Source organism: Ictidomys tridecemlineatus, chromosome 5 (assembly GCF_052094955.1).
Source record: "Ictidomys tridecemlineatus isolate mIctTri1 chromosome 5, mIctTri1.hap1, whole genome shotgun sequence".
NCBI classification, from domain to species: domain Eukaryota; kingdom Metazoa; phylum Chordata; class Mammalia; order Rodentia; family Sciuridae; genus Ictidomys; species Ictidomys tridecemlineatus.
Window position 1 is genome coordinate 136,992,845 of NC_135481.1, and position 72,089 is coordinate 137,064,933.

General features: G+C 45.2%; 1 long non-coding RNA gene across 1 annotated transcript; it reads right to left on the reverse strand.

Moving 5' to 3' along the window:
* Positions 1 to 17,399: 17,399 nt before the first annotated feature.
* LOC144378009 (uncharacterized) lies at positions 17,400 to 46,907 on the reverse strand. Its single transcript, XR_013439434.1, has 3 exons — positions 46,691 to 46,907; positions 44,586 to 44,825; positions 17,400 to 17,637 (listed from the first exon to the last, which is right to left on the reverse strand). It is a non-coding gene; the product is annotated as an uncharacterized LOC144378009 (long non-coding RNA).
* Between the last annotated feature and the right edge of the window lie 25,182 nt (positions 46,908 to 72,089).

A 72,089-nucleotide genomic window follows, 5' to 3' on the forward strand; every position in this document is an offset into this window, starting at 1 on the left:
TCTTCAATATGAAATCTCAAGTTCTTTCCACTTGACCATTATCATCCCCAAAGAAGAAAATTTACAATCAAACTATAAAGTAGTAGAGAGAGAAGGAAATCTTGCTGAGGAATGCTTTGATAATATAACTCAAAACTTAGCTCTGAGCATCTGAGAAGTCTAGGGAAGGAAATCTTGCTGAGGAATGCTTTGATAATATAACTCAAAACTTAGCTCTGAGCATCTGAGAAGTCTAGGGTTAATGAGCCTCAACTATATATCAGTGCCTGATATATAGTTGAGGCTCATTAACATGTCTGTGGAATAAGTAAGGGGGTGAGTATGGATCTAAAGATGAGACTCATGCAAGGCACCAAGAGGAAAAGACCACCCAGCCAGGTGACACTGGCGCTGGACTGTATAGTAACTGTGAAAGGGTTTAATGGGTGGATATGGTTTGCAGGAAGGGCATGTAGTGACAAGTGGACATGTCAGCCAGTGGGCAGCCTCAGCTTTGAGGATTGGCAGGGACACCTCTTTGACTGCTAAGTGGATAGTCATTCCAAAGCTCTGATGGTAGTCAAGCGTAAGGCTGTTGTAGGTTCAGGACCCCAGATCTGCAGGGCTTCTACAAGGGCAGTGCCCAAGGATTCCAGTCCTGGAAGAGCCAGTGTTTAAGCGGAGTGTTGGTACCAGGAGCAGGATAGCAGGGCAGCCCATGTCTTGGGGGCACAATGTCAGAGCAGAATCAACAGTTGGCTGACCAGACTGGGGGTTCCCAGTGTGAGAAGTGAGCTAGAGCCTCCTGATTCCCACTGGTCACGGGCAGGAGCCCCACCAGGCTGGGCCTGCAGGTGGGGGCAGCTGGACTCAGCTAGAAGGATGGCCACTGTGTGCCACCTCCCTAGTCCTGCGCCATGTTTCCTTCTTGAAACCTGTTCTTGCCCTTCATGCATCTGGACTCCAGTTGAGTTTGCTTCAGGGCTGCAATGGCAAGCAGCCTCCTTCCCAGGCTCACAGGACCATCAGGACTATGCTCTTCCCCATCACGTCCCATAGTCTTGTCCTGTCCACCTGCACTGCCCTCAGGCGGGCTGCAGGGCTCCCACACTCATTCTGTCGGTGCCATCCTGGGACCCCATCTCTCTTTTTCCTTCTATTGGAAATTTCATTGTCCAGAGCCTCTCCTCTTAACTTCCCTTGTCCTCTGAGGACACTGAGTGGCCTCCCTCCCACACCAGGCACCATTCAGGACACTCTATTCCTTTACAATAGTCCCTTCATGGGGACACAACCTTCTTCAAAAGCAAGCAATGCTGTCATGAAGAATTCACGAAGCCCACTCTCGAGTCTCTGTCTTGTGTGGACCTGGCTGGGGACCTCCGTGGAGGTCCCACTTTGATGAAGGGGTAGTTTCAGTGCCCCCCAGCTCCCCTCTTAATCTCACGCCCTTCTCACAGCTCTTCCTTTCCTCACAACAGACTTCTCTTGGAGAAGGTGCTCTGCTTCGGGGCCTTTTCTGGCTTCTGGCCACAGGCCAATCAATAAACTTCCAGATGTCTCAAGCCTCCGCAGCCTCAGCCTGACCCACCACCCCCAGCGTTTTTCCTGACTCCTCATTGAGGGACCCACTGTGCCAAGTCCTGCTAGACCCCCTCCTGTTTCCACTCTTAAGAACTCTCCTCATTGGGTGGCTTTATTCATCTGTTCTGAGGGTCTTACACAAGAACATAATATTTCTGGAAGGTCACGCAAGTAAATGACAGGTGGGCCTGGGAATGAACAGTTGGGTAATTCTACTTTCTATGTTCCTCTCCTTTGTAACTCTTGACATGTTTGCTATGAACTTGTCTTTGATCTTGAAAGTGGGTGTGTGTGTACAGACAGGTCCCTTCATCATTGTTTTGCTGGTCCCCTTCTAAGTGGGAGGGTCTGGCCCTGCCTCGGGAGGGACAGGGGTGCTGTCTGCCAGCTGTGGTGAAGGTCCCATGGACAAGGGTCCAGACAAGTGAAGGTCCAATGGAAGCAAAGGAAGCAAAGGGGGCAACAGAGGAGCCTCGCAGTGCTGTGTCACTGTCATTGTTCCCAGGACCATCCTTGTCCAGTTTTCTCCCTGCACTGCTGGGCCGCGGGAGCTCGAGAGGATGCTCCGGCTGCCTGCCTGGTCGCCCTACTTACATGTTTGGGGTTATTGCCGTCTCCCCACTGTCCACAGAGTCTTTGAACCTGTATGGACTTCTGTTGCATCTGACCCTTGTGGGAACAGAACTGGCTCCACACACTGGCATCTTGACTTTTCAGGTCCCTTGTCACAGCACTGGCCTCCTGTCTGTACCTTCTCCTAAACTGTTGTCTGCTAAGATCCTTCCTGATACGGCATGGCTCAGCTCAGAAGCCAGGATGAGACTCCTTCTTCTCCATCATCCTGCTTCATTATCCTTCATTGAGGCAAAAATGCCACACGGAAAAGGGTCATGAGTTACAAAAATGCAAGATTCAGAGAAAAAAAAAAAAGCCCCTATAGTTAGCATTCCAGAATATTTTTTTAACATTCCAAAATATTATCTTACCGCAATGATGATACGCTCATTCCAGGACACATGTTCAAAGTTTTTCTTGATTTAATAGATTATAAACTGTGCCATCCTGGACGCAGAATGCTTGCGTTTGAATATTGGCTTTCCCACTTGGTTGCTCTGTGATCTTATACAAATTACCTGCCCCTCTGTGCCTCCCTTTCCTCATGATTGACATGAGGATATTGGCAATTTCATAGAGTTGTAACAAGGGTTAAATAAAAACTTATGGAAAGCACAGAGGACATGTACTGGCATCAAGTACATGCTCAATAAACATTAAGTATTATTATGGGGTGTTTGGAAACTCACTCGGGAAGATGATTCAAAGCCTGGCTGAGGTTTGGATGATGACCTGATACTGTCTGGTTTAGTACTTCCTTGTACTCTGCATTTATCTCTGATTGATGTCATCAGCAGATTAAAGCTTCTGCTTTATTTTCAGTCATGTAACAGGACTGTGGTTTGGCATGGAAAATAAAGTCCCTCTGGGGACCTGTAAGTTCATATTCACCAGCATTTAGATGAAAGAAGATGAAGTACTTAGCATAAGAAATCAAATTTACTTGCTCTCCAAAAGCATGAACCATAGAATTCCAAAAAGAGCAAAAGATGCATGGAAGAATCCAGGTTCCAGAGCCCCAGGGATCCTCCAGCTCCCTGCTCACTTTTTCCAGTATTGAAGAATCCGAGGACTCAGGTGGGAAAAGGGGGAGGGATTTTCCCAGCATCACCCTAGCGGCACCTTAGTCTGACTCTGCCTTCTCCCAGCCACCCTGGTTCTCCAGGGCACACCCACAAATGTGTGTCCTGGGGTTGGGCAGCCATTTCTTTTGAGTCCTTTTGTGTTTCCCTCTGCTGACAAACACGGTGTGAAGACACTTCAAGTTCACCTCCCTCCCCACTCAGAGCCTAGCTAGGCCCAGGCTCTGCACAACTCAGTCACTGTGGACCCTGGAGCAACTCATTCCACTTCTCTAAGCCCTCAATTATTTCCCATTTGAAAATGCATAACACAACCTGACCTGCTGACTTCAAAGAGTAGCAAGGTTCAGAACACAACGTATGCCAAAGAGCTTAGCGTTTTACCTGAGGTAAGAAGCAGCACAGCCTGACCCCTCGCTCTATGTTTAAACCAGGACAGCCATAGCCTATGATAAACGCCTTGAGGATGTGGATTAGGGACACCCAAATCACCAAACCCACAGTTATGCCCCTGTAGGAAGAGCAACCAATGGCAGGAGAATCAAAGTTTAAGGACGGCCTTTGCAACTTAGAGAGACCCTTTATCAAAATAAAAAATTAAAAGGGCTGATTTAGTGGAGGAATAACAAGGATGGCAAAATGCTTTGTACAATCCCGGTACAAACAAAACCACCACAACAACCACAAAACCCTGACAATATAAAACAAACAAAAATCCACAAGCACTTTTGAGTACTTTCTTTCCTGATTATTGAAGCGACTTATGATAAAAAAATTATAAAAACTGATTATGAAAGTATATTCATGATGGAAATCTTCGAAAATATAAAAGACAAAAACCAGGTGCCGTGGTGCATTCCTGTAATCCTAACAACTCAGGAGGCTAAGGCAGGAGGATCACAAGTTTGAGTCCAGCTTAACAACTTAGCCAGACTGTGTCTCAAATAGAAATAAAAAGGTCTGAGCATGTAGCTCAGTGACAAAAAAGTAAAGAAGTACCCCTGTTTCAATCCCTAGTACCAAAAAAAAAAAAAAAAAGAAGAAAGAAACTGAGTGAAAAAAGTAAAAACTATCTATAATCTCACTTAGATCATTGCTTTGATATATTTTCTTGGATTTTTGAAAGAACAATGCGTATATACATTATCTACCTATCTATATATATCATAGATAGATAGATAGATCCATCTCAATGGTGTGTTGCTAAACCAATTCTTTAAAAAAAAAAACTGGTTTATACTGTTGGTACTAACCATGCTGTAGGTACTCCCACTACAGCTGATTTCATGCAACCAAGAGTTTAACAGCTGACTTTCAAAACTCCTGAAAATTTGACAACTGACTCTCTCCTGGAGGCTAATCAGCTCTGGCCCCTCACTGGTTGTGATCATATGGCGTGTAGCTGTGTGCCCGGATTTCCTTCTTTAACACCGTTACAAAGCATTTTGCCACCCTTGCTATCATCAAGGATTCAGACAAGGATCTCAGGGTGTTGGAGAAAGGACAACATGTTCCAAGTGTCCACTTCTGCCTACTTACTAGTGTCAAGGGTTGAAAGTCCTTTCATATGGAGAAGCCTGTCAACAGCCACCTTGTGTCAGGGATTGGATGTGTCACGGCCGATATTGGGACAACTCAACATCAGGGGCCTTTTGGTAAGACATAAGAGAAAGAGCACAGGGTTGCTTTTAAGGTATTTTTGCAATAAGAGGTCAAACCTAAACATGATCATGAAGAAACAATCAGACATCCAGTTTGTGGGACTTTGGCAAAATGAGCTTGAACTCTGAAATATGAAAAAGAGATTGCTTTTAGACCGCTCTAGATTAAAAAGAGACTGAAGAGGTGACAACCAAATGTAACGCATGGTCCTTGATTTGATGCTGGATTTTTTTTTTTATTAAAAAAAAGAGCTATGTAGACTCTTTTGGACACTGGAGAAGGTTGATTGGATCTGGACTCTGTATTAGGACATATTATGACATCAGTAACGATGTCTTGGGTGAGATGATGGCAGAGTGGTTCCTGTGAGTGCCAGAGTCAGGAAATGAGATTGTCCTGGAGTGCAAAACATAGACGGAAACAGGAAAGTAACAGGGGAGAGAGCAGCCTGCAACACGGGTTAATAGTAGGTGAATCTAGTAAAGGGTATGTTGGTATTTATTGTAGGATTTGACATTTTTTCAAATAAAAAGGAAAATTTATAATGATTGTTTTCTTTGCAAAATAGTTATTTTAATGATGCACACCATTCCACCAGAGAAATATGCTACATTTTATTTAACCAAATCAATGGCCAGATCATATATTTTTACTGTTAGAAATTGTGAAGGTCTTTATAATTAAATTGGCACACATTCGTAATTGTTTGTGTTATACTCCTTTATTATCCAGCCAAGGGAAAGTTTTTTTTAATTTTACTTATTAATTTATTTTAGTTAGGTATATATGACAGAAGAATGCATTTTGATTCATTGTACACAATTGCAGCACAACTTTTCATTTTTCTGGTTGTACACCATGTAGTGACACCCCATATGTGCAGTCATACATGTACCTAGGGTAATGATGCCCATCTCATTCCACCATCTTTCCTGTCCTCATGACCCCTTCTCTCCCATTCCTTTTCCCCCAAAGTTCCTCCATTTTCCCCCTGTGTCCCCTGCACCTCCTATTATGGAATAGCATTCACTTATCAGAGAGAACATTTGGCCTTGGTTTTTCGGGATTAACTTACTACACTTAGCATGATATTCTCCAACTACATCCATTTACCTGCAAATGCCATAATTTTATTCTCTTTTAATGCTTAGTAATATTCCATTGTGTATATCTACCACAGTTTCTGTATCCATCCATTCATTGAAAGGCATCTAGGTTGCTTCCACAGTTCAGCTATTGTGAATTGAGCTGCTATAAACATTGAAGTGGCTGCTTTTCTATAGTATGCTGATTTTGAGTCCTTTGGGTATAGGCCAAGGAGAGGGATAGTTTGTTTTTAATTGAGACTGTGATGGTATGAATTCTTATGCTTTAAAATTACAAGAACCTGGACATGTCAAGTGAATGCCACATTATCAATGTGACAGAAGAGAACATCCCCATAGCTTTCTGCAGAGCTTGGGTGGAGAGTAAAGATGGATAATCAGAATGAAGATGGTTCTACACGTGAAAACATAGAAAGCACTGGTTCTGGTGACACACCAGGGATTCCTGGGAAACAGTAGTGTGGGATCCTAATCTGGGATGGGTAGAGTGGGCCTCTCTGGGGTGGGGCTCTGGCATTGGTGTGCTTTAGAAGACACCTAAGGGGACAGTCAGGATGGAGAAGAGCTGGTGTGATAAGATACGGAAGGAATGGTCCAGAAGGCAGTAGGGATCCAGAGTGCTGGGAAGGAGGGCGAGGAAGAGGTACTGAGTGGCCCTGGAAAGAACTGGGAAGGGAGAAAACAGAAGTGAGTAAGAGGGGTGGGGTAGGATACGACTTCCTTCTGTTTCTCCCCAGGGACCTTTGGTGAATTTATAATCATTCTTCAATGCTCTTGAGGTTGGCATTTATGGAATTAGGAAATGGAGGATGATATTACGACTCCTCTCCAGTGGGGTCCTGGCTGAGAGGGATGGGCACCTTCCAGTTCCATGAGTTCACAGTGGTAAGGACAGTTGACAGGGCCACAGAGGACAGCGTCCTGTTCTGTCTTTCTGCCTGCCCTCTGGGCTCTGTTCCATGGAGCTGGCTCTGCTGAGCTGCTCTTCTCTCTTTCTGGCCCATCCATTTGTACAGGTCACAGGATTATAATAATTCTATTAGTTTATTATTAGAATTAAGACACTCAACTATTGATTTGATTAGTTTCCAAGGTTGTGTCCATTCAAAGCTAATAAAGGTAATTCAGAGCCCAACAGGAATGTCTCCTCCAGAAGCTCATGTTAATGTTTTTTTTCTCTACCAAATGGTACTTGCTCACTGTTCCATTTTCTTCATGGTAAAGAAAACGGAGAGGCTTTGTGTTCTGAAGATCTACTGGGAAATTTTAAGCAGGGATTCGTTTTGATAGTTTTCACCTTCATTTTGCATCTGTATCAGAAAACTGCATGACATCTTTCTCCCTAGTGCTGTGGCAGTTCAGTAAAGGTGAGAAATAGTAGTTTCTCTCTCTTTCCCACCATTGCCTTTTTAGGACAGTAACCACGATGAAAAATAAGACACGTGTTCTGGATGCAGTGGCTCATGCCTATAATCCCAGTAATTTGGGAGATTGAGGCAGGAGGATCACAATATCAAGACCAGCCTCAGCAACTTAGTGAGGCCCTAAGCAACTTATCTAGACTGTGTCTCAAAATAAAACTGTGGTTCAGTGGTAGAGTTCCTGTGGGTTCAATCCCCAGTACCACATACACATGCACACACACAAACAAAGAGATGTGAACTTTTTCCATGAAAGCAACAAGTCTGTTTAGCTGATTTCCTTCCATAAAACACATGATTTTTTCTTAATAACAACTTATAATTAAACACTGAAATGTGTTGTTTTCAAAAGTAAAAGTTAGGGCTGGGGATGTGGCTCAAGTGGTAACGTGCTCGCCTAGCATGAGTGAGGAGCAGGGTTCGATTCTCAGCACCACATAAAAATAAAAATAAAGATATTGTGTCAACCTAAAACTGAAAAAATATATATATCTGCTGAACTGAAGCAGATCTTTAAAAAATAAAAAATAAAAGTTAGAGTTTGGGGGTGATAGAGCACTTGCCTAGTATGTGTGAGGCCCTACGTTTGATCAAAAAGACTAAATATTCGGGCTGGGGTTATGGCTTAACAGTAGAGTGCAAGGTCCTGGGTTCAATCCTCAGCACCACATATAAATAAATAGTTATTGTGTTCAACTACAACTACAAAAATTAATATTTTTTTAAAAAAAGACTAAATAATCCCCAGTACCTAAATAAATTAATACAAAAAGAGAAAATCGAGACGCTTTTTTCTACTTTATCAACTTTTAAACAATTCATTCTTTTAGAATAGATTACAACAAAGAGAAAATATTGTTTTAAAAGAATATATAGATATTCCTATTTTAAAAGGATTTTGAAGCTGACTTGCAATTAAAATTCTCTAAATGGAAGCTAGAGTCACACCCTCAAATGCTCACTTGGATTGTGCAAGAAAACAAGGGAATAAGCTCATCTTTGAATGACCCCTGGAATTCTTGGTGTTAGAAGTACAATATTGAGGTGATGGAGACTATGGAAAACTGAAAGAACCAATTGTGTCTGAAGAAGTCAGGAATCACTTCTCAGTTTCATCACAGCTTTTTTTTTTTCTTTCTAATAAGCAGCCAGAAATCTGTATTTTTTATGTGAAGTTTCTCAATTCTTCATGTTGGTCTATAATTCAAGAATATGGGGGGTCATGCAAACTGGTATGTGTGAAAGGTGGTCCTCAGATTGCCAGTCCAAAACATCTTATCAGGTAGGAGAAGCTGAAAGAGAGTCTTGGCAGAAGGAGCAACTGCACAAAGTGTTCTGGAAGAATATCTGGAGGGCTGGGGATGTGGCTCAAGCGGTAATGCACTCGCCTGGCATACACGGGGCCCTGGGTTTGATCCTCAGCACCACATAAAAATAAAATAAAGATGTTGTGTCCACAGAAAACTAAAAAATAAATATTAAAAAAAAATTCTCTCTCTCTCTTTTAAAAAAAATATCAGGAGGGTTTGGTGATAGATAGGAGGTAAGTGGAGGAAGGACCTGAGCCCGGGAGAACTCAGAATTGTGGACCAAAGGAGCACTTGCTTTAGTCAAAGAGTGTGTATGCGTGTGTTTGTGTGTGTGTGCATGTGTATATGTATGTGTGTGTTTTGGGGGGACAATGCAATAGGTGGGGGAAGGGCGAGAGGGAAGAACCAGAGGAAAATAAACTCAGTTTTAACAAGTTGTCATGACTTGGTCATGACTTGGCATATTTGTGAGGAAAGGACAAGAACGATGTAATTAACCTTGAACTCAATATGTGCCTTCAGCATTATGCAGCTGCATGTGATATATGATCAGATTCAGTGTCTGCATCATTTGTCTGACCTGTGCCCTGCTCTCTGCACTCATCAGTAGATTGTGGTCTGATCTGGATACTACTTTAGGAACAATAAAATGGTCTTTTCTTTTTCTTAAGTTACAGGACTAATGTGTACTCATTGCAGAAAATTAGGGAAAGGCTGAAACTGAGAAAAGAAAAATTGTCTATCCCAGTCCCTATAATAAAACTTAATATCTTCCTATAGATCCTTCTATCTTTTTTCAGATACATATATGTTTAAATATTTTTAAAAACTGCAATTAAATTGTAATTCTAAAACTAATCTGCTTTTTCACATAATATATCTTGAACACTTTCCTATCTCTATCAATAAAATAATCTGATACAATATGATTTTCGTGGATATTTAGCATTTATTCTACTTGATAGAGATGCCAAATTTATACCTAAAATCCTTCCTTTCTCTTTCTGACAGCTTTTCCGAACAAAGCAAAGGTTGTGGAGTTAAACATTAACGGAATTTCAGCCATGAGGTTGTTTGGGCATTGGTTGGCCTTGAGATGTTGAGGTGTGGTTACTAGAAAGCAGCTATTTCTGATTGGCTGTCAGAAACAAGGATCTATCTCTGATTGGCTGACTTTCAGAATCACAGGCCATTCATTATTGACTGGTTCAGAGGCGTGGATTTCTAAGTAAAGGGGACATTGACATTGACATTTGTAGTGATTAGTTGTTACTATGCCAAAGAACAGGTAGTCTTTTTTTTTAAGAAGAGAAGAACTTTTAATTCTTGAGTTAAATGGCCAAATTGCTAAACTGCTGGCACGAAATTTGGAGCAATATACTGTGTGGACTAAAATGCCTCCAGAGGACATTGAAAATGGTGGGTCAACTGGAAACCTTGCTAATAGGAAAGTTTGAGGGACTTGATGATGATTAGCTCAGAATAGAGAAGACTAGGTCAGGCATGATCACCAACTTTGAAGCCAGCCGCTACAGAAAGATACATTGGGCTTTTTTCTAACAGTGGTCGCTGACTCCGACTTTGCAATTCAACCATCAGTAAAGAGAGAGACCTATATATTAGCGAAGGCATTCAAGTGGGTCAGGAGTCTGGGGTTTGGATTCAGGCGAACTGAGAGTGAATTGTATCTGGGCCGCTTGTTAACTAAGACCTTTGCAGATTATATAGGATTTCTGAACTAGAATATTTTCACTTAAGTGGAGAAAATAACAGAATATTTCTGATAATGTTATGAGATCTTGACAGAGAATGCTCAGTCATTAATTTTGAAGTCTGACAACTTGCAGTGTTATTTGCTCTTTAGTGATTTCAATGGGTATCAATGAGAATTTTAGTGAATCATATTGAGAGCACATAACAAAGTGCCAGTTGTTGTGCCCTCTGGTAATTACAGAGAGTCAAAGACAGGATCCCTGCAAAGAACTGCAGAGAAATAAGAGCGAAGGAACTGGATTGACACTGAGAGATGGAAGGGAGCCTTTGCTACAAAATAAAGAATGGGACACAAAAATCCATGTATATAACAAACAAATCATGTAACAAACAAGTATGTTTGCAAATAAATAACCAGAAGAAGAAGAAGAAGAAGAAGAGGAGGAGGAGGAGGAGGAGGAGGAGGAGGAGGAGAAGGAGGAGGAGGAGGAGGAGGAAAGCCACAAAAATGCTTACTTTTTTGAGTAACTTTTTCCTTTTGTTTTCCCAATTTTATGCAATATTAATGCAACCACATGAAGAAATTTTATTCTCTGGCCACTGCTAAAGAGGACATAGAAAGAGAGAGAGAGAGAGAGAGAGAGAGAGAGAGAGAGAGAGAGAGAGAGAGAGAGAGAGGAATGAGGAGGGATGCAGGGACCATTGACATTTGGGTTACATTAAATTTAAAAATAACTTTATTTTTCAGTACTATAGAGAAACCCATATTTGGCGACACAAGTGGATTTTAAGGATAAATTTAGCATCTGTTACAATCTCCAAATAACTTTTAATCCGTTAGTTGCATCAGTATTTTTGTAGCCAGTAAGTGGTGCAGATTTATGTCTGCTTTTAAAGAAACCATTTAGAGAAAAGTCATTTCCAGTCATTGAAATGAGAAGCGTGAGAATTTTTAGATTCACAAAAAGTGTTTTTTTTCTGATGGTGGCCAGATTCTAAATGTAACCTTCGTGTAAAAATATAGAAATGTCATTCCAAGTCACAAAATAAAATGAATAGGTCAAAGACCACATTCAAATGAAGCTTTTAATAAATATTTCAGTAAATGAAAAATTCACTTACTCGCCCAGCAGATATTGATCGAGAACAGAGGTTGGCTGCTGTGTCCCATGATGGGAGCTGGGAATTTCCACGTGGGGGATATCCGCACTCAGTATTGTCAGACTTCACTTCCCTTTCTCTGGAGGAATTTAAGCAGAGTTCATTGTCACAAGCTCTGTGAAGTTGTAGAGGGCATTCCTCCCAAGGGTGAGAACTTGAATCAAACAACTGCCCAGCCTCTGTGCTTCTGGGACATGACAGCTCGCACTGCCCCCATGGCATGGTTTGTTTTCAGAGAAGAAAGAAGCATGTCTTTCTTGAATAGTTTTGTTTTATTCATTATTTATTTATTTATTTATTTATTTATTTTGATGGTACTAGCAATTGAATTCAGGGGTTCTCTATCACTGAGCTACATCCCCAGCACTTTTTATTTTTTATTTTAAGATAATCTCACTAAGTTGCAGAAGCTGGCCTCAAACTTGCAACTCTCCTGCCTCAGCCTCCCAACTCACTGTGATTACAGACATGTGGCACCACATCCACACAGTAGTTTTATTCTTACACTTGAATGGAGTAATAGAGTATGGCAGACATGTTATAAGTGTTCCATGGCCAAGAAAAAGCATTAGGTCACTCAGCAGGAATGCATGGCCAAAATGTCAATACACTTTGGTTATTCTAAAATCCTTTGTTTTCACTTTCTACCTTAATAAAAGAACTAGCAATTTTTACCTATTTCAAAGAAGAAGAAGAAGAACAACAACAACCACCACCACCACCACCACCATGAATTATCTGTGACGTCTATTGATGATATTGACGGGTTTTGGATAGCCTCCAAGGAATGATCTCAAATTGCATCCAATGTCTGAGAGTTCAGACATTCAAGAATGGGGTGGGGAAGCCAATGGACACTTAATTGCAAAGGAAATAAATACCTAAGAACTTGGAAGAGAATCCATCATGGGGAGAGGAGGACACAGCCATGGTGAGACTGGCTTAGCAACAGGGTTGAAGGTCAAAGGGGACCATTACGCCACTAACCACAGTATTTGCCTATGGCTTAGACTTTCCTGAGCCCAGTCACCCTGAAAGTGTATATGTGATTTAGGGAAGAAGGGGTTGTATATGTCTAACTCCTGGGGGCTCAAACAGCTTCAGCAGAGCACACCATTAATCAAGAGACAGGTGAGCACTGGCACTTAGCAGGTACAGTAAAGGTCAGGCTGATATGAGGGTGTGGTCAGCAACTGCTAGGACTAAAGATGAGTGGCCTGGATAAATGGTGACAGTGGCAGAGTCCTGAGCATGGTGAGGAACATTTGGAGTGGGGGCCAAGGTGTAAGCACTGGAGTTTTAAATTGCACATCCCCATCTCTAGTGGGAAGAGCATCTTTTCAAATTCATTAGTGATTCTACTTTCCTTTTCTGTAAATTGCATTTTTATATCCCTTGTCCATTTTTTACTATTTTTGCTGATACTTAATAATTCTTTTATAAATTCTGGAGACCAATCCACTGTCAGTTAAATCTATTGCAAATATATTCTCCTAGACTCTGGCTTGTTTTTCTCTTTTGGTTATAGGGTCTTATCATTCACAAAGTTTTAATTTGGTGGGGCTACTAGGGATTGAACTCAGGGGCACTCAACCACTGAGCCACATCCCCAGCCCTATTTTATATTATATTTAGAGACAGGGTCTCACTGAGTTGCTCAGCGCCTTGCTTTTGCTGAGGCTGGCTTTGAACTTACAACCCTCCTGTCTCAGCCTCCTAAGCCACTGGGATTACAGGTGTGTGACATCGCTCCAAGGCAGAAAGTTTTAATTTTAATGTTGTGAATTTTATTAGTCTTCAGTAGAATAGGAAAAAGGGACCAGAGGGAAGGAGGAACAGGGGAAGGGGAAGTAGTGGGGAACAAAAGTGACCAAATTATATTGGTATACTTTGTGTATTACAAGTATGTATCAATAACTTCCACTATTATGTATAATTATAATGCACCAATAAAAACCATCAAAATTTTCATCAGACTTTCACATTATAGTCCATGTGTTGTTCTATGTCTTATTTAAGACATTCTTTCCAGGCCCCAAGGTCATAAATACTTTATTCTATTTTTTATTTTTTATTTTTTTTATTGTTGGTTGTTCAAAACATTACATAGTTCTTGACATATCATATTTCACACTTTGATTCAAGTGGGTTATGAACTCCCATTTTTACCCCGTATACAGATTGCAGAATCACATCAGTTACACTTCCATTGATTTACATATTGCCATACTCGTGTCTGTTGTATTCTGCTGCCTTTCCTATCCTCTACTATCCCCCCTCCCCTCCCCTCCCCTCCCCTCTTCTCTCTCTCCCCCCTCTACTGTAATTCATTTCTCCCCCTTGTATTATTTTTCCCTTTCCCCTCACTTCCTCTTGTATGTAATTTTGTATAACCCTGAGGGTCTCCTTCCATCTAAATACTTTATTCTAAAACTTGTTTCAGAAATGAGTTCTGTCAGTAGCTATCGTTGGTCATCTTTATGATTTTGGATTCTTCTGTTTTGTGGATGGTTGATTCATTTTCAGGGCCCCACAGCATGCAATCATATAAGTACATCGTGATTTATTTATCACACTCATTATTCATTCTGTCGACTGGACATTTCATTTATTCTCCTTTTTTGGCATACGTCTGCCGTCTCGTGGGGCACACACAGAAGTCAGGTTAGGTGTGTATCTTAAGCTTTACCAGGTGTGCTCATCAGCTTTTCATCATTCTGACCAAAAATGCCTGACCAGACAACTTAGAGGAGGAAATGTTTATTTTGGCTCAGCATTTCAGAGGTTAGATGCCATTGCTCTCCGCCCAAGTCAGGCAGGACTTGGTGGAGGAAGGGTCTGGCAGAGGAAGCTCTTCAACTCATGGCAGCTGGGAAGAAAAGGGCCTTCGGAGGGAGAGATGGACAAAACATAATCCTGGCCTCACATTGTCTTTATTCTTTGCTTCTATTTTCTTTGGGTTTACTGCTTTTCTTTCTCAAGTGTCCTGAGTACTTGATTCAATCTTCTTTTCTACTCTATACATCTAAGGCCATAAATGTCCCTTTACTGTCCCCTGGAAGTTTTTTTTGTTTTTTTTTTTTTTTAATGAATGTTTAAATACAATCTCCAGAGGTTGGGGATGTGGCTCAAGCGGTAGTGCACTTGCCTGGCATGCGTGCGGCCCGGGTTCGATCCTCAGCACCACATACCAACAAAGATGTTGTGTCCGCCGAGAGCTAAAAAATAAATATTAAAAATTCTCTCTTTCTCTCTCTCTCTCTCTCTCTCTCTCTCTCTCTCTCTCTCTCTCTCTCTCTCTCTCCCTCCCCTCTTATTCTCTCTTTAAAAAAAAATACAATCTCCAACTTACAGAAAAGTTTCAAGTAAAGTACAAAAAAATTCTAGCTGTGTCAGAGACCAACCCAAGTAAGAAAAATGGCTGCCTTTTGAGGGGGAAGCAACAGTAGTGAAGAGACTCTTACAAAGTGGATATGCAAAGGCAGAGAGCCAGGTTCTCACTGGTGAAGGGAGCCACACATGTAGAGAGGACGATAGCAGAGATGGAATGAGGGCAATAGCAACATGACTGGTGCTGGGTTGGAACCGAAGGTGAGGTTCATGGGTGAAGTCTAGGCAGCTTCCTCCACAGATGCTCCCTGCACCTGGCTAAGGCTCTGACCCCCCTACTCAGCCACCCCTGCGTGGACGTGCTCTTCCCTTCTGTGAGCTTGCAGCACTGTTTCAGGCCACCCATCTGAGTGGACACCTATCAGTTTCCTTGCTCTGTCCACCTAATGGCTTAGAATTGAAGGGTTGGGAAGAAAAGGGAAGGTAAAAGGAATTGGGGAAGTTTTGATACAAAGGATTTTCATTGTTGCTCAGGTCTACATATTTTCTAAACTTTTAATTGTGATTTCTGTAACTCCTGAGTTATCTAGAGGTTTGTTTTTAAATTTCCACAATGTCTGATATCATATTTACATTCCTTTTAGATCTTAATTCTATCTTAATTGCCTGCATTCAGATATATTGTTTATATGACACTAATTTTATCTTTTATTTTGATTTTCTTTTTGCCTCATGGTAACTTTTGCAAAGTTTTTGTGTGTTCTAGATGTCAGATATATCATTTCATATATATACATAGATTAAATTTAATTATATTACTCAAATATTCTATGTCCTTACTAAAATTTTGCTCACTTGATATCTTAATTACTGAGAGAAGTGTAATTAAAGTCTCCTATTGTCATGTTTTGCTTATACATTTGGATGTTAAATTCCCTGTATGCACACAGATTTACAATTCTTGTAGCTTCCTGATGAATTACTCCTTTTATAATTACATACTTCCTCATATTTTCTTTTTTTTTTCAAAGAAAACAGTTAGTCTTTAATAAACTTTAATAAACATTGTTCAGCTGGGTTGTAACTCCTGCCTGCAATGCCAACTACTTGGCCCAGGTCGGAGGATGTCCAGTGCAGGGAGCCATCTTCCCAAGCAGATCTCAGCAATGGCTAAGCCTCTGGCAGTTCCCCACACTCCCAGTTTCCCTTGGAGGCCCTTTGGAAAGGGGGAATCAAAGGCACAGGGAATCCAGGCAACACTGAAAGTCTGTAAATCTCTGAATTCCCTCTGTAGCTGAGGGTCAGGTTTGGACATTTCCCCAATTGGAACATGAATGTCAAACCCACTGGCCACTAGAAATTAGGCATATTGAAAATAGGCTAGAGTTAGGGGTACCCAGTAATAATGCCTCTAGGGGAAACCACATTCCCATTTCACCGCTGCATGTCCTCTTTAGTGGGCATCCTAGTAGCCTAGTAGGGTCCATGAGACCAGGGTTCTCTAACCCCACTGGCGACTCAATATGCTAGTCTTATCTTCATGTGAAGAATTAGCTGAGGCCAGGGTAGGCAGTGCTCAAGGCTGTAATCCCCAGAGGACTGCAGCAATAGTAGGCGAGCCTGGACAATTTAGCCAGACTGTCTCCAAGGGCTGGGATGTGGCTCAGTGATTAGCACCATTGGATTCAATTGCAGGAACCAAAGAAGGAAGAATTAGCTTACTCTGGGGACATGAAGTCTTATTTGAGGGCTGGATGGAGGTGCAGAAGTCACAGACATCCAGAAGTGTGGCTGTGGCAGGTCAAAAGGCACACTGGCTCCTGGAGCCCTCCTCAGACAGCACTTCCTTATATTTTCAATAACGCTTTTCATTTTCAAGTTTAATTTAGGTACAGTAACTTTTTATTCTTGTTAGTATTTCTAGGTACATTTTTTCAGTATTTTATTCTCAGCATTTCTCTTTTGTGGTTGTGCTATTTCTCTTTTAAATATCATACATTATGGTGGTGGATTTCTATATATCTCATAATTCTATCACTTTTCATTTTATGCATCTATTCTTAAAGCCAGATCTGGGAAATTTTCTTTTAAATGTTGAATATAAACTTTTAACACTTGAAATAATTACTGTTATAGTTATTTTATCATCTTGTTGTATACATTTTTTAAACAGATGTATACATTTGATTACATTTTGTATATCTTGCTTTTCCTATGCATCTATTACCCCCTTTTCTGCCTTCTACTGTCTTTTTCTGTTTTTTAAGAAATTTCCCTCTAAATCGTAAAAACTTTATAAATGGCAGCTGGTAATATTTCATTTGATTATCAAGAAAATGCTGTAGAAGTATTTATTGCTGGGAATGGGTATGTCTTTGAAAATCCTGGTTTCTTTTTAGTTTCCAATTGCTTTGTTATAAATAATGAATCAATGAGTATCGTTGTGTACTTTAATAATTTCTTTTGGGGGGATAAATTCCTTGAGATGACTGGAAAAACCATTTTAAAGACCTAGACAGGTGTTTCCAAGTTGTCCTCCTGAAAGGTCACACTCCTTTATATGGATATGCTCCAGCTGTGTGTGAGGATGCCCAAAGAGCGGTCCAGCAACTCCCTTCCCAAGGTCACCTTGACCTCTGCAGGGTCAGAATTCAGGCAGAGCCCTCAGCAGAACCTGGAAGAGAAGCAGAGGATCTATCTGGTTGACGGTGGTCAAGGGTCCTGGGTGCACTGGGTGGGTGAGCCTTGATACACTCTTGTGTGAGAACCTCAGAGAGCCTTCTTATGTCCCCACCAGCTTGTCCCTCCCGAAAGCTAAGCATTCAGAAACCCGCAACGACAGAACCAGGCTTTGGCTCAGAGAGTTTCAGACACACTGGTGTCATAGATGTGCAGCTCCCTCACTCCTAAGGACCATGAGGAGGCTGGGCACTGAAGCCAGAAAGGAGACCCCTCGACCTCGCCCTGTAATGACTATCCCTGGCTGGGGCATTAAAGTGGGCGCCTGTGTTTGCCTTCGCGAAAAGCAAGCCTGTGCCTGAATCTCAGAGACCTGTTGACTTGGAAGATTCGCATCCCTTTGGAAGAGGTCTGGAGCGCTTCTCTCTGCTCTGGGCTTTTCCTCCGGGAGGGCGAGGGCCCAGGCCAGGCTGCTGTCGCGCTGCCAGGACGCGGCGGCCGCAGGAATCCGCAGGCAGGGCTGGGACCCGGCACCAGGCGGGAGGGGCGCTGGGACTCCATGGGCTGCCGCGGTCGCCACACAAAGCCCGCCCTTGTTCCGCTGCCTCGGATGCTCGCCCTGCACTGGGACCTCCGGGGACCTGTGCGACTCGCGCGTGGAGCCCAGTGTCCTGACCACGCCGCGGAGGAGACGTGCTGCTGCCACAGTCGCCTGTACAGAGGCTTTGCCCAGGACTCGGGAGCCCTTCGTCGGGCTCTGCTACTGCCTGGAAGGCCCTGGTTGTTGAGCCCCAGCTAGTGGGTTCCTCAGGGTGTGGGTTATGGACATCTACCACTTACAGAGGTGGTAAAGTTGTCCTTATCACGGCTACCTTTGCAGTGGGGTTGCCAGTGTGCTGGGGCAGGACAAAGGTGGATATGGGCACCTTGCCCCTTTCCCTGTGCTGTTTTGAGTAAGCACCCTGTCTGGTCTGCCTTTGGGCATGCCTTGGCCAGACTCATGACCAGACAGCCTGCAAATGCCAGGGCTCCCAGTGGGGGTGGATATTAGACCTGCCAACCCACCCCTGCCAAAATGCCCCCTCCCTCCAATACCTACTCATCACCCTCCCCCCTCAAAACAAAACAAAGCAAACAAAACCCAGGCATCCTTGGCTATATTCCAGAGCAGGGCAGATGGCAGCAAGATACTTCAATGCTGGAAGTCTCCAACTCTGGTGACATTCTTTATACTTTTGCATGATTATGATGCAGGGTAAATTCATCCCTCCTTTCATTTCTCTAAGTGGCATCCATTTATTGGACACCTGCTGTGTACCAGGAACTGGTACTGGTACCATGTACCAGTGCTGGGCACCCCTAGTAGAGCGAGGTAGGCACTCTATTTTCATGTTGCCCAGGGCACCTCCAAAGTCCATTCCGTACACTGCTGTCACATTGCTTTTGACAAATTCTTCCCCTTCAGCCTCAGCGTTCCCTACCTACAGATTAAATATAACAAGTACAGGAAGACTGACAGAACTGCATAGTTATTAACTAAGGACTCTTTATCAGAGATTTACAAAGAGCGCTGCAGAGAAGAGGAAAAAATAAGAATCCCAAAGAAGTGAGAAGAAATGTGTGGAAACTAGGCACTCACTCCAGACCAGCACTAAATCAATCTGAGACTGGTTAGAAACCAGTGCAGACCTGCTATTTCTCACTAAGTCCTGTTAGTTTTACTCAGCAAGTTTGAGCAAGGCTTCACCGTTCACATCCAGAAGGCAGGGGGAAAAAGGTTAAAAAGCTGTGATTCTCAGCAGCAAGGCTGATGCTGTTTGCTGAGTAGGCTGGAGGAGCTAGGAGACACTGGGATTGGGGTCCTCTGAGCACAAGACCACAGGCTGAATCATCTACCCACAAACCTCATTCTCATCTTATTCCCTGATACTGGCTCTGTTCACATTTCTTTTCTGTTCATCAACCTTCGATGGCTCTCTGTGACCACTGAATTAAGTGTAAACTCCCCACAGCCCTCTGCAGACTGACCTCCAATCTATCTTTTTAGAACCTTCTTACATGATGTTTCACACCTGTAGCTCCAGTCAAATGGACACATGTGGTCGCCTGTGGGCTGTCCGTCTTTGCACTTGGTAATCATGGTAGTGAATGCATAGAAGTCACTATGTATTAGACCTTGAGCTTTCCCTATTCCAATCCTACTTGTTAGGAAGTATTATTTTTTACCTCTTATTACAGATGAGGAAATCAACACTTGGGAGTAGTTTCTGATTTGCCCAAAGTCATTTAGTAACTTAGAATTTGAACCTAGGTTTCTTTGTCCCCAGAACCCAAACCCTTGACAGTGATATAGACCTTTAATGGGATCACAGTGCTGTGGTCTCTATTAAATAACTATGAAAATAATGAGGTACCAAAAACAAGAAATGAAACTAGTTGGTCTGGCTATCTCAGGAGACCCCAGTTTCTCCTGTTAGGTCCTCCCCCAACCCCATACCCACCCTGCTCCACCAGGTCCTGTGTTCTTCACCAGCCACCTCCCGCTGACTTAATGGATCACAGGGTTCCGTGTCAGTGACTGGCAGCACCTTCCCTTCCCAAGTACCCTCCCTGTCTGCAGAGGTGGAGCCCTGGTCCAGGAGAAAGGGGGTACTGTGCTTGCCTGGACTATCCATGATCCCTGACCATGATGGAGGGGGAAAGAGAAAAAGTTGATGGCCTAGATATTGTGGCCATGGGAAGAAGCCCCCGACTTCTTGTGGACACTAGTACCCCCACTCAACTGCAAGAAGGAAAAGGTTACAGACTTCTGAGTTTTTCCAAGGTCCTGGGAAATCCAAGAGGAGAGGAGGTTGCAGGCTGGTGGATGGACATTTTCTGTAGGCCTTTCCTGGGCTTTGCCCACTGCCTTGGGCCCAAAGGTCAAGTGAGGCAGTCAAGAAAAAAAAAAACAAAAAACACCTCACTGCGAAGTATCTGAGGCTCTGCTCAGATGAGAGAATGGCCCCTTTTCAGCAGCCCACTTGGAGTCAGGACAGTATTCCCACAGGGACAAGCCAGTGAATGGTCATCTGTCTGCCCAGATGGACTAGGGCCTGGCTTGCAAGGGAGGAGACTGAGGTTCTGGTTTCTGTTTGTGAAGTCAGGGGCTCTGGAGTACTTCAATAAATAAACACCTATTTATTGAGCTCCTACTGTGTGCACAGTACTGTGGGGGACACAAAGAAGCACTGATTTCAAAAAACCACAGATCAGAATTTATCCATGCAAATGAGCTTGCTCCCTGGGGAGGCTGGATACTCAGATTCACTGAGGCCACCACATTTGAGGAACCACCTCCGGCTCCTGCTCCAAACTATCTTGAATTTTCTCAGTGGAGATGGGTAGTGTTTTAAAATTTAAAATAGCTAATAGTCATTGGAGCTCATAAAATAGTCATTTGGTTACCTACTATGAACCAGGTGTTCTTATGCTGGGAGATGAGAATAACCCCAGGGTCCATGGTCTACTACGTTTGATCCACAGGTTTTGTCAGGCTGATGACCAGTAGGACTGGCAGTGGCTCCCCGCAATAGACCCTTGGCCTACTGACCAACAGACCCCTGCTGCAGGAATAATCCCAGCCTTTGAGAGTACAGGAGCATGGCTAATGCAGGAAGTTAGTGATGACAGTGTCCAAAGGTAAGCGTATGATAGATATCCTTGGGACATTAGGGAGCAGAGAGGAGAGGATGGGGAATCAGCCAGGGCTTCCCTGAAGAGGGGAACAATTGACCATGTTTACCAAGCACTATGTACTACTCATGGTGCTAAGTGCTTGGTACAGGTTCATTTTACATAGGAGGAAACCTAGACACTGAGAATTTAACTTCTCCAAGATCACACGGCAGGCAAATGGATGCAAACCCAGTTGATTTGACACCTAATTCTACCTCTTTAACCACCACATGATGTTGCTTCCAGGAATAAAAAAAGGTAGAAAGCAAATGGTTAACCAATACAACCATGAATTAATGAGATTAGTTTTCCTGGCGCTGAAGCCAGATCCCAAGGAGGATGTGAGAGCCATGGCAGTGTGGCTGTCAGAGTGTTGGTCTCTGGCCTACGGAAGCTTGGAGGCTTTTGGAGTTTGTATACTGGCTCTACTTCTTGCTGAGTCTTGATGAATGTTGTCACCTATGGGCTATCGGTGTTTGCACTTAGTAATCATGGTAGCCAATACATAGAACTCCCTATGTATTGGACCCTGATTTGCCCAAAGGCAGTTCCCTAAGGCCTGGTCACTTGTTTCTTTGAAGTGGAGCTATTGACACTAATTCAGCAGTGTTCTTAAGAGGACTCTTAGTTCAGGCTGCTATAACAGAAAACTGTAGTCTGAGTTTTCTGGAATCTTTATCCTTTGTTTCTGATAGTTCTGGAGACTGGGAGATTCAAGATCAAGATACCAGCACATCAGTGTCTGGTGAGAGATTTCTGGTTTGCAGATGGTAGTCTTTTTATAGCAGAGAGGGAGAGGGAGAGGGAAAGAAAGATCATCTCTCTCCAGCATCTTCTTAGAAGGGCACAAATTTCATTCCTGAGAGCCCCACCATGCGATCTAATTACCTCCCTAATTAACCTCTCCTTGCCATCACACCACAGGTTAGGATTTCAATATATGACTTTGGGGCGGGGGATATAAAACATTTAGTCCATAACAAGGATTAAAAAGGATAATTTATGTAAAGAATTAAGCAGAATAGCCATTCAATGACTATTAATCTCCCTTTCTTTTCTTAAGAAGCTATTTGAGGTGTTCATTTCCTGGGTTTTTTTTTTTTTTTCATTTCTGGCAATAAGTGGGCTCTGGTATGGGAGAAATTACTCAATCCAAGGTGAGTTATACTTCTTCAAACCTCAGTTACCTCAGATGATTAACTATCTCACAGAGTTGCTTTGAGAATCAAATGCAGTGATAGGTAGACTGCATAGGGCTCCATCCGGGTACCTGTCAGATGGAGACACAGGAACTTGCCCACATTCCACCAGGTTTGTCCCACAACTGAAGTTCCATATAGTTTAAACTATGAACTCTGGAAGTGCCAAGAATATGATTCTTGTCCATTCTAATGTTAGTTTTCATATTTTGCAAACAGAGTTCACCAAGGCAACTGAGTTTAACTCCCCCTAGTTAGAATGGGGATCTCTGGTGTTTTTCCTCCCTGTACAGGTGCAGGAAGCCCACAGCCTGGGGCGGGGTGAGTCAGTAAGGGTTGCATTCAGGAGTGACTCAGGGTCCTGCCCCTCCCCTCTCAGGCTGGCTTCCTTCAGGCCCCTCTCTGGGTGGAGTCTGGAATGCTCTGCTCAGCGAGTCAAATGCCACGTCCTGCTGAGCTCAGGAGGAATTTCACAGCCTCTGAATAAAACCAGTCTGCAGAGGGACAAGACCCCCGGCCTCTCTCTAGGGGCAGTTGCTCCCCAGAGCTTTTCGGGATGGGGGTGGGGGGTGGGGGTGGTGTTGTCCATCACTGTGCTCATGTGCTCTCCATGACTCCTGGTCTCAAGAGCCCCTGGACATTTACACATCTGATTCTGGTTGTTTTCTTGGCCTGAAAGGTGGCTGGGAGATCCTGGGGTCAGAGCTGAGGAAGCTCTCACTGGTGGCTTTTACTTCATCAAAGAATAAACCCTGTCACAGAACATGCCATAAACAAAATTAAAAGACAAGTAACACATTGGAGGGAAATATTTGCAATCTGTATCACAGATAAAGGGCTAAAGTAAAAAGTGCTCTTGGGAAGGAGAGGAAAAAGCAAAAACTGATGACAATTTCTGTAACACGTGTATAGTGATTTCTAGGGCATATTGTTAAGTGAAAAATAGAAGATGTAGAACAATGTATATAGTGTTGCCTTTTGTATAAGAAATAAATGGGAGTAGGGGCTGGGGTTGTGGCTCAGTGGCAGAGTGCGCCCTAGCATGCATGAGGCACTGGGTTCAATTCTCAGCACCACCTATAAATAGACAAAATAAGGGTCTATTGACAATTAAAAACTATTTTTAAAAAAGAGAAATAAATTGGAATAACAGTATTCACATATTTGCTTAGTTTATAAAACAGAAACTAAAGAAAATACATATTAGGTAGGGAGGGGGTGCTAATTAATAAGACCAAAAGGATAAAGATGATAGGAAATCTTTTCTGAGTACACATCTTATATAATTTTAACTTTTGAATTATGTGAATATTTTATATATTTGAAAATAAAGTTAAATAAAAGAAACAAAATAACCCTTAAAATTGAACACAAACAGAAAAAAAAAAAAAACTTACCTCTATGTTAAATTGGTAATATTACTTCATGGAGAAAAACAATTATTTCAAACAATTTTTTTTTGGTACTGGAGATTGAATTCAGGGGTGCTTTACCTCTGAGCTACATCCCCAGACCTTTATTATTATTATTATTTTTTTTGAGACAGGTCTTACTAAGTTGCTGAGGCTGGCTTTGAACTTGCAATCCTCCTGCCTCAGCCTCCCTGGTGGCTGCAATTACATGCATGTGCCACTGTGCTGGCTCAAACAACTTTTTAACATAATAATTTGACTAGAGTTGACTATGTTCCGAGGACAGCAACAATGGCAGAGAAATTTAAAATTTCATTTAGTAGGTTTATTGTTAGAAGTAATATTAGATTGTGATTTTGAAACTATTGTTGTACAATCCAGCAAATAAATAAACATATCAATTATATTAGGAACCAAGATTTTCAGTATAAAAAGATACTTTTAAGAATAAAACTTGCAACATTAAATTTGAATTGAAGACTTTGATATAAATGCATAGTTTTAAAAAGTTTATTTCCTATCTTTGTATAAAGCCCAGAAGCAATGACCCTGAGCACACAACACCTAGGACTCAGATCTTGGTTTCTAAGCTCTATGGTGCCATGGAGCAATGACGGATACCAGAACCAAAGCAGGAAAAGTGCAAGGTGATCGTGGAACACCTTTGTATCCATGCAAGCAGGTTCTTTTGATATTAGATAGATTTTGAGATATATTGTGTGTATATATGTATATATATATTATATGTATATATAATGTGTGTGTATGTATGTATATATATATATATAAGTATATATATATATACAAAATGGGCCAGGTAGCACATGCCTCTAATCCCAGTGATTTAGGAGGCTGAGGCAGGAGGATGCCAAGTTAGAGGTCAGCCTGGGTAGCTTAGTAAGACCCTGTCTCAAAATAAGAAATAAAATGGGCTGGGATATAGCTCAGTGGTAAAGCATCCCTGAGTTCAATCCCTACTACTAACCCAATCTGAAAAGAAAAAAAAAAGGGGGGAACACAGGGGCTTCCTCTGAGCATATGTGACCCATTTGACCCAAATCACCAAGAACAAGAATGGCAATTGTAATCTTAGGAATCAAACGAGTTCTTAAAGATCTCAGAGAGAGAAGAAGAGGGGGAGGAGGGAGGAGATGCAAGGGGAGGCGGCAAAGAGAGACATGATTGGGGAGAGAAAGCTCTCTCTCTTTATGTAAGAGGAAGAAAGACCACTTACCTATGCAGAAAGAATGATGGAACGAGAACATTTCACCGTGTTGTAAATGCTCCCGTCATTGCTGATTTCAAACTACCAGCTAATGTTACTCAAGTGAGCTGCTCTACCTGAGCCAGCCACCCTTCTTGCCAAAGCCTGGCTGTCACTGCACAACCACAGCTTCTACAGCTTCTGAGCTGAATGTCCGCACTCCCAGAGGTCTGCTCACCATTTCCTGACTGCTCACACCACCATCTTCATTCATCATAGCCCTTCCTGATCAAGATTCCCAAGGGTTTTTCACCCAACCCAGAATCTGAACTCCTCTGCCCTCCTTGTTCTAGGTCATTCCCCATGCAGGTTCCCACAAATTCATCCAACTCCTCCTACCCCTTGCAGAATCTCACTAAACACTTCACTACTCCTTCCCTTTACCTAAATTCTACAAGTCTACAAATTCTGGTAAAAATTTATAGACTTCACATTTATAGACGTCGCATCAATTCCTCTCTAACTGATCTAGTTCACAGCTGACTTTCTTCTTCTTTATTTGTCACTTCCACTGCAACCACTGCCACCTTTATAATCATCTCTACCACTGCCTCTAATCCCTCATTTCCTCTACCATGACCATCACTGCTTACCTATCTTCATTACCACCACCATTCCCACCCCCCCACCACCATCATCCTCTCTAGCTTTACCTTTATTGGTTTCATCTCCCACATCACCTCTGCCATCACTGGGTCCACTACTTCCACTCCGGCCCCCACCATCACCTCTACCACCCATGCACCATGCCTTCATTGCCACTTCTTTCTCCACCACCTTCACCATCATTTCCAGTTTTATCTCCACCAACTTCATCTCCCTCATCACCTCCACCACTTCTTCTCCATTATCTTCATTACCACGTACATTCATCATCATCTCTGTCATCCTTACCTCCACTTCTATCTTTACCATCTTTGCCTCCATGGTTTATATTTCAGCTATCAATTCTGCTATCCATGACCATCACTACTAGTACCAATATCACTATTGCCATGTGTCCTCTATCCTCAGCTGCCTATTCTTCATCATCATCATTATCATGAGATTTTTCTTACCTCTCTCCACATCCCAATCCCTGGCACTCAGCGTGGAAACCTCATTATCTGGGCATTGCCTGGATATCCATGTGAAAATAAGATAATGAGATCTGTATAAAGAAAGTAACCTCAGATGTTTCTCAAAACCCATGAACAAGAGTATTCACAACTTTCTTGAGCACTAGAGTGATTGACATATCCAAATTTGGTAGAAGAAGAAAAGATGTGGTCAGTATAAGGCAAGCCCACAGGCTCCACAGTTCTCTGCTCTGAGTCCTACTTCCCCATCATTATCAGAAGTAGGGTCACCCAGGTTTGAGGCCAGCGATGCAGGAAACTCAAATGGTGCCAGGCTGGGTTGGATGAGTGGTCAGTCCAGCCAAACACTTGGTCTGCCCTGTCTGCAAGGCGTGGTGGGAAAGCATGCTGCCCTACAAAACTCCAACCTCAAATGGTTAGGCATAAATCCCAGACATCCCAGCTTTCCTTAATAATCACTGTGACTTTCCCACCCCCCAAATTATCAAAACCCTCCTTGAACCTATTTTTGTTTGCCTCCCTGCCATCTCCAGGGTGGATTAATTCCAGATGTTTTCAACTTCCTGGGTACAGTATTGCTTCCCATTAGTTCTCTTCTAGCATCCTTTCCTTACAGTTACTCCTGCTTCCACCATTTTGAAGTGCTGACCCTTCTCCATATTCTTCCTGACATCTCACTCCAACCACTGTCTTCTTACCTCTTGAGAATGAACAAGACAAACATTTACATATATTTTCAGTGTTAGCACCCCCCCACCCATACTCTGAAAGGTGTCAAGTACTCTTTCCCGAATCTCCCTTTGGGTACTAATACTTTTATCACTGGTGAGTGGGAGCTGGATCTTGACAGCATGAAACCCTGTGGTCTGTTATTCACTCAATACCTATGTATGTGCCTTCAGAGTGAAATTTAAAAGAGGGAAGGGCATTTAAGTCTCCTTCAGAATTGGCACCTGCCCTCTGCTCTGGATTTCTCTCTTCCTCAATCTGATTTTCTCCTACATGTCTCTGGCCATCTGCTAAGCTCCCAGCTCTTTGTGCCTTTGCACTTGGGGCTTCCTCTCCCTGGTACGTCTTTCCTCATCTTCTGGATCAAGATCCAGCTCAAGGAACTGGGTCCTCAGAAGCCTTTCCCAATACTACCCCAAATCCCTGCACTCTATCAATCTGAGCATTTAACACACTTCACAGTAATTGTCAGTTTAGGCTTCCCAACTAGCTGTACCATCTCCCCCCAGATTTCAGTCTTCTCAAGGAGAGGAGCCATGGTTTCATTGCTATTTGGAAGGGCTGTATTAGTGGTTTGGGATGTCTCCTCTAAGAAGCTCCTGAAATCGTGGTTTTGACCTATAAATCTTAACAACAGGCCTGTAATGGTTAATTTGAATTGTCAACTTGATTGGGTAAATAGATGCTGATAATTAAGAGGCTCCTGGGTCTGTCAGTGAGGGTGTGTCTAGGAATGATTGGCACATGGGATAGCGAATTGAAGTGGAGACCCTCCCTAAATGTGGGCAGCACCATCCAATAGTATGGTGACATGGATGGAATAAAAGTTGGAAAAACAAGGAAGCAGCAGCAGATGAAAGCTTGATTCTTCTTGAACTGGTTTTTGATTGCTGCTGCGATCACCTGAGGATATTGGACTCTCCCTTTTTCACTCTTCCTAAGCAGACTCTGCTAGTGATTCTCCAGGGAGTTGCCAGAAGTCTTGGTTCTTAGACTGGGGTAGCACCATTGATCTTTCTTGTTCTGGGGCTTCAGCCTCTTGGACTGTACAGCTACTGTTTCCTCCAACTCTCCAGCCTGCAGATGGCCATTGTGGATTATCCAACTTCTGGTCATATAAGCCAACGTAATAAATCCCCTTTTTATAATTAAACTTCCTGAGGATTCTGTCCCTCTAGAGAACCCTTACTAATATAGAAATTGGTACCAGGAAGTGGGGTCATTCCTGTGACTGAGCTGACCATGTGGATTAGAAGATTTTTGAGCTTTTTGGAATTGGTGGGAGGAATTTTGAGATGCTTAGCAGTGCAACCTGGAAATACTTTAGATGGTTGTAAATGGAGCTTAATGGCTGGTTCTGGTGGTATCTCAGAAGACTAGAATGCAAGTAGGTCTGGGGATAATGAAGACAGTCCTCATGAGGGCTCGAAGGACAACTCCATTGGAATTTGGAGTAAAGGCCATTCATGTTATGTTCTGGCTGAGAAGCTGTCTTCATTTTGCCCATGTCCAGAGATTTTTGTGAGGCTGATTTTAAAAGCGATGGATTTCTTAATCTGGTGGAAGAAATGTCTAGGCAGCATATCATTCAGGCAGTGGCATGGATATTGCTGGAGGCTTTTAGCCACATTTACAGTGATAATCAAGAGCAAAAGGCAGAGCAGAAAGATTTGGGAAAAGTGAACTTGAAAGGCTGGAGTAAAACTAGGACTAAGGAAGTTGCAGTTATTAAAGACATTACTACCACTACAGAAATGCTAAAGACTTTGTCTAGAGACAATAAGAAAGAGGGCTTGAGGGAATCTCTAGCTAGGAGCTAGGGAGAATACACCCATATCCAGCTCAAGGGAGTAAAAGTGAAAATTCTTTTGAAAAGAGATCACTGGGGCACCCTTCTTGCACCAGGGGGCCTAGAAGCTTTTTCAACATGCTCAGCCACCCAGACACTCAGAATCTTGTGTAACCATGGTCCCTGGAGGTTTGATTACTGCTTGAGATGGCGGCAGACCCTGGCATCAATCACATGATGCTGGTTTGCAAGAATGAAGGATGCTGGAGTTAGGGGTTCATGGAGGCCTCCACTAAGATTTCAAAGGAAGGCCTGGGAAGCCAGACAAAGCACAGCAGGGTTGGAGTCCCTGCAGGCAGCCCCTGAAAAGTCAAGATGTGAGGAGGAAGCTGAAGCTGCAGTGAGATTAAGAAATGCCAGTAACAAGGGATGTCATTCTAGGAAATGTGCAGGAGTTGAGCAGAGAAAAGCCAACAGAAAGGCCACGTGGGTGGCAACAAACAAGGCCACTGGGGTGAAGCTACACAAATTGTTGGAGGGAACACCACAATGCCATGTGCCCAGATGCTGGACATGGAGCTATAGGACCTGTTTATCTGGCTGGATTTCGGTATTGTTTTGGTTCTATCCCTTCTTTGTATGCCCCTATTTTGATAAGTGGACATGTTTACTCAGTACCTTTATAATCTGGATATTTTTAAATTGCTTTTAATTTTATAGGAGCTCATAATGCGAGATTGCCTTGAGCCTCAGAGAAGACTTTGGACTTGAATTTTGAGTAGTCTCGGAACTGTTCAGACTATGGGGACTCTTGGAAATGGACTAAATGTATTTTGCATTGTCAGATGAGTGTAAGCTTTTGGGGACTAGGAACGGAATGTTATGGCTTGGATATGAGATGTTCCCCAAAAACTCACATGTGAGACAATGCAAGAGGTTCAGAAAAGAAATGATTGGGTTTTGAGAAAGTCCTAACCTAATCAGTATATTAATAATCCCTGATAGGATTAACTGAATGGTGGCTGGAGGTGGCTGGCTAGAGGGTGTGGCTAAAGGAAGTGGTTAATTGGGGGCATGGCTATGGGGGTATATATTTGTGTGTGGCAAGTGGAGTCTCTCTCTGCCTTCTGGTCACATTGTGAGTGGCTGCCCTCTGTCACACTCTACCTCCATGATGTTCAGCCCCAAGGAATGGAGCCGGCCTTCTGTGGACTAAGACCTCTGAAACCGTGAACCCTCAAATAAACTTTCCCTCCTCTACAGTTGTGCTGGTTGGGTCCTTTAGTCACAGCATCAAAAAAGCTGACTAAAACAGGGTCATAATAGAAAGACGTACAAATGAAAGAATTTAGTGCTTCTATAAGAGGAACTTCCATTTCAGAATGCAGATAGAAGGGAAACATAGGACATTTGGATTGTTCAGACAGTTGTGCAGGTGCCCTGGGAGTGGCCTACCCAGCAGTGCTTACAGCAGGGTCAGGCTCAACACCCTGGCTGTGCTGGGGGTACCGCCTGTCTCCCTGTAGGGGCTTCTGGTTCCTGTGCTTCATGGATACACTTTCTCAGTTTTGAAAGGTAGTTTTTTCTATGACTTGTAGTGTCAACAGTTGAGCCAATCAGCTTAATTTTTTTAGAAGCTACTTCTTTGGGGGCATAGTTCACATCTTTCAATATGAGATTTTTTAAAAATATTTATTTTTGTTTTTTTTCACACATTTTAAATTGATGCATTATAATTGTACATAATGGTGGGATTTATTGTTACATGTTTGTACATGCACATAATATAACAATATAATTTAGCCAATATCACTTTCCATTTATTTATTTATTTGTCTATTTAATTTTTTTTTTGTTTTTGAGACAGGGTCTCTCTATGTTGTCCAAGTTGCCCTTGAACTTGCTATCCCCCTATCTTGGTCTCCTGAATAGCTGGGATTACAAGCATGCATTACCATGCCCAGCTTCAATATGGGATTTTTAAAATAGTCTTGTGGCTTCCTGTAGACTATTTATTTGTAAGACAGGAACAAACTCTATTTCTATTTTTTACTAAAAATATTTTCTATATTTCCTCTTACGAAAAAAAAATGACAGATTTTTTTTGCTTGTCCTCCTATCACCAAAAGGTAAAATTTAGTCAAGTTGTGTGTGTTGAGGTGGGAGGTTTACCTAAATATCTCCTGGGGAAGACCTGGGTTACTTGTTGAGGCCAAGCCCTGTGTATCCTTTCCCTGTGAGTTCTAAAACCACAGTGCCTGCCCTAAGCCATGCTTGTTAATCTCCTTGTCAATCATCCCTTCCATTCTGTGTTTGGATGAGGATATTGCTTTTTTCAGAAAAGTCTTCTTGGTGGACACGCAGTATAATATGCACAACCAACGCCAGACTTGGTATTCTCCATTCAGAGGCTTCCAGAAAGCCATTGGCATAGTTCTCTCCTGTCCATGTCTGAGGGAGGAATGCTTAGCTGCATGGACAGGCAAGAGAGCTGCTGAAGGTCTAGCTTTCTAGAAGCAGAACTAGCTCCACTGTGGTTTGGGACCAGCAAACTGGAGCCACAGTGTTCAAGAGTCTAGTTGAACAGAGGGTGCCTACTCTATTCTGACCAGGAAAAGACAGAATTTTCCATTTGAGACCGAGTTCTCTAGGCTTCACTGCTAAAGTACCTTTCTCTCCCCTGTCCTTCCCAACAAGGCACATGTATTCTGTTTTTGCAAACAGTGGTGGTTCCAGAGCACAGTAAGTAGGCTGTTGCTCTCATGCTTAAATAGAACTTGACATGACTCACTTATCTAACTCAGCTCAGGGCACCCCTACCTCCACCTCCAGGTTCACTAGATAAGTAGTGCCCATCCAGGGATCACTTGTTTTCATTCTATCAGTCTCTCTTTTGATCTGAGGCATGCAGCCCTCTGAGTGGCCCTTTCAGGTGTTGTTTCCTCTTGATTCTATGGCTGAAGTCTTCTAAGACTATTACATTTCAATTTTATGTGGGTTAAAGTATGCTGGTTATTATGAATAAAACTGCTATAGGTCTCTTTTTTGGTGAATATTCATATTCCTTTCTGTTGGTTATAAACCTAAGGTGTACTTGCTGAACCATAGAGTGCTATTTACCTTTAGTAGTTTCTACCAGACATATTCTGAGCCACTTTGCCCTTCTACCTGCTAGTCATGGAGAGTTCCAGTTGCTCCACATCCTCCTCCAAACCCTCCTCTTTTTAATTTTAGTCTTTCTGTTGAATATGTAGTGATGTCTCATTATATTTTTAATTTATATTTCCTTGATGATCAATGATGATGGGTATTTTTTTTCATGGGCTTCGTAGTTATTTAGATAACTACCTTGGAGTTCATGTTAAAATCTGTTCCCCATTTATTAATTTAGATATTTGTCTCACTGACTTATGGAGTTTTTAAAATAAATATTCAGAGTAGAACTACTTTGGGAGATATTTATATTAGAAATATTTCCCAGTGCTTGGGTTATCCATTTATTTTCTTAACAATGACTTTTGATGAAGGATTTTAGTGCATTCGATTTTTCTTTTCTTTAGTGTTTAAAGCCTTTTGTGCCCTCTTTAGGTAGCTCTTGCTTTTCCCATGGTCAAAAAATATATTCCTGTTTTCTTGTAGAAAGTTGATTATTTTATTTTTCTAATTTAGAACTATCCTACAACTTGAATTAATTTTTGTGTGAAGCATAAGTTATGGGTAAAGGTTAATTTTTTTCCCTAATAGATATCCATTTTTACCAATACAATTTATTGCAAACCATTTTCCCCCAATGATTAGCAATGTATTTTTTTGAGGTACTGGGAATTGAACCCAGTTTGTTCCCTACCACTGAGATATATCCCTATTCCTCTTTTTTATTTTAAGATAAGGTCTTGCTAAATTACTCAGGCTGGCCTTGAACTTGCAATTCTCCTGCTTTAACTTCTCAAGTGGCTGGGATTACAGGCATGCACCATCATGCTGGCTACAATGGAAATTTTGTTGTAAATCATAACAACTTTACTCATAAAAGCTCCCAACTGAAAATAATCCAAATGTTCATGAATGGACAAATTGTAGTATAGCCATACAATGGAATACTAATCAGTAGTAAAAAGAATGAACGAACCACTGATGTACTTATAGTATGCATCTCAAAAACATTATTTGAGGAAAGGAAGACAGGCCAAAAAATACATATTTTAAAATTCCATTTATATTAGGAAAAACTAATGTATGGTGATAAAAGCCAGAATAGTGGACCACCCTGGGAGAGGGGGCATTTGAGTGGGTAGGGTGGTTTTCAAGGCACTGTTCTTATGCTGGGCATAATCATCTGGCTCTGAAGATCAAGGGTGGAGGTAGCACCAGTTAGGGAAAAGCTCAGAGGAATGTTCCTTGTTCGCATCCTGACTGGATTTCCCCATTTCTCCTCTGAGCTGCATCAGGGAAATTGGACCTTCCCTGGGCCATATCAGGACACTAATTATTTTCTGTGGAGTCCTAGAATGTGTAAGCTCCTAGAGGCCTAAATCATTAGTTCTAGAAGCAATCTCAGGACTCATTTGGCTGAACATTTTTATTTTGTGGCTGAGACAACTGCAACTGGCAAGAAAAGACGCTGCAAAAGTAGAAGCTTGGATTTAGGTTCACTTCATTGCAAGGGCTGAAATCATTCCATTCTCATCATCCTTGTCTTTGTGGCTGCTAAGGTTTGGAAGACTCACCATGATTTACTGTGTGCCAAGCACTTTGCTAAGCCTTATCTAGTTAATCCTTCCAACAAGCCCCTGAGGGGCCTGCTGGTGTCAGCCCATGGTACAAATTAGAAGTTTAGAACTTGGAGAAACCCAGGTTGCCCAGCCACATCTGTCTGCCTCAGGGCTGCCTGGGTCTTTCTCACCCTGTCCCCTCTCCAGGGGGCAAACACTTGGTTGCTGTAGATTTTAATGCTCACATGTTCTTTGGGCAGCCTTTGCCTTCTGATCTTATGTGGTCTTGAACCACACAGCATCCTCATGCATCCTCCCCACATGCTCTAGCCCCTGAGGCTGCAGTTATATGGGAACTACCTCCAGATGCTGGCGTGAAAGGTCCTCACTCAGAGCGTGTTCTGTGGAGTTTACCTTTCATCTTTATCTTCTTGGGTTTCTGCCCTCTGCATGATGTTAGGCCAGTCCCCTTGAGGCTCCCATTATAGATCCAACCTTGAAGAGTGGTGTGACACCACATTGTGTATGAAGTTGCAGAAAGCTCATGAGCAAGTGTGAAAGGTGATTCATCTTCACACTAACCTACAGTTCCCCCTCAACCCTAGAGTCCCAGATTTTCTCAAATTTTCCCTATTGGGTGGAGACTTTACAGATAGAAGTAACACACTGAATAGAAACTCTAAACCAACTTGAGATTCCTTTCCCACTCTGCAGACCACGAGGTCATGCTTGCGTGTGCGTGCGCGCGCGCACACACACACGCACGCACACACACTCACAGGGATCAGAGTGGAAGTGTCTTGCTTTGGGGCTATCTTTAACTATAGAACAAACCTGTGTGGCAGGATTAAAGAGGGACAGGGAATTTACTTTATTCCTAACACCCTGGACCCACTGCCTAATATCTTCTTCCCTGGGGAGTTGTGTTGGTGATGCAACCATGTTGGGATTCCTTGGCCTCCCCTGGATCTGAAGCCAGCTTCCTGTAGCTGTGCTGAGGCCAGAAAATATGACTTGGGGGGCATCCGTAGCCAAATTCATGGGACTGTCTTATCCACAGGACCTCTTCCAAGGGTGAGGGAGAGCTAAGATATTCAGGGGACTTTTGCCACTCTGCTCCCATAAACCCTAGACTAGAGGCCACCCTCAGCAGCCTCCTGACACCCCACTTTCCCTGGGGATGAGAAGGGGAGTTGAGTTACAGAAAAGAGAGAAATATGGAGGAGGAAATAAGGAGGAGGCGAAGGATACCATTTCCCTATCTAAGATGTATGCCCATGATGCCCTGGGCCCTTTCCTGGATGAAAATGTCAGGTGGGTTTCAGCCAATGCCTCATCCATAGAGAAATGATTGTGATTAGGGATTGCTTCCAGCCAGGTCCCCAGAAGTATGTGGGGCCAAAAGTTGAGTCTGTGCAGTTATAAATATGGGACACTGACTGGTGGACTTATTTGCCCATCCAGCAAATCACTGGAACCTCTGCTGTGCTGGACACTGACATAACAGCAGACAGGATGGTCATGGGCCTGGCCCTGGGGTCCTAGGCAGTTTCAGAGGAGGATTTCCAAAAGAGCTAGGCAAGAATGGATGGCTTTCGGGGAGTTAAGAGTGATAAGCCTGGGCTTATCAGACACAGAGAGACTGGGTAGAGAGATGGGAGATAGGGGTTGCTTCCAGACAGGTCCCCAGAGCAGACTACACCTGCCACCTGTATTGCTCTTGGCCTACAACAGCATCAAATGCAGTAGTTTAATCAGAGATCGAACAACCAGCAAAGCTGATACTATTTGGCTCTGCAGAATATGTGTGCTGATGCCACTCTAAACTATAAGCTACTTGAAGACAGGGTCCCTGTCCAATGTGTGTTTTAGAGAGTCCAGAGACCCTAGCATAGCACCTGATATGTGCTTGATGCTCAATAAGTGTTAATTGTGTGAACAAATAAGGAAAGGTATGGGATATGGGGGAGAAGGTCAGAAGGGTCTGGTAAAGGACAGAGAGCAGGTGGAGGGAGGAGGGAGTTGGTTCTCCATATTTTCAGATTACATTTTTGCAAATTTTCCTACTAGCTAAAATGTATTCGTAATCCCCAAATCAATGCTTGGGGGCACTTCTGCCATCATTCATGGATGTGTGCAAAGCTGTGAAAAATGTGAGTTGTCAAAGGCATGTGCTCCGCCTGAGGCTGTTAGGTAAGATTTACTCAGGGTGAGTTCTAGTGCTGTTGACTGTGGATTCAATGCTAATGAATTAACTAGATACTAAATAAGTTGACATAACACAAGGTTATGTATTGATCAGTTGAGGAAATGGGACCAGAGGCTTGAAGGAAAACACCACCGTATTTCCCTTAGGAGCAAAGCTTGCATATTTGCTATTTGAATATTTATAGTGACTTTGTAGAACATAACTACCGTGAATAAAGAGTATTGACTGTAGATTAAGAAAAGGATACGGAATAGACAAGAACGATTAGAACCAACCAAAAAAAGAGGGACCTTGCACCATGTGGAGGATGCAGAATGGTGGCAGGAAGTGGTGAGGGCCAGTTCAGGACCAGCACCCGTGAGACTGTGAGGACCATGGCTAGGACATCAGTGGTTTCATACAAAGGCCACAGCAAGGAGCAAAGATATATACATGGAGGGATCTGAGCACCACCACCACCCCCTACGCCCAAAACTCAGCTGGAGATAAGAAATGGTGACCCAGCTGGGATGTGAGGTGGAGGAGAGCACGGAACCCATCTGGGAAGGAACTCAACATGATCAAAAAGCACCCCAGGGGGACAGTGGTGAATTGAGCCCCTGGGATGAGGCTCCCTCCATGGTGTGGCAGGCAGTGGACAGGATCTCTCAGTCTGCAGTAGGCCACCTGAGCCTCAGGCATGGGTGCTCTGGAAGGTGCCAACCACCAGCGTGTGCCCTGAGTTACCCTTGGGGCAGAAGAACACTGTGCCAAGCACCAAGTCTGGCTTATGGGCCAGCTGGCCACGGGCAAGGTGAGAGGCTGGGGTTGCCTTAGCGGAGCAGAGAAGGAGGCAGAATGCCAAGGCAAAGCGGAGCGCATGGGCAATATTTGCCCTTTGCGTTGTGTTCCTGGGAAGGCCAGGGAAGGGGACCTTTAAAGACCACCCGTCTGAGTTCAGGCCCACCCCCAAAGGAAGACAGGCCACCATTTAGAAGTAGATTAATCCTAAGATAGATCTAAAAATCACTAGGGAGGGTACTTTTCCCCCTCACCCCAACCTGGCACACCTTTTATGTCAATGTTATGTTTTCACACAAATAACTTTTTATGGGTGTTTAAAAAAAATATTAAGTCATAGAATTTTAACTGGAAAGTACCTCAAGAAGTCCAGTTTCTTAGCTTGAAGTGAATAAAATATTAGTATCATCCCATGTTACAGATTAGGAACAGGGTCTGGGGGCCCAAAGCAGATGGATAATATGGGGTAGACAAGGACTTGGGTGCAGGTCCCTCTTCCTATGTAGGGCCTCCCACTAGACTGGCTTCATTCACCCTTCTTTCCACACTGGTTTTGGAAACTGACATTCCCCACTTGATTTCTATTTTCTCCCACGAGTCTTAGTCTCAAGATGGCGTGTGCCAGCCGTAAGCTGGTCCACCTCTTTCTGCCCTGCTCCCTGTGGTGTCTCCTGTCCTCCCAGCTCGTTGGCTCCAGGCCCTGACTCTTGTCCTCTCTCTGTTCTGTATGGGCCCAAGACTAAACTAGCATCCCTGGGCTCAGACACGAGTGGGCTGCAGCCTAGAGCAAGGCTGTCACTCATCCCAAACAAGCCTGACTCTGTGGGCTGTGCTGCTGAGGCCAGCTGCTGGGGGAAAGCAAAGGAAAGAAAATCTGTTTGAAAAAACCCAGGTGAAGGCGGCCAAGACAAATACAGCCAGCCAAGGGAACAGGAGGGCTGGAAGATTCCAGATGCAGAGGCCTCTCACTACTGCCATGGGCTAAGGGGCTGGGCAGAAGAGGAGGGGAAAGGAGAGTGCCCAGGGCAGGGTCCTCTTTACCTGCTGCCTCCTGATCCCAAGCAAATGCCATTTTCCTGGGGACAGGCCATTACTTCATCAGGGGCTCAGGGTAAGGAGAAGTCAGTCCAAGTCCACCAGGCTGAAATCCCAGGTCTCACACGTGGGCAGCCAGGGAAGAGCAAGTGGACAACGCCGGCTTTGTCCCAGTTGAAGACCAGTGGGGGGACCTGCCCTCCTGCTCTTGGCCCTTCCAGGCCCCCACCCCACTGGCTCTTCTGCCATGCTGCCCTCTGTCAACATGGCCTGAGAAAGGGGGGCTGAGGGAATGTGTGGTTCCCTCCTTTATTGCTGTTCTGGGAATCAGACCTGAGCCTCATGGAAATGTACCCTCTGACAGGACAGCGCACGGTCTCCCAGCACGGGACGTTTACACAGGGCGGGCCTGGTGAGTCAGGGGGGCTCTCGTCCTGGGACAGAGTACCCGCTGGCAGGTCACAGGCACGAACAGTAAGGGCATTCTGCTGCCGCCTTTCCCTCACCAGCTCAGGGACAGAGGAGAGGAGAGCAGTCCTCGCTGCAAAGTTGGCACAAGAGAGAGGACCCCACGGGCCTGGAGTAGTCCTCAGACCTGGCTGGGCAAGCGTCTGTGGGGCTGGCTCACCAGGCAGAGGTTTCAGGACCTGCAAACAGAGGGTCCCCTTTAGTGCTGCATGCTGGCTTAATGCCAGGGTGGACTGTGGGCAGAGTCGGGGAAGGAGCCTCCCTGGGCAACCTCACTGTGTATCTGAGGCAGCCTGGCCAAGCCAGTCTTTCAAATTTTTGGACAATTGGCTTCTGGAAGGGAGGGATGCTCCATATGACCCCACAAGGGAACTGGAGTGACAGAACCAGAACCCAGTGACAGAATGAGACTCAAAATAAGGGGATAGTTGGTCATTGTAAAATCTCCCTGAGAACAGGTGATGTATTTTAGAAGATAATGAGTTTGCCATTGAATATATTGGAACAAAAGGTATATCAATCACTTAGGGGAGTCACAGGTGACATGGATGGCTGCAACTGACTCCCTTCCAGGGCCTGTTTTGAGTCTTTGTCCTAGAAATGGTGTAACATGCACAGTGACAAGTGTCTTCATTTCACTGAGCCTCAGTTTCCCTACTTGAAAAAGCAATGATGCCGCTTACCCTCATCAGGTCCCATCACAGTGAGGACCAAATGAGATTTGAAACCCTCAAGATGATGCGGATCCATAAGATCACCACTAACACGGGTTCTAAGGAGATTCCTGTGGCCATTTGTGAATGCTCAAGGTTACCAGCTAAAGATGCCACAGGTGAGACCCCAATGTCAGCTGAAGGCCAACTGATCTCCAGTGGCAAGCTGTGGTTTCTTGTTCCCTCTGTCAACAGTCAGAGGAGGAGCAGATTCACCTTCTCCATGTACCATTCACCAAATTTTTTTTTAAGACTGAACTCAGCGATCTCCACTGGCTCACATAGCATTCCCCATAGTTCTATAATTGCCTACCTGCCTGGAAATTTCCAAGTCAGACCTCAGTGACAGGGAACTGAGAGGAACCAAGGCTTAGCTGTGAGTACCACCAGAACTCAGGAGGCCCTGGAGGGTGGTCACGGGCTCCCTCTTGCTGGGAAGCTCTGGAGCGTGGCTACTGCCACAGCCTGGGCCCCATCTACTCTTGCACAAGCCTCGCTCCAGGCTGACCCTAACTCTGGGAACCTGTTTAAGGCAAGTGGCCACGGGAGCATGAGCATTGGCGCCGTTTGTGTCTAGATGTGGCTGAGGCTGCGCAAGAGCAGATGAGTAACAAAGCAGCCCATTGAGGACTGGAACCACCACTGAGCTGGGAGCTGTCTGGTAAACAGCCAGCAGGAGGGACGCCTGGTCCCACATTCAGGGACAGACACCAGGGCTCTATTTAAAGACCTACACACTGGGAATAAGTACAGGTATGTTTATTTCTGATTGTCTGCATGGCCCTCTGGGATTATCTCCGATGAGTGACTCCACTTCCCTTTTGACCCAAAATAACCTTTTGCCACCCAGCCCAAGCCATTTTTGTCTTTCTGAGTTTTTTTTTTTTCATTTAAAACAAACAAACAACTTAGTCTATTAGGTCTTCTTCCTCCTCTTTCTGAAACATGGTTCAGCCAAGTCCCTTCTAGAGGGCTGAGCTTGGGCCAAACATGGGTGTTTAAAATTGAATTGTTCTGATGTTACCCAGTAGCAAAAAAAACAGGTTTTTTTGGAGAGGAGGAAGGACTAAGTGAAGTATGGGCCCGCCCATGGTCATTAATCTCTCCACCTAGGTGAAAGGACATATGAAAGTGTAAACAAGAGCTAAACGACCCCCTGGACCCAAATTACCTAATCTGCCATCCAGCCACTCACGGGGAAAGAACCAATGTCCAGGTGGCAGGTGCAAGGCTCTGAGCCTGGCCTGTATATATGTCATTTACCCATTCTGGGCACTGAAGGGGTAGGACATGGGGAGGAGGGCTTCTTACCTGTCAGTGCCTCAGTTTCTTCACCTGTAAAAGGGGATAACCAAAGAACCAACTCACAGGTGGTAAGGGTTAAATGAGGTGTTACTTGCAAGCAGACCTGACAGATGATTAATTATTATTCTTCCCACTTAGAGATGAGGAAGTAAGGTTTGCAGAGGTTATGTGACTTTCCCAAGACTGAAAAGCAAGCTGATGGTGGAGATGTGATTCAGGTCTTGGTCAGCCTAATCCAGGACTGGTCAGCTTCTGCTCTTTCTGTACCACCAAAGTGAGGAAGGGGTCTCCAGCCAGCTCTTGAACTGAAGGGGCTGATGGACATCTTGCTTTCCTTACTTGAAAACTGAGGGAGCTCATAAAGATAATATGAGTCTTAGAAGTCCAGGGTTCTGCTCATGTGAAGGGGGTTATTAAAAGCTGGAATTTAGTCAATACTTCTTACTGCATAGATTCAATACTTAGGCAGCTTTCTGTATGTGCAGGTACTGTTCCAAGCACCTTGCATGTATGAGCTCATGTAAAAACTATAATAGTCTCCTAGATGGCAGCTACTTTTATCCTCTTCATCTTAGAGATGAGGAAACTGAGGCATAGGGACGTGAAGGTAACCTTTCCAAAGTCACCCAGCCAATTTATGCTGGGATTTGAACACACATCGGACTCCAGACTCCATGCTCCTCAATTTCACGTCAGATTTTTTTTTTTTTTTACAGGGAAAACATTGTAATACAACTTGAATCTTGGCACCTGATTCTCTTCATCCTTGGCCATTTTTTCCTCTTCCTGCAGCACTTGTCACTCTCCTACCATGGACTTTACTTACTATGTCTCACTTATTGTCTTTCTTGACCCTTAATGAATGGAACTATCACCAGGAGCCTATTTTGTGCACTGATACATCCCAGGCACCTAGGTCACTGTCAAAGATCAAATAGATGAATCAATCATTAGATGAAGAGGCAAAGGGATTCTTTGATTTGTACAAAATATGTTAAGTAATTTGATTAGGGAGAGCATCTGTCAACCATCTGGTTGAGTGGTGGGCCAGGACTCTAATCTGATTTAGTTCCAAATGCTCTCCTTAATCATGGGTTTTCTCTTAAGAAGTGATCTATTTAGCCAAGGTGATAATGTGTGTGTGTGTGTGTGTGTGTGTGTGTGTGTGTGTGTGTGTGTGTGTGTATGGTTGGTCCTTCATATCCTTGGGTTCTGCATCCTCTAATTCAATCAACTGTGGATTAAAATTTGGCTGGGCACGGTGGCACACACCTGTAATCTGAGCAGCTCAGGAGGCTGAGACAGGAGGATTGCAAGTTCAAAGCCAGCCTCAGTAACAGTGAGGCACTAAGCAATTCAGTGAAATCCTGTCTATAAATAGAATAGGGCCAGGGATGTGGCTCAGTAGTTGAGTGCCACTGAGTTTAATCCCTGCTACCCATAACCCCAAATATTTTTTTTTTAGAAAATTGCAACTATACTGAACATGTATGGACTTTTTTTCTTGTCATGGCTCCTTAAGCAGCTGTTGACATAGCATTTCCATAGTAGTAGGTATTACAAGTAATCTAGAGATGTTTTCAAGCACACAGGAGGATACAAATAGGACACCATTGTACATAGGGACTTGAGCATCTGTGATTTGGGCATTCTTGGGAGGCCCTAGACTCAATGCCCCACAGAGACTAAGGATATATAAGACAAAATTAGTGAAGTCTGTGTTGGGATTCTTCGTTTCACTGAAGCCCAACTTTCTAGGTGCTGTTTTGAGGAATCAAAAAGAAGAAGCAAATGTTTACTAGCCTGGGCTGGAAACTTTGAAAGTGGCTGTGGACCTAAAAGAATATGCTGCATATAGAAACCCACCTGAAAGCCACCCTACACCAGTAAGAGCGTAAGGGAGTCCAACGAAATCCCGATCTTTCCTATGATGGGGACTTTGATGCTTTCCTTAGAAACATCAAAATTCCAACTCTTCAAAAAACATTTGTTGCCATCGTGTATAACAAATTAGAGTAAATAAATAATTTTTTTTAAAAAAAGATATATTTACAAAAAAAAAAAAAAACCTGCTGTGCTAGGTAGGGCACCAAGCAATAGCCCAGCTGCCTAGCGGGTGAACAGGATTGTGTGCGAGAAATGTGCCTGCCTCAGTGCTGTCAGAATGGCCACTGTGCTGGGCATGGGGAGGACATAGTCCTGCCTCCAAAAAACTCAGTGCGTTAGGAACACCAGAACTCTGAGCCCTCCAGACTCTGGTGAATGGTATGTAGAATTGAGCAAGATGCCTAGAGAACACAGAGGCTTAACAGTTCATACAAAGCTCCAGGGAAGTCACCCAGAAAAAGGGAGGGGACAGTTCAACCAGTTTCTTTCATCATTCAGGATCCTGGATGTTTGTTTATTTGGACACCAGATCTCAGCAGCCCTTATAAAGAGAGGGTTGGCTGGCTTTCCCCCTGAGGTGGGCTGTGTCCAGGGTGCCAATACAGATGATATGGGGAGGGCACAGGGTCACCTGTTCCCCTCGGGATCATGTAGAATCACATGGCCTGTGATCATGCTGGCTGTCATGCTCCAGCTCCTGGTAGTCCCAGTCCCTCCAGGAAAGGAGCACCACCTCCAGGCAGCCTTCTCTGGATGCTACCACCATCTTAACAGCAGATCCTCCATTAGGCTCAGTCTCCAGCTCGGAGCCATAATAAACTGTGAATCCTCTGGGATGGGGCCCCTTATCACCCCTCTCATACTGCCCTGCCTCACCCCCACTGCTGTGGAGGATGTACCACCTACAGATGTGAATGCTCCACAGATGTCCAGCTGAATGGACTGTGCTTGTCCTTACTTAGCCCTAGGAAGATTGGTCAGTTTCCTAACGGCTAACATTCCCAGCCATTAGGAAACTGGGCCAGGTGCCCATCATTGTGCTGAGTTCTCTGCTGCTCTATCTCAATCCTCACATACCCCCACCATGCATGAAGGATCAGGCATGAAGGTTATTTCCATTCTACAGATGAAGTAACAGAGGCAGAAAAGAGAGCAAGTGCTCAGGTCACACAGACTATAAGGGGCAAGAGTTAGCTCTTGATGTGGTGGGCTCTGGATCCATTAGGCCACTATCTCCCTCAGAAGGGGCCTGAGGACAGGCAGATGGGACATGAGAGGGACATATATGAGGCTATTCCAGCCATATGACCTCCTCCTCAATTTTATGCTCACCCTTGAGGTCTTGTGCTCCCCTTCTTGGGTCAGTATCTAGGGAGACCCCTTGCGCACGTGCATACACACAAGAATGTATCCAAGATCTCTCTCCTCCCCTGCGTCAGGCCTTCTAGATGTGTTGCATTAAGACAAAGATGAGAATTTTCAATGATGAAGTTTTTAGTAGAAATGAAATTCTACTAGGGTTTGACATCAATCTTACCCCATCCCTAAGCAGACTTGAATCCTTCCAATTGAGCCATGTCATGGAGGTTTTGAGACATCTTTCCCAGTCCCTTGTTCTCTCACCCTATTCCTCCCAGAGCTGTGGAGACTCAGCCTGATATGTAGCTACATCACAAGGACTCGGCACCTTTCCTAGGCCCTGCCAGAGGGAAGCAGCCTGTTTTAGCAGTAGATTTCCACTTGGGAACAGCTCCTACTGCCTCAGAAGCCCCAGGCCTCTAGGGACCCATGACACAGGGCTTAAGCTCTTCCTTTTCACAAACTGGAAGGTTTCAGGCAATCTTGGGGAAGGATTTTATATCTTGTCTCCTGCTTTTCTTTAATAGCAAATGAATGGAAAATGCAGAAAGTCCTGTGTTCAGCAAAATCTCCCTCTATAGGAAATAGCTGGAAACCGCGTTCCAGAATGAACAGCAGGCCAGTCTAGGTGTTTCTGCAGCCTCTGGCCCTGTTATATAATGCTCCATGGTTTGGCCCAGGCAAGTGGCCACAATGGGGCTCAGCAAGACCCCTTCACTCCAGAATTCCTTGCTGCCCTGGCCTAGTCAGCCCTGGGAAAGTCCAGGCTTCCTGTGCTTAACGTTTGTCTATTTAATATGGATTCTTCCCCATTCCTGTTCATCCCTGCACCAAGCTTCTTTTTCATGGAAAAACAATGATTCCTTGATGAGCTCAGTATCGAGGCAGGCACTAAACCTGTCTGGATCTTCACTTTCCTGTGGGAGGGGTGTGGCTTCAGTGATGGGTTTTCATTTGGAGCCAACATTCCATGATTCTATGGTTTTCTCCCTTTTTGGAGACTGCAAACCAAGATTGAGGGGGAGGTTTCCAGGCAGAGCCATCAGGCCCTCTCCTAGTTAGCTGTGACTAATCCTGTCTTCTCCCCCACCTAGCAACGACATACAGGGACAAGCAAGCAAGTCCCACATGGGTTTCCTTCTTTCCTTCATTCATCCATCCATCCATTCATCCCTCCATTCATTCACTTGTTCATTCATTTGTTCCATGTATATTCATTGAGGACCCATGAGGTTTTGGAGACACAAAGGCAATGGGACATCCCCCCACACCCGAGCCCCACTGACCTTGACCTCACAAACTTGTGGGAGAAAGACAGCATGTAGATCAAGCATAAGGGCTGTGGTCCAGCAGGGGGCCGTGAGGATCAGAAGGTCCCAGAGCATCCAAGACAAATGATGCTCACTCGCTTAGGATCCAGAGTGTAGGCACGTTCATACAAGGTGCCCTGAGCACTTTGCAGGTGTCTTCTTCACTTCTCTGCCCAGACATGTCAGACAAAATCATGAAAGGCACGGAAGAAGAAGCTGGAAACAAACCCAGGAACCCTAAATGTTATCGAGCTGGTGTTTCTTACCTTGGCCATGGCCCACAAAGTGAGCAAGGCTCAGGGCTCTAAAATAAGACAGGGTGGGGAAAATACTCAGACCTCATTGTAGAATTCTAGTGCCAATGTCAGCATCAACTTCAGCCTCCTCTTGGCAGGCAAGGAAACTGAAGCATAGGTTGTTTAAGTCATCCATCCAATATTCCCCAGCTAAGAGACTGAGTTAGTGCCCAGGTCTCCTGACTCCAGTCTGGTCTCTGGCAGGCTCTGGTTCAGGCACACTACTGTAATTGCTTACATCCCCACTTCCTAGAACTTTCCCAGGGAGGTCTTAAATCAGCCTGCCTAGCCACAGCCAATGCTGCTGTGTTAGCAGACGTGGGTGAGCTCATCCCTGAGGTGGTGTGGCAGGAACATGGTGGCAGCCTGGGCTTCTGCTCTGTCTGAAACCATGGACAAAAATAGCTTGCCCGCGGTCTATTGATACCCAATACTCTATCATCAGATTAGGGAAGTCAATTAAGTGTCTGGTTTCCCCCCAGGGGCCTGGGAATTGTACAGAGGCCAAGACCAGTGGCCAACAGGAAAAGGGCCATGGTACCCCTTCCACAACTCCACCAAAGCCAGAGACTGCAGGCTGCAACTAGCTGTTCTACAGGCAGTATTAGGTGGCTCCACGGGACTGGGGACAGGCCAGCTCTTCAGTCTGAAGAATAGGCTTAGGCTCAGATTGCAGGAACATCTGGCCCTTTGGAGAATGCACAGGAAACAGTTCAGGATGGGAGGGCCCTGGAATTGCTCTGGAACTTCCTGTGGGCAAAGGGGCAGAAACAAGGGAACCAGGCTGAGTGACTGCAGCTGGTTCCAAACCAGACTTTAGGGGCATTGGTTAATGTTCAGAACAGGTCAGAGGTATGAGAGCCCAGAGGAGTGCAAAGTCCTCTCCCGCCTTATGTAAAAGGCAAGAATGTGGACCTTCTTCTCCCTGGTTTGATGCTGACCTGGGCCAACCACCAAGTGACAATATAAGACACTCCACACCTCAAGCCCTACCTGGCTACATCCAAACTGTGCCCCCTTCCCCAAGAAAGCCCAGCTCCCTAGGGGCTTTAGGTTCAGTGTAGCCCTCCTGATTGCTCAGCCAGCACTCTCCTTCCACCACTTCTTTCCTTTCTTCCTGTCATACCTTTTTTTCAGGTCACTGGGTTCCCCTGGGTGGTGGTAGCTGTGGTAGCACGGTGATATTGTGCTGAGCCAGCAGCTTTCCAACTTGAGAATCCCACATTGAAATCTCCTGGAGGGCTCATTAACACAGCTTGCTGGACTCCACCCCCTACTTCTGACTCAGCAGGTCTGGGCTGGGACCTAAGAACATGCATTTTGAACAAGTTCTTGGATGATGCTGATGCTCTTGGTCCAGGGACCTCACTTTGAGAACTGCTGTGCCAGGCAACAATTGGATGAGGACGCCAGTGACACAGACGCCCCCCCCCCCCCGCAGGAGATGATGTTCAGCCCCAACCTGAATAAGGAGATACCCAAGCAAAAGTCTTAGGGTTCCTAAACTCTTCTGCACCAGGCTTAGGGGAAAGCTGGTAAAGTCTATGGACCCTTCCCAGAATGCTGTATTTAAACGCATTTAAAACTACACGTGGGGTTACATAGGAAAACAACTATATTGAAATCCAGTTAAATCCATTGGCCCCCTAGTTAAGAATCCCTGGAGAAGGAAAGTTTGAGGAAGAGGGACCAGCAAGTGGAAATGAACTTGACAGGTTGGAGGAAAAGGTAACAGGGGGCTGACTCAACCGTGTTGGGCAGCAGAAGAAGAGGGCTAGATCATACCTTGGCCGCTGGGACTACTTTCCTGTATTTACACTGCGCTGGAAGCCATGGAGGCTGTTAGGCAGGGCAGGGCAGGGCAGATCCATGTTCTGAAAGATCACTTTGGCTGTTGAATGGAGAACGGGATGTTAGGGGGAGGGGAGGGGAAAAAAAGACCCATGAGGTGCTCCAGGTGACACACAGTGACTCACAGCAGGGAGAAGAGCCCAGAGGGAGCTTGGGGTATAACTGACTAAATTGACCTTATATGGACACTGGGCAGAGGCAAGAGAGGACAGAGAATTGGGGTTAGAGTCCACAGCTGACTCTTACTAATTCACCACGTGTCCTCGGATCAATCCCTTTCCCTCTTTTTACTCCAGACGTAAAAGAAGACGGCTGGCTGCACTAGGCTCTCCTTGTCTAGGAGTCTGTAAGGGCTCAGTGCGGACCCGGGAGAAGGTGATGCCCATGCCACGGGCGCCCCTGTGGCGGCAGAGAGGAGAGAGCCGCGTGGGACTGGGGCTGATCCCTTCCCGAAGCCTCAGCCAGGTGGCGAGGCGCCTTCGCTACGCGGCCAGCTGCGGCTGCGCAGCCTCACAGCGCCAGCCCGGGGAAGAGAGAACCCGAAGAGCTGGCGCCCTGCTTGTCGACCGGGCAGAGCGGCTGGAAAAAAGGGACGGGCAGAGGGACAGACGGCGGCAGCCGGCTCCGCGCCGCCTGCTCCGCAGGCGACCTTCCAGAGGAAGTCAGCCACCCCTCTGCCTCCGCGCGCCGGCTTGCTGAGAGCTGGGGCCCAAGCCCAGGGGAGGGGCTCCGGGGCTCCCCAACCACCCGACACCTGTTGACCCCTTGAGAGGAAAATGCTTTTCCCTCTGCAATCCCACCGCCCTTCATGCCTTGCTCATTGCAGACCTGCGACTGCGCCTGGGCGGCTTTATGATTTAGTCAATCAACAAACTTTATTGAAAAACTACTCCTTCCTGGCCCTGTGCCCCGCACCCTGGGGACTGAGCAAATCAAGACTGCGGTCCCTGTCCTGAAGAACATCCATTCTAGTGGCAGAAACGGAGATATATCGTAGCTTGAAGCAGGCACCCACTGTTTTGCAAGGTCTTTGAAACACATCTCCATTTCTTGTACTAAAGTCACAAGATAGATAGTATTATCCCCCCCCCTTTTTTTTACAGAGACAAAGACTATACACTGTAGACAAAGATAATAGGTAGATGCAAATCACATTTACAATATATAAAACGCACAAGAGGAAACTATCTTAGAATATACAAAGATCTGCAAAACCCACCAAGAAGGCTACAATTAAAAAGATTGGAAATATCAAGTGTTGGTGAGGATGGGGACCAAATGGAATATTCATAAACTCTTGGTAGGAATATGAATTAGTACAAACACTTTACAGCAAGGTTTGAGGATGCACTTCAACGCTACACACAATGTCCTGCCATGCAGCAGTCTCCTTCCCAAGGAACACAGTGCTTGTACCCACTGAAAGACACCTTCAAGAATGTTCTTAATACCAGGAATGACAATCTCATTTACTTGGGAGACTGAAGCAAAAGGATCACAAATTTGAGGCCAGCCTCAGCAATTTATGGAGTTGTCTCAAAATAAAAAATAAAAAGGGCTAGGGATGTGGCTCAGTGATATATTGCCCTGGGTTAAATCCTCAACACACACACACACACACACACACACACACACACACACACACACACAATGTCAATAGCAACGTTTTTCATGATGACCCAAACTGGAAGAAAAACAAACAAACAAATATCCATCAACAAGAAAAAAGGTAAATGTGGTACAGCCATACCACGGAACACAATACATCAATAGAAAAGGAACTACTACTATATTCAGCAACATAGACAAATGTGATTTAGATGTGATTTAGAATGAAAGAAGTCAAATACAATAGAGAACATAAGTGTGATTTCGTTTATATGAAGATTTAGATAAAGGAGATTGATTGAAGGTGACAGAGGTGAGAATAAAGGTTACCTTGAGAGGTCCCTGACTGGAGAAGACACAAGAGCCTTTGGGGGGGGGGGGTATGTTAAGCTGCTCTAAAATTTGATCTGAGTGGTGGTTGCACAGGTGCATACGTGGGTAAATTGAATCAAGCTCCACAAGGGAGATTTGTGTGCTGTGCATAGAACCTATCTTCATTCAAACACAGCAAAATAAAGAGCTCCTGCCATCCACAAGAGGAAGATAAGAAATACTAATGCTTAATGGGCACAGGGCATAAATTGGCAATTCACACAAAGACAAGTTCTAATAGCATTTGAGAAGATGCTCAATTTCATTAGTAATTAGACAAATATACACTGAAACAAGATATCATTTTACACCCATCAGATTAACAAGACAGATGGTATCATGTGTTGGCCCGGAGCATGAGGAGGTGGCGGGGGTGGGGGATGACTCTCAGTTTGGGGCCATGTTCAGAAAGTAGGCCAGGCCAGTAGCCCTAGTAATATAAAATAAGTGCACTCCTTATGACCCAGAGTCCCAACTCTCAGCTCTTGTGCAAATGAGCCAGGGGATAGGTACAATGACATATTCACTGTGGCATTATTGATGGAGCACCAAGTTAAAGGCAACTTTGGTGTCCATCAGGGAGGAGGGCAGATAAAAAAAAGTAGTGAGGACATACTATATAATGCTGTGCAGTATTCAAAGCAACAAACTTTGAATATGTGCATAGTGGTATATGTATAGTATGCACATATATGAATAAAAAAATACATGTAAGAAATAGAACTACTTTGTATACAACCAGAGATATGAAAAATTTTGCTCTATATGTGTAATAACAATTGTAATGCATTCTGCTGTCATAATAAATTGAAAAAAAAGAAACAGAACTAGATTTATAGCATAGTATCATCATGTAAGCTGAACCCCTACAACCACACACAACAGCTCTGAACATTTTTTTTCTTTTTAAGTATTACTGGGGATTGAACCCAGTGTGCTTTACCATGGAGCTATGTACCTGGCCCTTTTAATTTTGAGACAGGTCCTGCTAAATTGCCCAGGCTGGCCTCGAATTTGCAATCCTCCTACCTCAGCATCTTGGGTTGCTGTGATCACAGACATGCACCAACATGCCCAACATAGTTCTTCTACACATTTCTGAAAGTAGGTACATATTCAGAAGCATGCATTAAACATCTGTGTGCTTAAGGAGGAAGTGGGGAGGAGAATGAGAATAAAGGATGATGATGAAGGAGATAAATAAAATATGACTCAGTTCTACTTTAAGAAAGAAATGAAAATATATGTCTATACCAAGATTTATATATAGATAGCAGCTTTGTTTTTAATAAAGAAAATGTAGGGGCTGGGGATGTGGCTCAAGCAGTAGCGCGCTCGCCTGTCATGCGTGCGGCCCGGGTTCGATCCTCAGCACCACATACAAACAAAGATGTTGTGTCCGCCAATAACTAAAAAATAAATATTAAAATTCTCTCTCTTTCTCTCTCTCCCTCTCTCCCTCTCTCTTTAAAAAAAAAAAAGAAAATGTAGTGCAGACATACATTTCTTTGTCAAAAACTGGAAACCACCCAAGTGCCCCTCCACAGATAAATGGATGAACAAATTGTAGCATACTAATATAATAGATGGCTGCTCAGCAATTTAAAAAAGGCAAGAACCATTGATAAATGAAACAACACAGATGACGCTCAAAATAATATGGCAGATCCAAAAACCCAGACTTGATTCCATTTATATAATTTCTAGAAAATGCAAAATGTTCTATCATGACAGAAAGCAGATGAGTAATTGCCTCTGACATAGGGGAAGGGGAAGGGGGACTACCATGGGGAAGGAGGATGCTTTGGGGTCTCTGTTCATCATCTTTTTTTCCATTATTGATTGATTGATTGATTTTTTTTAAAAAATGGAAGCGAAATGCATTACAATTCTTATTATACATATCTGAAAAGATAGGAAAAATTGTGGTATATATGTATAATAAGATGTATGTATGTATGTTGACACTCAATTCAAGTCTTCATACATGTACTTTGGATAATGATGTCCACCACATTCCACCATCCTTGCTAATACCCTGCCCCCTCCTTTTCCCTCCCACCCCTCTGCCCTATCTAGAATTCATCTAATCCTTCCATGCTCTCCCTCCCTACCCCATTTTGATTCAGCCTCCTTATATCAGAGAAAACATTTGGCATTTGTTTTTTGGGGATTGGCTAACTTCACTTGGCATTATCTTCTCCAGCGTCATCCATTTACCTGCAAATACCATGATTTTATTCTCTTTTATTGCTGAGTAATATTCCATTGTGTATGTATGCCACATTTTTTTTATCCATTCATCCACTGAAGGGCATCTAGATTATGGTGATGGTTTCTCAGGTGTATACACCTGCCCAAGCTCATCAAATTGCACACTTTACATATGTGCAATTTATTGTATGTCAAGTGAAGCCATGAAAACATAAATAAAACCAGAGGAGGGCTTTGCCTTAACCTTGGACTACAGGGCATAATTAATCCTTTCTAAACTAAAGGATATAATTAACTTGCTGCACCCAAAATTAATAACTACCACCACCAGCAACAAGGAAAAGCAACTAAAGCCAAAATCAAGGCGTAGATGATGAAATGACCTGCCCAGGCTTCGTAGCTGAGAGCTGGCTCCTAAAGCTGCACTCTGTGACTTGGAGTTTGCATTAGTTCGAAGTTCTGCACAGGCACCTGTGTGAGGGAAATTACCTGCACTTGGTGACTTGGTGGAGACAGAGGTGGCTGTATGCACCTAACCCTTGGGCCCATTCCTGGGAAAGTCACCAGGGATTGAGAGATCAGGGGTAAGGTCCTTGTGGTTCTTGGCACTGGGACTTTGGACAGATGGTCACAGTGCTGGTTAGGGTGATGGAAGGCTTCCTGAAGGAGGTGATGCTTGAGTTCACATGAGTATTGGCCCAGAGTCAGGCTTCACTAAATGTTATCTATTTATGAACATGGTTCCCCACAGTATTAAGAGAGTGGAGTGTATGCCGCAGGGTGGAGGCGGGGCTTCCAAGGAGGAAGATCTGTGGGAGAGCCACCGAGGATTTGGCTTGGCTGTGACAGGAGAGTGAGGCAAACTACAGGAGAAGTCTTTTCAAGGCTGGTTGACATCCTCTTGAAAACACAGAGACATGGGACAGTTTGGGGACAGGGCGGTAGTAGAAGGGATAGAGAATACCAAAAGCTGCCCCGGCTGGGCAGTTTGGTCTGGAGCTTCCAATGGCTGATCTGGAGTCTCAAGATGGACCTTGACTAGGTGTCCCTGACCCTCAGCTCTAATCTGTCAAGAAGGAGTGTCCTTCCAGGGTCTCTTTGCCTGCTTGATACAATCAATACACAAGAGTCCCTTCTCTTGCCTCCTTTCTTTCCCGGAATTTATAGATTCTGTGCCAAGAGTCTATAAGAGGCCCACCCTTCCACAGAGCCACTGTCCCTAGCAGCCATGACGGAGAGGTCAGGAAGTGCTAGGCAAGGCCAGGTGGACCCTGAGTCCCAGGAAGTTTCCGGCAAAGCTAATGCGGATGGGAATCCCCTCGGCCAGGTGGAGGGAGAGGCTGTTCCTGGTGGCTGGTCATGAAAAAGTCTCCTTGTGAGGCCTCTGGGGGAGAGAGTATTTATTTGATTTCCTGAGCTGAGTGAACAGTGCATTGTGCCGCCCGGTTGAGGGGGCTCTGTGTGGCCAGGGAAGGATTACGACTCCTTCCCAGGTATGTGAAATAAAGAGGCCCCATTCAGCCAGGACTGCACTGCCCACAGGCAGCCCCAGGCCCCTGTGTTGTCCGGGGAGAAACCTGGTTTGCCTCCCAGCCCCTCTGTCTCCCTGAGGTGCAGGGCCTGGGTCTGTGTGTATGGAGGGGGGAGGGTGGTCCTTTCAGACCCATTTCCTGAGGGGACTCTGCTCACCTTCAGGTAGTGTCCTTGGGGCTGTGCACTTAGTGGGAGAAGCTGGTCAGGAGGCTTGAAGTGGGACACAAGGGGGCCTTTTGGCCCAGGTTCTGCATTTTCCCAGGGCCTCACATTTGGGCTTCTGTTGCTACTTTTGAAAGGATATTACACCCAGCCACAGAGGTGGGCAGGAGGAACCCTTCAGCTGACAACTCTAATTCATGTTTATTGCTGGGCCCCGTCACCTGGGGGCTTCTGGATGAATAGTTAGTAATCCTCAGAATTATTTTGTGACTAGCATGATTGTTTCATTATGTTTAGTGTGAGTGTGGGGGTGGGGGTGGGGGTAAGTGTTAATTTGTTTATAGGAAATGTTCTAAATGCACTCCAATTTGTGTAACCCTATATGGCATTTCTTTATTCTTCAGGACTCTGGGGTTTTCTGGACCCATGAGGGCTCTTGGCAGAAGGAGCCTTGTCTTGAGCTCGCCTGGGCACAAGGAGTGGCGACACCCAGGCAGGGAGCCTGAGCCTCCAGCAGCCTGGGGCCCATGGAGGAGCTGCATCCTGGCCAGGTATCCCCGTGAGTAGGCTGAGAGGCAGGGGAAGGGGTCCCTCCTAGGCGATCAGGCACTTGTTAGGGAACATGAAGTTAAGACCTGCTGGGCAGTTCCCTGTCTCTCCTGGGTACCAGGCTCCTTGGCCAAGCGTGTGCCTTCTACTGGACTTGCCACCACCCCTGGCTGCCAGCCCCTGCTACTTCACCTTCGTCCTCACCCTCAGGTACACTGTCCTCACACTGTCTGCTGCGCTCTACTTCTGACTTGGAGTTTGAGAGACTAGGAAACCCAGAGTCCTGGCTGCCATCTAAGTGAGAACCTAGCTCCCTGTAGCTATCCTGTCCCCAGGCTGGCCCTGCTGCTAACTCCAGCTCTGCGTCCACCTCATGGAGTGACCCTGAAGTCACTGAGGCTTGGTTTTCCCATTTGCAAATGGGGGACTGCCTTGGTTAGTCTTTGAGGACCTCTCAGTTCAGATTTTCTGTGAACCTAGGAATGTGGATATAGATTCAACAGGTGACAGACTGAAAAGTTGACATGGACACCTGGTCCTTTTGGGATGTGTTTCAATGCTGCCTAAAAGGTGTTCTCTCCTGGGCATTTAATCTATGCATAGAGGAGAGTAAAGATGTTTAGCCAATTTGGAGCCCCCATCCTGTCCCCTCTTTGAAAAGAACCATAGAAGGAGACTGGATGCTGGCACTTGGAGCAAGGAGTGGTGGGACATGAGGCTATGGACGGAGGGTGTTGGGAGTGGCTGTATGGTGTGAGGATGGGCTCTGCTCTCAGGGGTCCTGAGTTTCCAACTCTCTGTTATAAAAATAGGGTCCAATTTCAGAAGATGGCTCAACATACCACAGGAGAGGCCACCCTCCCGGGGGAACAGGAATGCCATTTGCTCCCCACCAAGGCCCTCTAATAACCCAGAACTTGCTTTTGACCATGATCTTCTTGTACTCACTGGTGACAGGAAAGTAGGCAGTCTGCAAGAGGCCAGATCCCCCAGGCTGGGCCTGGTTTACGTGGCTGAGGTCTCCGCCAGCAGCCGAGCTGAGATGTGGCATTATCCTGGCCTTGGGGGATCGAGCTCGGGCATTCCCAGAACATGATTTCCTCAACCCAGAGTAAGTGGAGTGTGCTAGGAAGTGGAGTGTGCTGAAGGATAGATTCATGGAGGGAGGGAGGGATGAACAGATAAAAGTAACCTGATCTGAGTGACGAATCCCCAATGCCTTTTTCTGGATGACTAACTTATGTAATCAAGAAGGGAGGCTAAATTTTATCTCTGTGTTTTGCCTGATGGCCACCATGGGAGGCTGCCGGCTGGGGTTGTGTGGAGGAAATGGAGCTTTGGCTTGGAGGAGCTGGGGCTCCGGCAAGGACAACTGGGCCTGAGAACAGTGGAAGGAGAGCCAAGGGAAAACACCTGGCTCGCAGCTGGAGCTCATCCAGGTGGGGATGTAGATTTGGAAATTTCAAACATAGCAATGATAGTGGAGGTGAAAGAAAAGAACTGAGAGCAGAGCCTTGGGATGCTCATGGTGACGGAGCTGAGAAAGTAGAGTCGGTGCAGAGAGAAGTGGATAGTTTCCTAGCAACCAAGGGAGGAGAACACTTCTTTTTTCTTTTCCTTTTCATTGACACATAATCATTGTGATAATTTACAGGGTACAATGTGATAGTTTCATGCATATACACAATGTGAAATGATCAAATCAGGGTAGTTAGCATTTTCCTCTCCTTAAACATGTATCATTTCTTTGTGTTGGGAATCTTCAAACTCCTCCCTTTTAGTTTTTCACAAAATATATGAGTCGCTGTGAACCATAGTCACCCTGCTATGCTATAGAAGCTAGCATTTACTCCTATCTGGTGATGTTTTAGTACCTGTTACTAGACTTCTGTCTACCCCCCTGCCCATTCCTACTGAAATATATGTTCCTAGTCCCGTGTCTACCAAACCAATCTACTCTACTGCTATGGAATCTTGTGGAGCACAAAGAACAGTAAAGCTGAGGAGAGCAAATTGGTTGACTCTCTGCTGATCCCAAGAGAGCATTTTGGAAGACCAGGGGCAAGGGGCCCTCCGGACTGAGGAGTCGGGAAGGAACTGTGCGCACCCTTGGGGGAGAAACTGAGAAGGCTTTTGCCTCTAGCTTATCCACTGTGTTTTCAGTGGTGAAACATCAATTCTACACTGCTAGCACATTCCTCAGCAACAGCCATGTCACCGGCAATGTCTAAAAAGGATTCTGTCTGGATAGGATCCCCTGAAATGGAGCATGTGCTCTGTCAAGTACCATCTACTCACTTAGTACTGACAGCAAGGTGCTTTGGAAAGCGCTCCATACCATGAGTCAGATCTGATTTCTGGCTCTGGATCTAGTGCTAACTAACTGGATTCTTGCAGCTTGATAATTAAACCAGAAATCTTCATCCATGCACCAATACGTTCTTACCATCCCTTATTTTGCATTACTATTCATTTTGGACTGCCCCTCAACATTACCTTACACATAGTAGCTGCTCAATAAGTACACTAGCTGAGGGGATGGAGAGATGAACAACTGAGTGATAATACAAATTCTGGAGCCAGGTTGCCTATCCATAAACCAAGGGATCCAAAGTCAAACTTTCCTAAGTTTCCTTCCACCTCAAATCTGTATAGCTACACTTTTTTGATTATAAGCAGAATTCTTCCAAAGTTTCTTAGAACCAGCACACCTGGGCCAGTTAGTTTTTTGTAGATGATTCTACTTATTATCGTTGATGATAAAGACTGACTATGATCATTGATAGGATTTTAGAAGATCAATACTAAGCATGTGTTGAATGGAAAAGGAATAATTTCCAATTGTACTCAGATTTTCTAGAAACACATTTCAAGGATATGTAACCTACAGTTCTCATGGTAGACAACATGCCACCGTGGTTGTCAATTGCTCAAAGATCATCCCTGATGACAGAACAGGATGTGTTCCCGTGGCCAGTTTCTGGTGTGACATCTGCATGAGGCTTTGCCGTTCTGGCTTGAAACTTGTCCTTCCATCTGTCAGCCCGTCAACCCAGCACTCGGAAGTTATCAAACCAGGGCCCTGCCACAGTGTAACAGAGAAGCTGACAATTTGGAAAATGCCCAGGGACCAGTGGCGAGGATGGTGAAGGGTCTGGAAATGTCATCAAGAAAAAGCAGTTATAAGAATCAAGGGTGTTATTCGTCAGAGGAGAGAGACATGTTGGCTGCTGCTGAATATTTAAAAGAGTTGTAACAAGGGTGTTGTCCAAGTTCACTCAGGCTAGAATTTTTTTTTCCCCCTGCCTGGGCCTCCTGAGAACAGACCTGCCACTGGTGGATGTTAGTTGCAGAGAGGCCAAATCCAGCTCAGTCTAAGAACTTAAGATTGTTTTCCAGCTGAGTTAAAAGAACATAGAATCCGCTGCCCGATGAAGTAGGGGAAAATGACCAGCACCAGGGTTGGATGAGGTGACCTCTCAGGTTTCTTTCAATGTGGAGATCCCAGAATCCTAAATCATTGAGCACACTGATAGAAAGGCAAAGCGCCTTGCTTTGTCAATTTAGAAACTGGCTGCTGGTCTTCACTGAGGTTCCTCTCATTCCTGGCTGGTCTCCTCTAAACACATTTTTCTATTCTGTGGTTTTGGCCTCCCAGCTGAAATGACTATAAGCCTCTCTCCTCTCTGTCTTAAAAAAGAGATTTCCCCCCTGCCCTTTCCTAATAAAGAGCTTAGGAGGTCTCATGAAGACTGTACTCAAATGCAAAAATTCCATAAGAAATAAAAACAAACAAACAATAAACATTCAAACCAAAATTATATGACAGTGAAGGCCAAACTCCCAGAATTCAGTTTGTCTGGCTTTCCAGAAAATAGAGCTTTTGCTGTCTTCAGGATCTCTTCAGGAACAATGAATTTGCCTGACTCAAGATTGGACACACTAAATTCAAGTCTGAGAAGGGGTAGGTGGGAGCCCTCCAAACTCCAGACTCCAGAAGGTGGATGGAGAGGGAGAAACATGGTCTCCATGGAAACCGAGGGCTCCAAGCAACAACCTCCCTTCCACCTGTGGCCAAGTCTTCCAACAGCCACTGGGCCTGGGTTTGCAAGGTTGGGGCCTCCTATCTGGTGGTTGATGACATCAGTGGAGCCTCTGATTGAGTGATTTTCTTGGATCTATGCAGAGAGTGTGGCCCATAAAGTAGAAATTAATGTATCAGCTGCAAGGCTTAAATAAGAACTGATTCACAATCACTTTATTTGTGACAACATCACTATGAACCAGAAGTGGCCCTCGGCTCCCCCCAATCAGGACTCCATTGGGTTTTCTTTTCATAGTGGCATGAGCTGTCAGAGCCAGAAGGGCTCCTTGTGACTGGCCAACCCCCTCATTTTACAGATGAGGTTTGCGTTTGAAGCTCAGTTCCAAGAGGGCTTGGCATGCAACAGGAAAGTGTTAACATTTTCCAGAAACAGCCCTCGATCTCGGCTGAAGGCTACTTTAACATGAAAGCCCACGTCTTGTTTCAATTAGCTCTGGTGCAATGGGTTCCATGACTGAGGAAAGGGGTGAGCCAGGCGGAGGAAGTGATGTCACCAGAGACCCCAGGTAAAATGCACAGAACAAGACAGCAGTGGCCAGACGAGCCCTCCCTCCCTTAGCCGGAGGAGGGAGAGGTGGGGCTCTGACTTATGTAGCAGCTGGTTCTAGGTGGCAGCTACGGTCACCAGGGGCCACTACAGGAGAGACACCTAAGTGACGCCACTGGAGATGGAAGCATCTCTCCATCGTGTTAGGTCCAAACACAAGGGCGCCGCCTACTGGCTATGGGAATCCAGAGCGCACCCTGTTTGGATCCACACACAAGGCAACTGTATCTAGCAGCATTTGTTGGGTCTCTTTTCCAGGGGCTTGAGTAGTTTGAAGAGGGATCCTTCTCTCCAGCCGCAATCCCCAGACCTACCCACTTCATCACCATTGGCTCCTCCACCTGTTGCATCTTTCCGGGAAACTGGAATCTACCACAAGAATAGATGTCACAAAGGCAGGCTCAAATCCCCCGTGATCCCCGCACTTGCTATAAACTAACCCCAAGACCCAGCCCCATAGGTTTCTTTTCTGTGTGCCTGTGGTGTGTGTTGGGGGCAGGGAGGAGGAAATGAGGGGAACTGTGCTGACAATTGCAGGTCTGTTCAGAAGCCCAGAGGAAAAAGTTAGCACAGACTAAGTAGGAGAAAGAATATTTCAGGGTTTCCAAGAATACTTAAATAATTGCTGCTATTCCAGCCCTCAGATTGGTGGTTTGTTTGAGTAATAACTCTGGCATGAGTCCTTTATACCACACGTTGTCCCAGAGGCCCGGCTGGCTCTACCATGTCTGCAAGGGCTATCCCAAGGGTGCATGGGGGTTCTGGGGCACTCCACAGTGAAGCAACGGAACAAAAAGTTGGGCTATAAGGCAAGGCAGTGGAGGTGACATTTCACTCTTGAGGGACATGTCTGCGGGATCACAAGCTTGGAGAATTTCAAAGCCATAGAAGTTTTCCATGAGATCTTTTCTGAGGCATAAATTTTCTACCATCCAAGTGCCTGACCTATCTTATTACCCAATCAGATGTCAGTGCATAGAAAGAGGCTACAATGTCATTATTTGGGCGTACTCTCACCTTGCATTCAGTTTTACTGGTCCGAGCTGGATGCTGAGTGCTTGTGAGATATCATTGTATCTGCAGAGGGGCTGAGTGTGCATTGTCTTCGTATATGAAGTTTGCAGTTGTGGCCATGATTCACCCAGGTACCTCTTCCCAACACATGCCAGGATGTCAGCTCCCCAGAGAATGGAGGGTCTTTTCTGAGGCTCCCAGAAGTGCAAAAATAGCAGCTGGTTCTAGGGCCACTACAGGAGAGACACCTCCAGGCCAGGTTCTAGTCCTGACTCTGCCATTGTGCCCTCGTGCAAGTTACTAATCCCAATGAGAAAGGTAAGAGCTGGAGTCAGCCTCAAATGTTGCAGGTTGTGACTCATTAGCTAGTGGTCATGGAATCAATTCAGGTGCCGTCAATACTGAGGGACCTGCAGGCAGGCAGCAGCCAGCATACCCCAGTGAAATTTGATGCAAAGCAAGAGTGTCCCCAAGTACCTCATTTAATTTTCATGACAATCCTTCCAATTGTCGAGCTATTGTAAGCATCCTATTTTTTAACAAATTGAGTCTGAGGCTCAGAGAAGTTAAGTACAGCCCCAAATTCCATAGTCAGAATTTAAATCTGATCCAAGAGCCTACACTTAGAAATTCTGCATGCCACTATCCCTCTCTTCCTGGACTGCACTTTTCTTAAGGAAGTCCTTCCTGTCTGCTCCTGGTAGTGTGATTACCTTTGTGTCATCCCATCATCTTGCATATGGTTCAGCAACTGCTTCTAACAAGTAGAATACACCCAAGGGATGGGGTGTCATTTCTGAGGCTGGGTTCCAGAAGACTGACCATGCCTAAAGATGACCACAACCTCAGAAAACACCCTGACCACAATCTCATGAGAGATGTAGGAGCAGAGACACCAGCTAAACTGTATTCCTGACCCAAAGTGCTGGTTGTTTTAAGCCACTAAGTTTTGGAGTCATTTGTTACCCAGCAGTAGATAGCTGCTATACTCCTGGTATTCTCCACCCTACTGTTACCCTTTTGAGAAACACAGCATACTTCACTCATTCTCCATCTTCATAGACATGCAGATTGTGCCCTCTTAGAATGTTTTCTTTTCCAATTACTCAACAGTCTCTCAAGGCCAGGGGATGGTTACTGGAAAAGTTGAGTATTTCCACATCTTCTCAGATGGGGCATCCAAAATGGCACCTGGTTGTGGTAGGACTGTCATCTCTCTCTGGCTTCGCTATTCCTGCTAGAAGACTACTCTGCCTCTTACCAGTTGTATGATGTGGATAAGTTGCTAATCTTCCCTGGGCTTCCATTTCCTCGTAAGATGGGGAAAATGTTGTCCCTCTCTTCTGGGGTCATTGTGGTGATTATATGAGATGATACATGTTAAGTGCTTAGAACAGTGGGTGCTCAAGCAGTGCAGCTGCATGTGTTTAGGAGTATTTAGCACCACTTTGTTCTGTTCAAACTGCTACAATAAATGCACAAAAACAGCTGGGGTACAGAATAGGCACAAGGTATTCCTTCTATGCCAGTTTTTATTCTTCATAAAACTCCACAAATCCTCACCCATCTCTTAGGGCTACTTCTCCAGTACACCAGCTAAAACTAAGGGTTCTAACAGGTGAAAGCAGAGGCTGGTTCATCCTGAGTGCAAGCAGGTAGGAGGAGCTGTGTGAGGAAAACATTCAACTTCCCTGTTCTGTATAACTCCCGAAAATGCACAGCCACCCCCGTGGGTCTTGGCAGCTCCTGCATTTCTATACACAGAGAGCTCTGATTTGCTTTGGAACACAAGAGAAGTACAGGCATCATGTGCCACCAACAAGCCCTAGGTGCCAAGTTCCCGGCAATGTCTGGGGCTTGAGGGCTCTGGCCCATGCTGGCCCTTCCTGAAGGGCCTGGGACTGCCAGGGAGGGGGTCAGGGATCCTAATGGAGGGAGGCCCTCCATCCACCCACATTGATCAGGATGGTAGTGGTTCTCCCTGAGCCCTCGTTCTCTGTCACTGCAAATGGAAAAAATCAAAATAACACCAGGAGGGAGGCAGGTTGGTTTTTTGTTGTTGTTGTTGTTGTTGTTTGTTTGTTTGTTAAACCGTGTCTGGCAGTGAATCAAGGAGTTGTGTTTTGAGCTGATAAGAAGTGGGCAGCAATGGAGGCAGAGAAGGCGCTGGCTCGGATCTCAGGGGCTCCAGGTGTGTTGGGCACCAGCACTGACTGACTTTGGGGTCTTTCTGAGGTCTCTGTTTCCTCATCTACAAAGCACAAATCAACAAACCTCTGTGCAAATGAAGATCATGATCAAACACGATCGGCCTTCTTATTCTTTCCCAGCTCTCTCCATCTGCGCCGTTCCAATAGGAAGTCTGTGCCTTGTCTTCCCAGGGGCTCCCCTTTGTCTCCAGAAGGTTTGAAGGTGGTAGAACTTCTGAAGTCAAGATAGGGCCGAGGAGTCAGTCCAGTTCTTCTTCATCCTGCTCTCGTTTGCAAGTCCTCAGTAAACTCACTTCGAAATCTGACCCCATTGTGAGGTACTGAGAGGGTGGAAATAATCAGACTTTGGTATTGAAGTGGAACCACTGGGAGGCGATCCAGGTGGAATGAAGCCATAGAGTGGGGTCCTAATCCAAAGGAATTTGGGTTTATAAGAAAGGAAAGAGAGACATCAGCAGGAATACCCAGTCTCTCTTGCCCTGTGATGCCCTGCACTGCCGTGGGCCTCTGCAGATTCCCCATCAGCAAGAACAACCTCACTAGTTGCAGCCACCCAATTTGGAACTTCCCAGCCTTTAGAACCGAGGGTTGCATAAACCTTTTTTTCATGATAAATGAACTGATCTGTAGTATTTAGTTACAGGAACAGAAAGCAGACTGAAACACAGCCAGAGAAAAGGGTGGCTCCTCTTTCTCTGCTGCTATTGCATAACTGTGGTGCTCGCAGGCTGGACCTTGGCCTTCTGGGGGAGAATAATCCCTCTGCTCACATTTAAGCAGCCAAGTGTCCCCAAGTCCCAGTTCTTTCAGTTTTACCCATGGACTCTCCGTGAGCTGTGGGAATCACTACTTTTATCTTCCTGGAGACCCTCACATGGGGCTTGGCACCCTTGCCCTTCTGACTCTTGACACATGCAGTGTTTTTCCAGGGCAGAAGGGTTCTTGAGCCCTGGCCTGGGTAACTGGATTGTTTCTAGGGGACACTACATGCTCCTCTCTACATTGCACCACATGAGATATGTTTCTCCCAAGTGTGGCCAAGGTCACTGCCTTTATTGCCAGCATAGAAGCACACAGAGGCTAAATCTCCTGTGGAGGCCGCCCATGGGGGTCCTGACCCCTCGTCTCCTTGCAGTCACTGTGAAGTTACAGTGGGTCGCTCTTGTTTCTCAGGTTGTACTTACAACAGACACATGACCTGGTTACAATCAAAGTGGCTTGGAGCCCAAGGTCCCTCTCACTTTTTGGAATACCCCTGATTGGATATCTGCCACTTTCTGGTTGTTACTTTTCTAATTACAACACATTGGTAGCTTTCCACTACATCCCAAATGCTTTTTTTTTTTTTATTGTGGCACTGGGTTTGAACCCCAGGGTAGCTTGCCATTCAGCTACATCCCAACTCCTTTCTACATTTTAAATTTTGAGACAGGGTCTCACATTGCCAAAGGCCTAAGTGGCAGAGGCTGACCTCAGACCTGTGATTCTCCTGCCTCAGCCTCCCAAATTACTGATTATAGGTGTGCACCACCCCATCCAGCTCCTGCCAGATTCTTGGTACCTTCATGTCTCCCTCTCTCTGTCTAATTTGAACATTTCTCCCTTCGCCCTGCCCCTTGCTTCTGCTGCTTGCAGCCCTGATTTTAGGAAGGAATTCTCCATTTCTTCAGGGCATTCATTGCAGACTGCAATGAACTCTCTAGAAAAGGTTTTAATCCAAATAATGCAGAAGAATACAGCAGTAATCCTCATTCCCCAAAGGTCTCAATTGTTGCCTCCCATCAGGTCACATGATGAGGTACCCCAAACTATTTGAGTCATATAAGGAAAAGAGGACTGTGGTGATGGGTGTAGAATCTCATTGCTAGGCCTCAAGACAGTGGCCTCAGAGCCCCCTTGCCTATTTGGAAGCCTCTGTACAGGGGGCACCACAAGGGTGATCTCTGAGTGTGAGCCCAGACTCTGCTTACAGATAATTTTCTCCAGTCTGTGACTTGCCTATTCATTTTCTGAAAAGTATCTTTTTATGAGCAGAAGTTTTTAATTTTAATAAAACTAATTCATCTTTTTTTTTCTTTTGTGGTTATTGCTTTCTGTATCCTCTCCCAACTCTTGAATCATGAATGCACTCTCCTGTATTTCTTCTGGAAGCTTGATTGTTTTGACAGTTGCATTTAGCCTACGATCCATCTTGGGCTGAATTGTGTATCTGATATGGGATAGAGGGCAAGGCTTATTTTTTGCCATATGGATATTCAGTTGTTCCTGCCACATTTGTTGAAAAGACTTCTCTTTCCGCAGTGGATTGCATTGGCAACTTTGTTGAAAATCAATGACCATATGTAGGAGTTCCACTGTTTCATTATGATTATGGATATAACTGCAATAGCAATTCTCTGTAGCTATTATCCTAACACACACTTTGAATGGGCAAAATGGATGGTTGTGTAATTATTTTCTTTGTTTCTATGTTATTTTGTTCTAGTTATATTCTTGAAATGCAATTTTTTGGGGAGGGATTAAGGATTGAACTCAAGGGCACTGGACCACTGAGCTACTTCCCAGCCCAATTTTATATTTTATTCAGAAATAGGGTCTCACTGAGTTGCTTAGCACCTTGCAGTTGCTGAGGCTGGCTTTGAACTCATGATCCTTCTGACTCAGCCTCCTGAGCCACTGTGATTACAGGTGTGCACCACTACACCTGACTTGAAATGTAATTTTTATATAGTAAAAATAGCAAAATATGAATTTACATAGCATATCTTTCCTTTCTTTTGTTTTTGGCACTGAGGAGAGAACCCAGGGGCGTTTAACCACTGAGCAACATCCCTAGCCCTTTTTCAAAATTATTTTTTATTTTGAGACAGGGTATCGCTCAGTTGCTTAGGGCCTTGCTAAGTTGCTGAGGCTGATGTTGAGCTTTTGATCCACCTACCTCAGCCTCCAGAGCCGCTGGGATGACAGTCATGCGCCACTGTGCCTGCCTCACGTCTTTCATTTTTTTCTAGTAAGTCATTTTTATTTTAAAGAAGTGTAGATTTATGGGCTGCAGTTGTGGCTCAGTGGTAGAGCGTTTGCCTGGCATGTGTGAGGCACTGGGTTTGATCCTCAGCACCACATAAAAATAAATAAATAAAATAAAGTTATCTACAAGTAGAAATATTTTAAAAAAGAAGTGTAGATCTATGACAGATGGAAAAAAAGCACTGATAGTTTGAGAAATTCTGTTCTTCATCATGCAAATCTCATAGGATAGTAACAGGCTTTACAATACAGAGGGGTTCCAGACCCTCATACTTTTGGGAGACATTGGGTTAAAAGTGAACAAGGCAGGAGGGAGACCCTGGGTTCAATTCCCGCCCCCCTCCCCCCCCAAAAAAAAAAAGTTCAACTAGGTTTCATTTCTTCATCTTCTTCTCTACCGCCTCCCCCAGTAGTCCCTAGTTTGAACCCAAGGGTGCTAACCACTGAACTACATCCTCAGCCCTTTTTTAATTTTGAGACAGGCCTCTCTAAGCTGCCCAGGCTGAACCTGAACTTGCCATCCTCCCGCCTCAGTCTCCTGGCATTACAGGCATGTACCGCTGCACCTGGCTTCCCCCATCTCTGGACTTTCCACTGTCCTCTGCAGTCGCCACTGGGCCTCTGGGTGGGAACAGTCCTTGACACTGGACACGGTACATTTTGATTGAATGAACACCTCCAGTCAGTAATCACAGCTTGGTGGGCTGGGTACTCCTTGTCACTAAGACGATACAGACACCCCTGTCACATATCACCTCAAATGCTGCTTACTGTTCCATCAGACTTCCAGGGGCAGAGGCGGCTTTGAGTGACTGACCTTCTAACATAAGCTGATTCATGAAGTGCTCCCTCCAGCTGCCCGGCCAGCTCAGTGCAGCCGGGACCTGTGAAAGGAGCTCTTGTCACCTTGGACTGTGTGGCCATTCATTGGGATTGGCCAACCTGGAAGAGAATTTTTTTGAAAAAAAAAAAAATTCAAACCATCTTGAAACACATCAGCCAGGCGCAGGTAAGGGAAGGATGAATGCATTTATTTGGGGAGGCTCCTCAAGGAGGCTACAGAAGGCATAAGACAGCAGCCACGTTCACAGCTCTGAACTTGGCCTCCGTCTGCCTTCTTAGACTTCCTACACAGAGCACTGAGTGTTTCGCTTCTCTGAGGGTGGTGGGGCAGGCAGCACCCAGAGGGTGGTCCAAAGATGGTTAAGGGATTGGGAGAGATGAGGTTGTTTCTGCTCTTGGGAACTTCAAACATCTGGCCTTATGAAAGGTCTGCTCCCTAAATACTTCATCCATCTTCCCCCGCCCTCCGTCCCTGAGCTCCCTTGCTCGAGGCCTACCATCACCCTGCTGGATGATGAAACTAGCTTCTGAAATGGCTGCCCACCTTGGGTGGCCTCTGCTTCCATTTTCCTCCCAGAAGCCAGAGTGACAGTGGACATCAAATGGAGAGACTGTTCCTTCAATAGCTGCAACGAAGCATCATTCTGACAGTGAAAATCAGTCTTCCCTGGTCCTCAGGCCCTGGAGGTGGGCCCTATCTCCTCCTCTTGCCTCTCACCTCCCCTGGCTTAGGATGCTCAGAGAAAACTATGGAGTTGATGATGTCCTGCCCATGTCATGAGGCTTCATAGCAGGGCAAAGACTCAGAAGTGTGCAGTGGGGGATGGAACTGGTGAAATAAAGGAAGGCTTCCTAAAGGAGGGTATACTGGAGTTAAGTCTTAGAAAAAAAAAATTAGGGCTAATGAAACAAAAAAATAAAAAGAAGGGGGTAAGCGTTTTTAGATGAAATGATTTGCCCTAGGATTTCACGGATCATCAATGGCAGAGTAGATGTTATAGCTGCTTGGATGGGATGCGTGGTGGGAGGTAGAAGGGAGAATTGGGCTCAGCTCACTGGAGCTCTGGGTCTTTGTGCTTAGGAGGGCATGAGGCAAAGAGTTGTAGACACAACACAGCCAAGAGCACATGGGTCTGCAGTCTCAGGGCAAGGCTAAAAGAAGAAAAACCACGTCCATTAGCAGTAGGAAAGGAAAGGGCTGAGGATATGTCTCCACATGAGCTTTGGATGGAAAAAAAAAAAAAACTCCACAGGGAGAGATAAAAATCCAAGGTCTGTCTTTCACATTAGGGTTAGACCCGAATGTACATGACCTCTGAGGCCCAGCATCCCCCAACCTGAAAAGTTAACCAAATCGGAGCATTCTGTCCTGGAGGACCCTGCAGCAGGGGCCGGTAGTCTAGATGGATGCTCCAAAAAACCCAGGCAGCAAGGAATTCTCCCAGGAAAAAGGAGACCTGCCAAACTGAGCCGACAGTTTACAGAGTGACAAAATACATGAGGAAAGAACCCAAACTATGAGGGGAGGTCAGGGTGAGCACCACAAGTGCACAGATGGCAAAGGGCTCACCTACACAGTACCATCGCACACCTGAGGATGAACACCAGGGAGGAGGGTTAGAAAACCTGAACAAGAACTGCATAGATTGAATAGTATCCCCCTTTAATTTACTACTATTGGGAAGCTCAGAATGTGAATTCGTGTAGAAACAGGGTCTTTGCAAACAAAAAGAAGCAAGCCTTGTGCCCACAGAGGTGGAGAGACATCAAAGAGCTGCCAGAAGCTGCAAGAGGCAGGGAAGGACCCTCCCCCTCAGCCTGCAGAAATAGCAGAGAGATCACAGGCCAGCCGACACCAGAGTCTACATTTCCTGCCTCTAGAAATGAGAGAGGATCAATTTGTGTTGTTTTACGCCACTAAGTTTGTGGCGATTTCGTGGCAGGAGCCCTAGGAGACCAGGATGAACGTCTATAAGCGAAACATCCAGTCTTTATCTTATTTTTAGTAGTTTACAGAACCATTAGTCAACCCCAACTCTAACACACAGTGGTCACATGGACACAAAGATCCCCTGTCACAATGCTGTGGTCTCCTATGGTCTGAGACTCACAGAGTGGTAACCAGACATCTAGAGAAGGGTGATGGGTCCCGATGTCCACAGAGCCAGGCAGGGAATGAGATCAAGTGAAGGGAAGTGACAGGGGCCAGTGCCAGCCAATGTGGATGAGGTGCATCTATAAGGGGCCAGAGGAAAGCAAGATGCAGAAAAGTATCCATTGCACAATCTCATGTTCATAAAACGAGAAAAGATCTACAGACACCCCTATGAACATGTATGCCTAAAAGGACTGTGTGTCTACACACGATTGAAGAGAGTGGTTGCAGGCTGTATATTGGGTTGATGCCTTGACATTACCTGGATGGAGGGGGCGGGGGAGCTCCTGGCCATGGGGTGCTGAAGGAGCTTTGAGAGTCTCTAGCCTTAAGGCTTTCTCTGTGTCTCTCTTTCCTGCTACAGTTTTTTGCCCTGGAGTTATTATTAGTGAAAGTGGCAAAGCCCCTAATGACAGGAAGCTGGCTGTTGGCTCAGGACGCTGGCTTGTAAGACCAGTGGGCAGTCGCCTCTCAGCCAAGAGTTCCTTTGAAATAAGGCAGCTCTTTCTGAGAACAGGGCTGGGGAGGTGCTCTTGTCCCCATTCCCAGGACCCCTTTGGGAGGACCCTGTGAAAGGCATAAGTACCTCTGGTAGCAGGACAACCTTGGCCAAGTGGCCTGGCCATTCCATGGGCTCTGAAAGAATGTTCCATGCCTCCCTCATTGTAGCGTCCCACATCATGACAGTGAAACCCACGAGGCCCCTGTTCTCCCTTGGTTCCATTCCCAGCCTCCCTCACAGCATGTATCCGCCGTGTACCTGGAACCTGCCGCTCAGGGACACTCAGACTATGAATCCCACCCAACCAGCACCCAGACCTGGGTGCACCTCAGGGTTACCTTCCCCTCAAAGTCCTGCCCACGGGTGCTGTCCTCTCTCAGAGCCAGCTCAAGGGAGCTTCTCATTCCTCCATGTCTCCATCCTGTCCCATGGTAGGGGGCCTTCTGCTTCCACCTCAAGCATAGCTTCATTGTTCATTTCCAACTCTTCTCCCCAACCAGGGACATCTCACCCAGGTAGTGACACTCCTAGATCTTTCCATACTTGTACGAGGATGGTAGGTTTGGGACTTAAAAGCTCAACATTATCCTAATTTTATTCTGTGGCTCCCCCAGATGCTCCAGCTGGGAGTATCTCTGGGTCTGTCTCTCTTCCCGAATGGGGAAGAGTCATATGCCAAGGCAAAATTGGGGGAAACTCACAATAATTCATACTTCACACATCCTCTGGCCGCAAATGTATTGCTCTTACCGTGTGGCACATCCCTGTTCACCTTTGAATCTGCCCCCTTCCTAAGGTTCCGCTCTCCTCTGAGTAGGGATGGGCCACTTCCGATGACAGCTCCTGGAGATGGCTCTAGCCAGGACACATGTGGCTCTAGGTTGCTTTGGAAGGAGGTGGTGATCCTGAAGCTAGGGGTCTCTGCACCTAAAGCCTGGCCTGGGTTTTCAGGATGCCTTGCTCAGATTCTGGGCTCCTACCTACAGGCCCTGCTGAAATGTTAGGCTTACAAGAAAGGCCTAAAAGCCATGGCTGAGGTGCTCTTCCTAGCCATGCAACCTTGGGAAAGGCACTTCAGGTCTCCGAGCCTTGGTTTTTGCATCTGTAACATGGGTGTAGCAATGTACCCATTATCCCCTTTTCTGAAACCCCGAGGTCAGATGGACTCCAGAATTCAGAATTCTTCAGTTTTCAGACAAGTAACACAGCGCACACACTATACATCCCATAACACCCCAGGGTTGAAAGCACTGGACTCAAACACATTAGGATTCTGCAGCTGCTCCTTAGAACATTCAGACTAAGTAAATTCAACAAAGCCAAGCGTGGTGGCGCATGTCTGTAATCCCAGCAGCTCAGGAGGCTGAGACGGGAGGATCCTGAGTTCAAAGCTAGTATCAGCAACAGCAAGGCACTAAGCAACTCAGTGAGACCCTGTCTCTAAATAAAATACAAAATCAGGCTGGGGATGTGGCTCAGTGGTCCAGTGACCCTGAGTTCAATCCCTGGTTACTCCCTCACCCTTTTCCCAAAAAAACCTCATGTCCAATTCAGGTCAAATTGTGTTGCCAAATGAATTAAATTTTTAAATTTCTTTTCAATTTTTAGAGGCTTGGGGGTTTTGGAGTTGTAATAAGGCCTACTCAACACAGTCTCCTTAGACAGTGACATGGCATAAGTATCCCAAAACATTTTGAGGCCAGACCAAAACTCAGCTGTAAAATTTAGAACAACACAAGTCTCACAAGAGTCTGGGGGGATGGGTAGGGAGAGTGACTGGATGGGCTGGGCCGTCACTCAAGAGTCTGAGCCACTGATCCCAAATCAACAGATCCCGACTGCCCCAGACTCCTCTCCCTGTAGAAGCTCCTGGGCAGATGTTTGCCCTGGGCCTGGAAACACCCATCCTCACATACACTGCTGTCTCAGCCAGGCCCCTGGACACTGAGGTCCCCTCCTCCCCATCTCCGCCTCAGCAAGAGTCCAGAGACATAGCCCAGTCTGGGGGACCAAGAAGTTTGTGCCCAACAACTAGTCCCATGGCTCCTGAAGGGACTGCCAACGTCTGGATGCCTCCTTTAAGCGTGCACCTGTGTGCACGTGCATGTGCATAATGTGCCTGCAGGCACAGAGGCCAGGGCCTTTCATGCTCGCTGGCAGCAGGAAAGCACAGACTATTATTTCCCTCTCTTATTCCCAGTGGCAAAGACTCAGAGCCCAGCATCCTTTGTCACCAGGGGCTAGAGGGACCAGGGGAGCAGAGGGGCAGGGAAGAACCCACACCTACACTCACTCCCCTGCAGAGAAGCAGTGTGCATTCATCAGAGACCCTGGCAGGGGCAGATGGGGAGGCCACCCAGGAGGTGGTGCCACAGCAAGTCAGTCTTAGGAAACAAGCGTGTGACTCACTCCCACAAGTCCAGATGCAAGAATCTCTCCTTATATTTTCCTAAATCAAACTGAATGCACTCAGGGCCTTGCTTCCCAAGTTGATGAGAAATTCCATCTCAGGACATCCTTAGTAGAATGCTGAGGAATGGGCTCAGCTCAGTCACCCCTTAGGGAGCTCCCGTTGTCCAAACTTACTAGGCTCATGGGGACAGCTGTTCCCTCCACCCCTCCCTGTCTGATAGGATTTAAGGGTCATTTGTCACAACCCCAAGGCCAAGGGGCAGCCCCTCCCCTTGGAGCACTAAAGAAAGTTTAAAAGCACTGCTCAGTCAACCCTCTTGCCATTAAGAAGGGGAAGCTGTCATAATTTGTCCAGAGTCACCCTGTGTGTGGCAGGGTCAAGGACAGAGCCCAGGTTTCCTGGGTCGCAGGCCAGGGGCATTTCCCTGCCTTGCCCTGCTTCCAACAAGCACAGAGGCAGCATCCTCTGGGCGGGGCTCACACCACATCCTCCCTTCCGGCCACACACCTGCCACACTGCCCCAAGGAGGGTGCGTCAATGCTGAGTGAGTCAGATTCTACAGCTGTGGGGGTTAGTGACAGTGGAGACCCCTGGCTCCCCCAAACCTTGTCTCTCCAGTGTCCCCGGACTGTACCAGTTTTGGAGATTCAGATCAAAATGAGCCTCCCTCCCTTTCTATGTTCTCCCTCTTTTCTTCTTGGCCTGCCCGATCCTGTTTATTAGTTAAATCCTTTCTGATTCCACAGACCCTCCCTCCGCCCCCACCTTTGCTCAGGGGTAAACATATTTTTCTTTCATAAAATGTGTTTCCTCGGTCACTTACCAGTTTTCTAAAACCTCTCAGTGATTCCTTTCAAAAACACAAATTGCTTGCATGTGCCTCCAAAGGCTGAGGTCTCCCAGACAGACTTCCTTGCTCCTACACATTCTTGACTTTCCATTTCCTCAGAGCCCAGCTCAGCCACTCTAATTCTCTCATCCTGTTTGGAGAGTTGGTCTTCTCTCTAGTGAACGCAAAGCTCTTGCTGCTGAGCATGGAAGAAGAACTAAAGCACAGAATAAGAGAGAGGCCCATCTGGGACCCTGGTCTGGGTGAACACTGGGCTGTGGCTGGATACAGGGCTGCGTCCACAGATGGGTCCATGGATGGGTACGTGGCTGGGTCCACAGCTGTTCTGGGACTGGGCTCATAGTCACATCTGCCTCCAATTCTAGTCAAGAAGCCCCCCAGCCCTGGTCTGGGACTTCTGAAAGACAGACAGAGGTGAGAGCAGAGCCCAGGAATCTACTTTGTATTTCCAGTTCTGCCACGGTCTAACATTGTGAGCTCAGATCAGTCTTGTCCCTGCTCTGAATCTCAGTTTCCCATTTATAAAATGAGCAGTTGGAGCTACAGTTGTGGTTTTTAGGCTGATTCATGGAGCCTTGAGGTTCTAGTGAAGTTCTTTCAAGGTCTGGCATGGTTGGTGGAAGTCACAAGTTGGCACTGGCCTTGCCCATTGTCTTCTCTAACTTGAAAAGCTGAATGTAAATCAAGTCTCCACATAAGACTTTATTTGGGAAAAAAATAGTAATATCAGTTCCTTGGGAGGCTGAGGCAGAGAAATCTCAGTTTTGAGGCCAGCCTCAGCAATTTAGCATGGCCCTAAGCAACTTAGTGGGAATGTGCTTCAAAATAAAAAGATTTAAAAAAATAAAGAAGTGGGGCTGGGGTTGTGTCTCAGTGGTAGAGCGCTTGCCTCACACATGTAAAGCACTGGGTTTGATTCTCAGCACCGCATATAAATAAATGAATAAAATAAAGGTCCATCAACAACTAAAAAAAATTTTTTTTAATTAAAAGGGCTGGAAATGTAACTCAGTGGTAATGTCCCTCTGGGTTCAACTCCCAGTACCAAAAACAAAACAAAAACAAGCAAACAAAAACACTAGAAACTATTCAGCGGTTCATCTTTGGAATCTAGTTAAAAAATGACAAAATAGTTACAAAATGTAATATCGTACACATTTTTTTAAGTTAAAAAACCATGACATAAGCAGGTTATGGTGGTGCACATCTATAACCCTAGTCACTTGGGG